The 68,602-nt window shown below is 36.2% G+C and overlaps 6 protein-coding genes across 6 annotated transcripts; 2 read left to right on the top strand and 4 right to left on the bottom strand.

The window, feature by feature from the left end:
- The first annotated feature begins 13,359 nt into the window (after nucleotides 1–13,359).
- Nucleotides 13,360–16,241, top strand: LOC115953638. Its single transcript, XM_031071380.1, has 2 exons — nucleotides 13,360–13,618; nucleotides 15,520–16,241. Exons 1-2 carry the CDS (start codon nucleotides 13,360–13,362, stop codon nucleotides 16,239–16,241), a joined length of 981 nt encoding a protein of 326 aa, XP_030927240.1.
- Nucleotides 16,242–16,269: 28 nt separating this feature from the next.
- On the top strand, nucleotides 16,270–17,319 carry LOC115953628 (the record flags this gene model as incomplete). The annotated part of the gene is made up of 1 exon (XM_031071368.1): nucleotides 16,270–17,319. A coding segment is annotated over one exon (1,050 nt), but the record flags the coding sequence as incomplete, so codon positions are not given.
- Nucleotides 17,320–20,178: 2,859 nt separating this feature from the next.
- LOC115953922 lies at nucleotides 20,179–21,612 on the bottom strand. Its single transcript, XM_031071785.1, has 3 exons — nucleotides 21,446–21,612; nucleotides 21,141–21,366; nucleotides 20,179–21,036 (listed from the first exon to the last, which is right to left on the bottom strand). The coding sequence occupies exons 1-3, from the start codon at nucleotides 21,602–21,604 to the stop codon at nucleotides 20,804–20,806; spliced, it is 618 nt and encodes a 205-aa protein (XP_030927645.1). The 5' UTR covers nucleotides 21,605–21,612; the 3' UTR covers nucleotides 20,179–20,803.
- Nucleotides 21,613–25,580: 3,968 nt separating this feature from the next.
- Nucleotides 25,581–38,740, bottom strand: LOC115989827 (clathrin heavy chain 1-like). Its single transcript, XM_031113706.1, has 30 exons — nucleotides 38,485–38,740; nucleotides 38,177–38,381; nucleotides 36,393–36,481; nucleotides 36,186–36,264; nucleotides 35,913–36,040; nucleotides 35,185–35,283; nucleotides 34,964–35,072; nucleotides 34,679–34,758; nucleotides 34,371–34,598; nucleotides 34,219–34,284; nucleotides 33,980–34,096; nucleotides 33,620–33,817; nucleotides 33,195–33,311; nucleotides 32,791–32,850; nucleotides 32,414–32,500; nucleotides 32,103–32,186; nucleotides 31,849–31,983; nucleotides 31,696–31,758; nucleotides 31,514–31,618; nucleotides 31,321–31,433; nucleotides 30,971–31,223; nucleotides 30,455–30,591; nucleotides 30,103–30,381; nucleotides 29,003–30,005; nucleotides 28,118–28,603; nucleotides 27,828–27,998; nucleotides 27,561–27,746; nucleotides 27,040–27,162; nucleotides 26,818–26,928; nucleotides 25,581–26,211 (listed from the first exon to the last, which is right to left on the bottom strand). Exons 1-30 carry the CDS (start codon nucleotides 38,560–38,562, stop codon nucleotides 26,065–26,067), a joined length of 5,136 nt encoding a protein of 1,711 aa, XP_030969566.1. The 5' UTR covers nucleotides 38,563–38,740; the 3' UTR covers nucleotides 25,581–26,064.
- Nucleotides 38,741–42,508: 3,768 nt separating this feature from the next.
- Nucleotides 42,509–44,291, bottom strand: LOC115953619. Its single transcript, XM_031071358.1, has 4 exons — nucleotides 43,352–44,291; nucleotides 43,168–43,276; nucleotides 42,859–43,080; nucleotides 42,509–42,605 (listed from the first exon to the last, which is right to left on the bottom strand). Exons 1-4 carry the CDS (start codon nucleotides 44,289–44,291, stop codon nucleotides 42,509–42,511), a joined length of 1,368 nt encoding a protein of 455 aa, XP_030927218.1.
- A 19,698-nt stretch (nucleotides 44,292–63,989) lies between these two features.
- On the bottom strand, nucleotides 63,990–65,863 carry LOC115989816 (mitogen-activated protein kinase kinase kinase 18-like). The gene has a single exon (XM_031113697.1). The coding sequence runs from the start codon at nucleotides 65,550–65,552 to the stop codon at nucleotides 63,990–63,992; it is 1,563 nt and encodes a 520-aa protein (XP_030969557.1). The 5' UTR covers nucleotides 65,553–65,863.
- Nucleotides 65,864–68,602: the final 2,739 nt, after the last annotated feature.

Genomic DNA, 68,602 nt, shown 5'->3' with positions numbered 1-68,602 from the left:
GCATTGAACGACATTCCTATACTTAGGCAGTTATTATTTTAAGGTACCCATCCACAATAAGTTATCAAAACTAGGTTTCCACCCGGTCAGTGATTGAGGTCAGGTCAAGGCTAGGTTTCTGTCCTTGGATGATTTGTCAAAAGATTTCCACCAAGTTGATGATCGGGGTCAGACCAAGGCTAGGTTTCTATTCTTAGTGATTTGCCATCAGGTTTCCACCTAGTCGGTGACCAGGGTTAGGCCAAGGCTAGGTTTCAGCTCTTAGTAAATTTGTCGTAAGGTTTCCACCTAGTCGGTGACTAGGGTCAGGCTAAGGTTAGGTTTCTGTACTTAGATAATTTTTTGCCCAGAGGTTGGAAAGCCTATCTAATTAAAAGAGATAACAATAACATAAAACAAGTCTTTACTACATTCACATGCCCAAGAATTAATTTACATAACTGAATTATACCAGGGCGAATAAAAGTATTTCTTAAGATTATTGACATTCCACAGTTGGGGAAGCGACCTTTCCTCCTAGTCTTCCACGTAGTAAGCCTTAGTGCCTGCCATCGAAGTTATTCTATATGGACCCTCCCAATTCGGGGTGAGTTTTCCCCAGCTTGGATCTTTTGTATTCCCCAGTACATTTTGCAAGACTAGATCGCCAGCAACGAATTCTCGTGGTCTGACATTCCAATTCTATCCTCGTGATAACTTCTGTTGATAATCCGCCAGTCAAATAGACGTTATCTCTCTAGTCTCTTCCACAAAATCCAATCACTCAGTCATTAACCGTTTATTCTCCTTTGGCGAGAAATTCACGATCATCATGGTTGGCAAACTGACTTCCAAAGGTATTACGGCCTCAATCCCATAGGCCATGGAAAACGGGATCTCAGCCGTGGATCTTCTTGGAGTAGTTCGATAAGCCCACAATACATTGGGTAGTTCCTCTACCTATCTCCCCTTGGACTTTTCTAACCTCTTCTTCAACCCGCTAACAATGGTCTTGTTAGTTGCCACGGCCTGCCCATTGCCCTAAAGGTACGCCGGTATGTAGTATCTAATCTTAAACCCGAGTAAGCTACAATATTTTCTGAAAGCTTTACTATCGAACTACAAGCCATTATCAGATATAAGTGCTTCCGACACATTAAATCGAGTTACAATGTTCTTCCACACAAACTTCTTTACGTCGACATCTCAGATGTTCACTAATGCTTTAACCTCCACCTATTTGGTAAAACAATCCTTTACAACTATTATAAACCTTCTATTTCCAATGGCTCTCAGGAAGGGACCCACAATATCTAACCTCCACTGCGCAAATGGCCAAGGATTGGATATTGGGTTCAGAACTCCTCTTGGTTGATGGATGTTACTTTTGAAATTGATTGCATCTTTTGACAAACTCTGTGGCATTCCTCTGCATGTACAGCCACCAGTACCCCTGGGTCATGGCACGGTGAGCCAAGGACCAACCTCTCGTATGACTCCCACAAATCCTTTCATGCAGCTCGCTGAGGAGTTTGTCAACGGTCTTTAGGTGTACACACAGTAAATAAGGCCTACTAAATGATCTCCGATACAACTTCTTTTCGGCCGATAACCAATACCTAGAGTACTTCTTTCTGATATTCTAGGCATCCTTCTTGTCTTCGAGATGAGTTCCATTGGAGATGAATGAAACAATAAGGTCCATCCAATTGGGGGAAATGGCCACGGCAGAGATGCGGCTATCCTCCCGGTGACCAATGTTGGGGAATTCTATGGACTTTACTGAAATGATCAGAGGCATAGACATACTAAAGGATGAAGCCAGGGTTGCCAAAAAGTCCGCGTGGCTGTTTTCTCCCCAAGAAATCTGGATGACCTTCACCGAATCGAATTGGGCTTGTGTGGGCACAAGTAGTTTTTGGAGTCACCACCTAGTTTTTGCAATGATCTAGGAATCATATATATAGCGTCCTCTTGAGGAAGGAACATTGATCTTATTACTTGAGATATGGGTTCGGAGTTTAGGTACACTCTTGGGAAGGTGTTAGGCACCCAAGATCTCCCAATCCTAAGGTTAGCCTCCCATCATTGTGTCTTATGTTTTAACCTCATTAAAAACATTTTCAATGTTTGTATCTATACTCACACACACTAGCATACATCTAAGCATACAACATGGCATCATCATCCCAAAACGACATATCATATCTATCCATAAAGCAATAAGGAGCCAAACCCACACCCAAATAAATAAACCCTAGCATACATCTAACATGTGAAACCCTATCATACATGTCAAACAAAGCAGCCACCAATCATGGTAGCAAGTAACATCACATTATTAAATAAGAGCATGACATACTCATCAAGAAAAGAGTAAATCAACCAAATTCATGTTCAGATGAATGCATGACTTACCTTGCAGCACCTCAACACCTATGGCATCATGAATGGGCATGTGAATGCATGTTCATGGCATCAAAGCAAGAAACAAGCATAAAACTCTAATCTAGGCATGTTAAAGACGAACAAGCATGTGAAAAAAGGCTTAAGCAGCATAAACATGTGAAAAAAGGCTTAAGTGGCATAAACATGTGAAAACAGAAGCAACAAACAAATAAAATTAAGGTTTCTGACTGTGGCTTGCGAACGTAAGAACAAGCCTACGTGCGCGTAATCAAGCTTGCATACACAGGAAATATTATGCGTACACAATCTCTTACCCAGAAAATCTAAAAACACAAAAACAAAGCAGAACTTTAAAATGAAAATCAAACAACCTAACATGCATAAAACATGAAAAGAACTATAAAACTAACCTAAACAGGCATACACAAACATAAGCTACGCAGAAAACAAGATTAAAACACAAAAAGAAAAGTAGAAAGAAAGAGAAATAAAAAGAAAGGGTTGGCCTCAATACCTCAAATGAGAAGCTTTACAAGCTTGATTTTGACCGTTCCCCTCAATCAAATCTATCACAAATCATTAAACAAGCAATTAGAAATCTTAAACTCAAAGGATTGGGGCCAAAAAATATCTCAATCAAATAAAATTGACTTGAAGGTGTTTTGTGAAAAACTCCCTTTTGATTCACTATATTCTAATGAATCTTTGGTTTTTCCCATGGAATTTCTGTGTGTTTTGAAAATGTACCATGCAAGGCTTTTTATAGTGGAAAAAATGGGGTTTGGAACGCCTCTCAGACAATGTGAGATTCACTCCAAACCTCAGCCATTATTGCAGAAAACTTGCATTTTTTAGGCTTCTGAAACCCTAGCTGCGTACATAGGAGTGTGCCTGCGTACGCATACTTTGGCTTGTGTATCAGCGCATGCAGGCTACTGCCCACGTACGTGGGCCGAGAGCCACCTTGGTCTTTTATTTCCAAAAATAGATTTTTGCTCATTTAAAAGTTATATTTTCCATTTTAACACTCCTCAAGTCAATTTGATATCTGATTGGTTCTAAATTGGCCTTGAGCTTTAGAGTTTGAGCATCATTAGGGAACGGGGGCCTAAGTCGTAAAGGGTACAAAATGCGGTGTCTACAGCTTGCATTAATCTGACTAACTTCAAATATTCTGACATTCTTCGGTCTTTCACCCCAAAATCCCCTCGGAATTGGTTAACCACCAAATGTGAATCCAAACAAACCTCTACTTCGATGGCTTCCATCTACATGGCTGCTAAAATCCCACCACTAAGGGTTCGTTGTTTGAGGCTTAGAAAGCCAACCTTAAGGAGTGCTCCACCCTGATGCCTTCAAGTGACTCTAACACTACTTCGACACCAAAGCACCGGACATTCTAAGCTCCATCCACATATATTTTCCATGGCCAAGTCAGTATCTGATGTACACCACATGCACCTCTACTCGCCGGTGTAAACTCAACAATGAAGTCAACTAGAACCTACCCTTTAATCACGCTTCTCGACCAATATCTGATAGCAAAGGAACCTAAGTTTGTCCCCTACTTAGCTATTCTTCTTGTAAAGTATGATCTTATTAACAGGGCCTTTATAGGGTGCTCAGTCAAAACATACATTGTGTGGGCCTGGAAATAGTGTGGAAGTCCTTGTAGCATGAATCAAGGCTAGAGCTATTTTCTCCAAAGGTAGGTACCGAGTTTCTGAATCGACCAATGTTTTGTTTATGTAATACATCAGCTTTTGCATGCTGTCGTGGACACCGCCAACTACATAAACAGGTCTTCACCAGGCTCGAGGCTGGATAAGATCAAAGGGCTAGCCAGGTAGAGCTTCAAACTTTGGAAAGCATTGTTACATTCCTCGGTCCAGTGGAAACCCTTCCACTTTTTCAATATTTGGAAAAAAGGTTGGCATCTATCAGCCAACTTGGATACAAACCGGTTTAGAGTTGCAATCATTCCTACAAGTTTTTGCACTTCTTTTGGGTTCCTCGGCAGACTGAGGTGTCGGATTGCACTGATCTGTTCAGTGTTAACTTCTATTTATCGGCAAGTGATCATGTACCCCAAGAATTTCTTGGAACCTACCCCGAACACACCCTTCGACGCGTTGAGGTGTAATCTGTGATGCCTCATAATCTCAAATACCTTAGTTAAGTTCAGGAGATGGTCCTCTACCTTTTTACTCTTGCTCACCATGTCATCAATGGACACCTCCACCGTTTTTCCAATCTGAAGCCTAAACATCTAGGTAACCATTTGCTGATAGGCAGCCTCGGCGTTTTTCAAGCCAAAAGGCGTGATCGTGTAATGGTAGTTCCCTTCAGGAGAAATGAAAGATGTCTTTTCTTGATCCTCTAGGGGTAAAACAATTTGGTGATATCCCTAGAAGGCATCCAAAAAACTCATTCTCAAATTGCCATATGTGACATCTACCAATTGATCTATCTTGGGGATAGGGAACAGGTCTTTAGGACATGCCCGATTTAAGTCCATGATGTCAAAATAGACTCTCCACTTGCCACTCTTCTTCTTTACCACCACCATGTTGGCCAACCAATTTGGTAAGAACACTTCTTTTATAGCCCCGGCCTGCTTCAATTTCTCCACCTCCTCTTTCACGACTGTGAAAGACTAGGAAAATTAGGCCTCTCAAAAAAGATAGATTTTTGTGTGCTTTTTAGGGTACCTCTTTTTTGGGCAAGTGGTGTGGAGTCACCACTTATTTTTTATACCAAAATAAGAAAAACTAAATACAACATGACTGAATAGCATCCTTTCATTGATTGAATAAAAAATAACATAATTGAAAATTTGAAAATTGCATGGCTTTGGGTCCTAGTTACAATCTACCAAAAATACATGGCTTTTGGTCCTAGTTACATTCTACCCTAAATAAATAAATAAAACAAAGACAAGGCTTAGAGCTACCTATCTAAAAGAACTAGATTCAGAGGCTAGGTTACAAAATGGGAAGGTGTTAGGCACCCATTCCACCCAGACAGAGTCCGGTCTTCTAGACTCTTGTGACCTATGTACCCTTTATGCATGCTATGAATGATATGTTGAACATGTGAAATAAAAATTAAATCACATAAATCTATTTATGAATTCATTCTTTTTTTTGTTTTAAAAAAATTCAGATCTGTTTTAGTGATAAAAAAAAAATTGATTTTAATTTGTCAAAAGTGCCAAATCTGTTTTGTAATATGTTGAAAAAATGGTTTTTGGAGATAAAAATTCAGATCTATTTTTTATTACATAAAACAAAGTCTTTTGATTTGAAAAATATCAAATCTATTTTTAAGAACTTAGAAAAAATTGTTTTTGATTTATAAAAGATCAGATTTGTTTTTGAGAATTAAAAAGATGGTTTTTTTTTTTTTTTTATGACAGAAAATCTAGATCTGTTTTTATATGTTTAAAAAATGAAAAATGATTTTTTTATGAAGAGAATTTTACTCACAATATAAATTTATGCATTATGAACTATGAAACAACCAAAACAAAAATAACCATAAACACAATCATACATAATCTTTTTCTTTGTTTCAAAATCTGCATATGTTTTAAAAAATCAGATCTACATTTATAATAAATACAGATCAATTTTTGATTTGAGAAAAATTTAAATCTACATCTAAGAAAGATGCAGATCCATTTTTGATTAAGAAAAATTCAGATCTGCATCTAAGAAAGATGCAGATCCGTTTTTATTTTAAGAAAAATTCAAATCTACATCTAGGAAAGATGTAGATCTGTTTTTGATTTCAACAAAAAAAAGATAATTGAAATTAAGAAAGAGATTGTAACAATTATATACAAGAAATTCAAGATCATGCTTTAAACAAAACAATAGTTAATAAATCATGTTATGAAAAAAAAACATGCATCATCATAAACAAGAAGCATAAAAAAGAATAGGGTGATTGAAAACAACCTCTTGCATGAGCACTCATTGTTCTTGAGAGGATGTTTTAGGGTTCAAAGAAACTTATTCAATTATCTTTGAAACCTAAAAACCCTAATTTTAGTAGCAAATATCAACAATTTGAGAGTCTCAAAACGTATTCCTCTCATAGCGTAAAAAAAAAAAAAAGGTGCTGAATTATGAGATTCAGTCTCTATTTATAGAGGCCAAAAGACTCTAAAAAATAGGCACGGATGATTAGGATGTGAATTTGGACGCATCCTTCTGCAAAAAGGTCAAAAAGGGTGTTCCTTATTGTCACCCGAAGGGAGTTGGGCCAAAGCCCAAAAGGGGACTATTCGGCCCTTTTAAAGTGCCGAATGGTGCTCTTGGACGCCAAACGTTCTTCTGTGTTCATGTGCATTTTGGGCTCTCTTTTAGGGTTTTTTTATCCGGTCCTTGTTCCTAGATGTGTTTTCATCCTTAGTCTATGATTTTTATCTCTTTTCTGGATAATTCAGGCTTTTTCAGGAATAATTATCTTGTAGACAAATACCCTAAAATAAATATTGATAAAGTTCAGATTATCCACAATTTTATTGTTAACCAATCATTCCTTTAATTCCTATGCATGCAATCCTATTTTAAACACTAATTATCAACCAATCACAAAATTATTTAATTAATTTTAATTATTTAACCAATTAGAATTAATTTAAATTAATCGTGCGGTTGACTCTACCTAAACACAATGCATGCTGACCGTGCAAACTTGATTATGCGATATCTTTTGATTTGATGGTCCAATTTGGAAACCAAACATACCATTGTGATCACTAGAATCTCAAGTTCATTTTTATGATATGCCATGAATGAATTGATGCATGTAATGCAAGAACAAATTGATGTATGTAATGCAAGAACAAATCAATGCATGTAATGTGATCATGATTTTTGGGGTACATGAATGATCATTCAAGTCATTCTCCTTGATTAAATCATGGATACAAAATCGAGTGTCTACACCGACTTCCATGTGGGGTTTGGCCGACTTCCTCGACTTCTATTTCTTGGGCGGATACAATGGATCCATGTTTAACCTGTGTACTATAAAATTTAGGTCTACTCTTGGGACCTTGTATGGACTCCATACAAAAATGTCTAAATACCAAACCAATACTAAAAAAAGCTCCACTCTATCTCTTGTTGGAAGGCTCTTACCTACCTAGAAATATCTGTCAAGTTCAAGGAGAATGTGGATTTTATCCAACTCTTCGGCCCTGTCAGCCCAGTGTAATGCTTGGGGCCCTGTAATTTCTATAAGGGGGTTAACCCGATCTACTCCCTCTGCTTGCCCTCATGAGTGATCCCGACTACCAGGCATTGCCGAGCTATGTTCTGATCCCCTCTCACCATTATTATCCCCTATTCGGTAGGGAATTTCACTTTCAAGTGCAACGTGGACGGCACAACCCCTATTGCATGAATCCACAGCCGCACCAAAATTTCTATGTATGGAGAGAAAACATGGACTACAATGAATTTTACCATCACCTCCTTTCCTTTTGTGATTATGTGGAGCTTGATCTAACCCGTAAGTATTACCATCTTCTTGTCGAACCCTAGCAAAGGCATATCATACTTGGTGAGGTCTTCACTTTTCAGCCCTAGTGCTTTATACAAGTCGGGATAAATGATCTCTGCCCTGCTCCCTTGGTCGATCATAACTCTTTTCAAGAGAAAACCTCCAATCTTGAGGGTTACGGCTAATATGTCGTCATGCAGTTGGATCGTTCGCTCAAGCTCATTGTCATCAAATGCTATTTTTTTTCTTACTCATCCTTAGTTTCTTCTCAGGACAGTTAGTCGATTGGCTCTGACTCATGTCAAGGTGTAATGCTGAGTACCTCCCTTCGTTGGCTAATGTTAACTCCTACGTTCGGGGCGATGTGTATGACCTCAATTATACCAAGGGGAGGAGGCATTACTCCTCCTCGGCTACTTGATGCTTATCCTAATGCTCCAGCCCCTATGCTGACCACATACTCCCTCAAATGGTAGCCTTGATCAACTGTTCTAAATAATCTTTAAATGTTTTACATTGCTCGGTTGTGTGCCCCTTGTCTCGGTGGTAAGTTCAGTAGAAACGCCGATTCCTACTAGTTGAATCTCCGCTCATCTTTCTCGACCAATGGAAAAAGGATTCTTGCTTAATCTTCTCCAAGATTCTATGCACAAGTTCCTTAAATGCAACATTTACACCCACTGTTCGGCTGATGGGAAGTTCGCCCCCCTGTCTCCCTTATGGGCCTTTGCTAAAAACCTCCCACCTGAGCCTTTCTTTGGTCATGAAATATGGCTAGAGCTTTCCCTCTATTTTGCAACCTTTCATCTTCCAACCTCTTATGTTCCTCTATGCGCCTCATCAGCTGGTGCATGTTCTCGGAGGGTTGCATGGTCAAAGATTCCCTAAGCCTCGAAGTCATAAGGAAGCCCCAATTTAAAAGTGCTCGTGGGCACCTATTCGTTACTTCCTTCAATTTCATTTTACAGTTTCCAGTACCTATCGAAACAAGATTGGAGAGTTTCCCCACTCCCCATTGTCATGGACAACAACATGTCAATAAGCTGTGGTACTCGACTGTATGTCACGAACCTTGCTCTAAAGGCTTGGATTAGTTCTCCGAAGTTGTGGATGGAGCCCTTCTCTAACCCATTGAACCATCTTATTGCCATGGGGTCGAGATTGCACGGGAACACCTTACATAATAGCCCATCATTTTAGGAATAGAGGGCTATAAGCTAGGTGAAATGACTTACGTGCTCCACCGGATCCGCCTTCCCGCTATAGTTGGTAAATGTGGGACGAATGAAGTGCCGGGGCAGCTCGGTTTACTCAAACTCTTTGAAAAACGGGGATTGGGATATCTTCCGTAGCGCTTGGCTCATCACGTCCAGGGCCGCATTAAGGTGGCCTTCCCTATCCCTTCTCGGCAATCTTGGGTTTCGGTCCCTTGTTGCAACCAATCTTTCCTGAGATAGCCTAAAAGGGCCTCGGTGTGATGATCTTCCCATATAACTACTTCCTAAGCTACAGTCGTGAGGAGGCCTCTCGTTGGGTCTTCCTTAGCATCTCCTTTTGGCTTCCAATTCTAGTTCTTTGACTTGATAACGTAGATCTTCCAATTCACAGTCCCTATCACTTCAGTACGATTCTTCTGGCATGTACAAGACAGCTTGCTCTCCTTTAGATGACATTGCATGTGAGTCATCTCAAACCTCACGACTATCATGACTATGGCATTCCCTTCTACACTCTTGTTACACCAACCTAAGGGCTTAAGACGACTCCCTAGATCGGTTGTCTCTGGTTCCTACTAAACCTTCGCTTGTATGTTGTTCCCCCATGGAGCTGTTACTTTAAACACTCCTAAACCTTCTGCTTGGTAGGCTTTCCCCACAGATGGCACTAATTGTGGCGACTATTTCCCAACAACCCTGGATTGGGCTTAGGCCTCCAATTTATTTGTATTCTGGGTTGGGTATAGCCCACAATGGGAGATCCCTGAAGTGATTTTTCCTTGAGTAAACCACCCCTAGTCCTGCTTTTATATTAAGCTACATCAAACTAAGATTAACCAAGAAACGTTTCAAATAGCCAAGCCCCCCTTGAATGCCCGAGTATAACTTCTATCCCCAAAACTTTGTTCTCGCCTTACTCTCGTGTATCACTCTCCTGATTTTTGTTTCAATCCATTTTTCCTAGACTTTTCTCTCTATTTATACCCTTCTTTAAGTAGGGTAGTCATGATGAAGGAATCTCTCGTGTGTCAGTGGGTCCTTCCACTCACAGGACGTGATGGCTCCTTCAATCTAGGCTACTGCTCTCCCGTATCAAATCTCATGTCAAAGAGGGGGGACCCTCCCTTTGTAGTCAAGGTGACCCTCTAGTAAGTTGTACCTAACACCGGATCCCATGTTCGGTTGGCAGATTCTCCTAAGGCACTATCCCAGTTCCTCGGTACATTCACTTGTGAATACATAGGCCAAGGTGTTCTATTCTCAGGTCCTCCCTTTAACTCTTGGTAGGGATGAGTAGACTGATACCAGAGCTGACCTAACCGACCAACGCCGACCCAACTGTACCACCTCTAGCATCGACCGACTGAGCCAAGGTGGGCGATCGGATGGAGAATCCCGCTCTGACATAAGTGCGGTGCTGCCATTGGAACTGCAACTCCAAACCGAGACTGTGGCCAAATCGAACCGATTCAGGATCTGTCGTTCTTTTTTCTTTTTTCTTTTTTTTTTTATGAAGCTGATAAAATGACGTCGTATGTATGGGTGTTATTAAAAAAACAAAACAAAACAAAACAAAACAAAACAAAACAAAACAAAACAAAAACAAAAAACAAAAAACAAAAAACAAAAAAACAAAAAAACAAAAAAAACAAAACAGTGCGTTTTATGCTAGGTTTTTAGATTCTCAGGGGGTATATAAGTTCATATTTTGCTCTCAGTATCTTTTAACTCTCTCTCGCTCTCGCCTCTCAAGTCTCACCTGATGCAAAACAATGGTAAGCTTCTTCGTGTTTTCAGTTTTGTTTGTCTTCGTGTTCTACTGTTTTTTTCCTTTTCATTTGTTTAGGAAAGCTGAAAGCATGAATGATAGTATTTAAGTTGGTTTGAAACTTTGAATGTTTGATTAAGTTTGGCTATTTGGGAAAGCATGATTTATATGTTAAGTGTTAACCTCGAGACTCACTGAGTCACTGTACCAAAACTTCCTTTGCCTACACACTTCCCTTTGTTGAGGTCTAAAAAAAAGGGTCATAATAAAATAAGCCCAAAACAGAAGAATAAGTCAAGCCCAAAAGGAAAAACTCAGGCTAAGCCCAAAGCAATAGATACGGATGACCCATGGTGGATAAAAGGAAGGCCCAGAGGATCCTGAAGCCCAGAAAAGGAAGAAGCATCCAAAAAGAGACTACGACAAAGTATAAAGAAGCAAGGATCCTCAATAAGCGCAGATCCCTTCAAGCACAAATAAAAAGGAAGACTGGGACAGATCGATAGAAAGAAGACAGAAAAAGAAAAACAAGAAATAAAAGCAAAGAACGCGAGCGACCTCTCATGGCACAAACAGAAAAAGGGCCTCGGGGAATCAGGACAGGGAAGAAGAATGGTAACAAATGACTTTCAAAAATGGCAGAACAGGATTCCGCCCAAATAGGAAAGAAAGGGAAAAGAGGAAGACGCCAGAAATGGGGATGCCGAGAAGGACATACCTCAGCACATCCCAAAGAGGATGGCCAACCAGAAGCTTTCGAAGGAATCAAAACCAAGAGAAGGAAAGAATGAGAGAAAACGGAAAAGGGACTTACTGAGACGATGGGGACAGAACATGCTCTGTTTGCAAAAGAACAAAACAGGGGAACCAACGGTTCCCCGGGACGCCCAGAAAACTCCATTATAAAAGGAGGGGATGGGTTGTGAAGAAGGCAGCGAGAAAAAAAAGAAAGAAACGCAAGAAAGAAGAAATTCTCTAGGAAAAACTATCAGAAAAATCTGTGCAGAAAGAAAAATACTAAGGGAAAAACAAATGCTGCTTCCCGATATCCTGTAAAGGCCACTATTGCACATACTCGGATTCAACGAGAATCAAACTTTGCAAGTTTTGAAGGCTGAAATAGCCATTCAATACTACAATTTTTGAGCTTGATTGGACCTTGTATCACGTCCTAGTGAGCTTTCTGTAATCAAACAGATGATGAATCAATGAAATACTGTTTCATAATTCCCAGGATCCCCACAGCACCTTTTTTTTTTTATCGTCTTGCTAATCCTGTTTTTCTTTCCTTCTGAACTTACGTTGTTAATTTTTGGCACTCTTCGATATCCTTGTTTGTCATTTTTCTGTATATTGTCAGGAGTATTCTCTGCATTCACTTGATTCTTAAACAGCTCGTTAGCTGCAGTGCGTCAAGGCCCGGTCCACCAAATCCTTCTTTTTCATTCAGGCCCGGGATCCTTGGGCCTGAGTATCCTGAAAAAGGCACTCTCACACCCTTTAACTCAAGAAAGTAGAAACCATGGTTATTTGTTTGAGTAAGCTTGTGTGACTGTGTCTATGTCTTTCCATTTTGTGGGGGGTCCAACTCCGAGTAACTGCTTACATATATAAATATAATATTATATTAAGGTTGGATGCTTACATATATAATATTAAGTATTAACTATTAAGGTTAGCTGTTTGTAGCTTCTTACATATATAATATTATATATACACGGATGCTTACATATATAATAATATAATATTATCTATTAAGGTTGGCTGTTTGTATTGTAGCTGCTTACATATATAATATTATATATACACCGATGCTTACATATATAATATTAAGGTTGTGATTTACTGATTTTTATATAAGACTTTAATAGTGGACTGTAAACTGTTGGAAAGACTATTATATTATATAGTCTAATAAGTATCCGGTTAGCCCCCCAAAAAAATAATATAATATAAAATAACTATGTCATTAGTCTATGTTGTTACTTTAGTAAGTTTATAGTAACAGTATAAACTATGTATTAACTATGTCAGTAGTCTTAGTTGTTACTTTAGTAAGTTTATAGTAACTATTAGTCTACTAAGTACTAACCTCTTTTTTTTCCCCTTTCAGCATTTTAATTTTTGAGGGAGACAAAGATTGAGAGAGTTCACGCTTTCAATCATTCATAGAGAGGTAATCACTAATCACTCATTATATTCAGCATTTTGATTTTAAATTTTTAGTACTTAGTAACAACTGCTTTAAGTTTATATATATATATATATATATATAATTAGCTTTTATTTTATATTTATATTGGGAACAATATAATAAATCCCTTGTTAATATTAATGACATGAATTGTTGAGTAATGACTAATGATTGTTAATTTGTTAGTTTGTTATTGTTGTAACTAAACTGATTAATTATATTTTGATATTGTTGTGAAATTTTGTTTTTTTGTTGGTTGGAAATTTTTTTATTAGATGGATGTCGATGCTCCACTTGGATTTGATGCACTTGGGGACCCTAACCCACCTCTTCCTAGTTCTAGTAGTGCTAAACCTAACCCACCTGAACTTGCAGCACCAATTGGACTTGGTGCATCACTTCCCCCACTATCACCTAAACAAGGTGGTAAGGACCCATCTATAGTATGGCAGCACTTCATTAAGATAGCGGGTTTTGATACCAATAATCCTAGGTCTCAGTACAAGTATTGTAAAAATCAATATAAATGTCATGGTAAGAAAAATGGTACTTCGGGCATGTTGCAACACATAAAGGTATGTAAGAAGTGGCCTTTTCCTCGTGATGATAAGCAAAAAACTTTGTCTTTCCAAGCTAATAGAGAAGGGGAAAGTGGTTAAAATGTGTTAGTGGTTGCTAATTATAGTGAAGAGAGGATAAGGTTGGCATTGGCAAGGATGATTGTCATTGATGAATTGCCTTTTAAATTTGTGGAGCATCAAGGCTTTCAAGAATTTATGGAAATAGTTGAGCCTAGGTTTCCTATTCCCCATCACACTACCATTGCAAGGGCTTGTATGAAGATTTATTCTAGTGAGGTGGATGTTTTGAGAAGGTCTTTTGTTGGGAACGGGTTTGTGTGACAATGGATACTTGGACATCCATACAAAACTTGAACTACATGGTAGTCACCGTACACTTCATTGATGGGGATTGGACTTACCAAAAGAAAATCTTGAACTTTTGCCCTATAGCTAATCACAAAGGGGACACCATAGGTAGAGCGGTTGAGTCATGTTTGTTGAAGTGGGGTATAGACCAGTTGTTTACAATTACCGCGGAAAATACTAATTCTAATGATGTGGCAATTGATTATGTGAAGAAGAATACAAAAGAAAGAGATAGTAGCATATTGGGTGGTGAGTTCATGCATATGTGTTGTTGTGCGCATATCTTGAATTTGATAGTGCAAAGTGGGTTGAAGTTCATTCATGAATGAATTGCCAAAGTTCGGAATGCGGTGCGATGTGTGAGAGCCTCTCCTGCAAGGTTTAAAAAGTTTCAAGAATGTGTTGAAAATGAGAAAATCAAAGCCTTATGTGCACTCAGATATGCACTCTGATATGCACAATTGCACACTTTGTAATTATTTATTTCTTCTCAATAAAAATAGTATTCCTACCACCAATATAATTCCACCACGTTCAATATTTGATCTCATCCTCTTAAAATTCCACTCAATAAAATTCCACGTTCAGTATTCCTACCACCAACAAAATTTGAGTATAAATTTATTTACTAGTTATACAATTATTTAATTTGTTTTTAGAGAACTATCAAATGATTCAAATCTGAAATGAAGGAGTAGACTAATCTCAAAGCTTAATAGAGAAGATGGTCTGAAGCACAACTAAGAAGCTTTAAAAACAAAATCATTTTCCATCATTTTTTTTAGAGAGACAAAGAGAGGGAGTGATCTTTCAGCATTTGAGTGTGAGAAATTAATGAGTTCTATACTCTTAAATTGAGAAAAAAAATGAACAATCATTATCACATCCAATTAAAAGATTTTTCTTTTGGTTTTTCTTTGATAAAAAATTTATTTTTTAATTTATTGGCTAATATTTGGGGTTTTTTTAATTAATACTCTCATTGCTACATGAATATATCTATTAGATAAAATTTTGGGTTTTTTTTGTTTTTTTTTTTTTTTTTAATTTGGATCCAATTTGCCTCACACCTTCAGCAGCGCATTCCTCATAAAATCCCACTCAATCCCAAGTTTCATGGAATGCTCCAAACACAATCCAAAATCTTAACCTTGCTCCTCAAGTAGTCCCCCTCTTATAAAAAGCCTAGACTAGAAATTTGTTTCTCATAACAATCACAAATGCACCGCACAATCAGAATCAAACCAGATCTCTATCTCTCTTCTCCTTGAATCTCAACCAAAAGCAATCTCACTCACGCTTCCTAAACCCTGTTAATGGTCGCCTCTGATTCCCTACTTCTTGGTCCACCAAATATCTACACAGCCATGGACGTCGTCCAATCCTCTGTAAAAACCCTAAATCTCTCAAACGAATAAGAACAACCCACCCTCGGCTTCACAGAAAACTATTCCTTGACCTACACGGCAACTAGAAACCCTTGCCTCGACTTCTTTTTCCATGTAGTCCCGTCCATATCGTCTAAAGAAACTGTCGAATATGTCCACAAAGCCTGGTCCCACGACCCCCTCACCACACTCAAACTCATCTCTAACCTCCGTAGCATACGTGGTACCGGAAAATCCAATAAGGAACGGTTCTATACGACGGCGCTTTGGCTCCACAAACACCACCCCAAAACCCTAGCCCTCAATGCCAAAACTTTCACTGAGTTTGGTTACTTCAAAGACCTCCTCAAAATTCTATACCACATTTTAGAGGGCGAGTTGGTACGCGAAACCGCAAAGAGGGAATGGAACACAAGAAAAGGATCCAAAGGCAAGGGCGTAATGCGAGCAATGCATTTTCACGAGAGAAAACACACCGCAACCGATAAGAAGAATAATAATAAGGATAAGATTGCGAAGTTGCCCAAGGAGTTGAGGGTTCAGAAACATATCGCTAAACACAATCATGAAAGAGAGCAAGTGAGGTCATTAAGGAATCAACAAGTATTGGATAAGGCGAAGAAAGCCTTCAAAAGGTACAACCGAGACCCAGTTTATCGATTCTTACACGACAAAGTTTCAGACGTTTTTACTAAGATGTTGAAGGCGGAAATGCAAGCTTTGAATGCCAGAAAGCTTAAAGAAATCAGTCTCGCAGCCAAATGGTGCCCTACGATAGACTCAGCATACGACAAGTCGTTGTTGATATGCGAGAGCATTGCACGCCGGGTTTTTCCCTAAAGAGTCTAACCCAGAATATTAAACCCTAAAAGAAGCTCATTATGCTTATAGGATTCGATACCGGTTGAGGAAGCAAGTTCTGGTACCACTACATAAGGTTCTAGAAATCCCAGAGGTGTACATGAGTGCTAATATGTGGGAAACCCTACCTTACAACCGTGTACCCTCAATGGCCATGAAGAACTACAAGTCTCACTTTCTCAGGCACAACAACAATCGGTTCCACAAGTACCTCAATGACGTGAAGCGTGGGGATTCGACAATCGCGGCAGGCACGTTGCTCCCACACGAGATTATCGAGTCATTAAAGGATAGCGATGGAGGAGAGGTGGCTAAGCTTCAGTGGAAGAGAATGGTGGACGACTTGTCGAAGAAGGGCAAGCTAAGTAATTGCATTGCGGTTTGCGACGTGTCAGGGAGTATGTCTGGTAAGCCTATGGAAGTCTGTGTGGCTCTAGGGTTGATGATCTCGAAGCTTAGTGAGGACCCGTGGAAAGGCCAAGTCATAACGTTTGATGATAACCCTAAAATTCAAAGGCTTCAAGGAGAAAGTCTCTATGAGAAGACTAGTTTTATAAGAGAAATGGAATGGGGTGGGAGTACAAACTTTCAGAGAGTGTTTGATGAGATTCTCCAAGTGGCGGTTAAAGCAAACTTGAGCGAGGACCAACTTATACAGAAAGTGTTTGTTTTCAGTGATATGGAGTTTAATGAAGCATCTGGGCATTATTATGGTTATGATTCTGAGTCGGAGTCGGAGTCGGAGAGCGGAGAGGAAAGGCAGGAAGAGAGAGAGGCTAGGCTGAGAAGGTCGAGGTGGGAAACGGACTATGAGGTTATACATAGAAAGTTCAGGGAGAAAGGGTACAATAAGGTGCCTAAGATTGTGTTTTGGAACCTTAGGGACTCCGAGGCCACGCCCATTCCTTCCGATCAGGGTGGGGTGGCCCTTGTGAGTGGGTTCTCTAAAAAATTGGTGAAGTTGTTCTTGGAAAATGATGGAATTATCAACCCTATGACTGTTATGCACCAAGCCATCACTAGAAAGATGTACGAGAAGCTCGTTGTCTATGATTGATGAATGTCCAAATTGAATGTTTGTTTTAATTTTGACTACTTCAGTACCTCCTTTTTCTGATCTTCCTTATGATATGTGATTGTTGAAATGCCCCCGTGTCCCTTTGTCTGTTCCTTTTAAATATGAGGTAGCTTCATTACTTGATTTACTTGTTAGATGTTTTACTTGATTTTCATTTAAGCATTTCTGTTGTAGACATTTATGTACTATTTAGTTATGTTTATGCAGTAGACTCTTTATTTAGTGTGCTAACAATTAACTACAGTTTTACTAGATCTTCGGTGATGTTCTTTCTTGAAATCGTGATGAGATGAAATCATGTCTTCATCTCATCACGATTTCATTTCAACAAAATAAAAAAGTGTGTAACAGCTTTTATCTTTTCATTATGTGGCTGTTTTGGTTTCTTGAAATACTTAAAAACTATGAGCTCGTTTGGTAAGAGGTTTCTAGTAACGTTGTTTAAATGTTGTGAAAATACGTGTGAGTGAAAAAGTGTTATGAAAATACGTATATTATTGTTTAAACAACAATACCAAACATACCCTATGTTTTCTAACGCTATTTTAAAGCTAGGCTAAGAAACCCTTATGATTTTGGGTTATATGTTGATTTGGTTTTGGAGAATTACTATGGAGATACCATGTTGATTACTTACAACAGGTCACAACTGATACAAGTGGCCTTGTAATTAAGAATTAATTGCTTTTTTGTCTTAATTCTTAAAGTGGATTGGTTTGATTCTTAAGTATTAGTTCTTATACTTAAGCTAGGTTATCTTTTTCTTTTTCTTTTTTAATTGCTCCTATTTTACGCTCTGTTTATTTTGAAGTAAAAGAAAATATTTTACACACTTTACTATGTTTTTTTATGTAAAATATGGTTAATTGTAAAATATTTTCTAGTCAAAGTGTAAAATCAGGCCAACCAAGGCTGTGTTTGGTTGCTGGAAATCGTTTTCCGGAAAATACATATTTTCCGGAAATGCTAATTTCCGGAAAAGGAAAATGTATTTGGGTGTTTGGCTGTTTCGGAAATCGTTTTACGGAAAATCAATTCCGGTGTTTGATTCGTCCAAATATTTTACGGAAATCGTTTTACGGAAATTTAATTCCGGTGTTTGATTCGTCCAAATATTTTACGGAAAATACTTTACGGAAAATACTTTACGGAAAACGTTTTCCCATGTTTGGTTCAGAAAATACTTTACGGAAAATAGTTTGGATCAACATAATCGAGCTGGAGTTAGAGCTTAAAAATAACTAGTTTGAAACTATATTTTACTCTTATAGATAAAATTCAAGAACCTGCATTCCCTATACATATCTGTAACAATACTTTACAGAAAATTATGGTCATTTGGTTCAACATCAAACATAATCATTCGAATATACCCATAATATTTATATAAAAACAGCCACATCAATCGTTCACCATTGGCATTACACCTCAATGGCATACAAAAATGATACCTATTTGTGGTATCTGAACAGTACAAATACATAATTTGGGCAATTGTATCGTCCCAATAATACAAAAGAGTACATATATAATATATTGATAGGTCAATATTAATACTATAACAAAAGTTAATTCCTAAATCTACCATCACAGTCAACATGAAATAAGCAAATCAAATTTGTGAGAAAAAATAACCATCTAACCACAGCTTCCTCAACCTAGCATTCTTGGCTAAAAATCCACGTGCCGTCTTCTCATTCTCACAAAGATGGTCGAAGGCAGTAGCGAGCATATCTTCGCTATATCCATCCGCCATCATAGCCATTACCTCATTATACAAAGTTGTATAATCTACCGGGCCCCGATTAATTTCTTTCAGAGCGACAGCTATTTCCTTCAGCTGATCAGACAGATCAGTCAGCACACTATCATCAGCATTAGAAGCTGCACGCCCTCTTTTGCGGGACTTGGAAATTCCCGACCCAGTGGTGGATGATTCATTTGCGTTCTTCCCCTTTTCAACCACACATTCCTCCACATTATCTGCAACAAACTCTGCACTATCCCCATTATCCCCATTATCTGGCTCATTTTCGATATCCACTCCGGACTTAGCAAAGCCACCTGTGGCTGTGTCCTTTCCCATCACAATCGCTAATTTATCGTAAAACTCAATTTTTTTGTTCAGATACTCGGCATGCTTCCGATGTGCCTGTAAGGGAGAAAAGAACGTATATAACAATGCAATAATAACTTCACTCATAAATTCAATATAAAAGACTATGCAATAACAATTAAAGCAAATACTCCATACTTTTTCCTACATTTTCTCAGTAATCAAACAAGTAATGCAAAAAAACTCTCAAATAAGGATGAAACAAGTAAATACATTATGTTACTATTATGCACACTTTCCCAACATTATCAATCTTTTCTTTACTTTCCCAACATTTTATTAGCAACCAAACCGAGAACCAAAGAAAATTGTAGCTCAGACACATATACACATATAGATAGATGAAAACGCATAGATATGTATAGATATAATACATAAGTAAGGTGACATGAAAGTTATGTTTGGAAAACCTTATAAAAGCAATGGAATTCTAAAAAGAATGACACTATAAATTTCATATAAAAGGCAAAAACATATATTATTATCTATATTAAGAAAATATAGTTGGAAGCCATACCATAACTTCTTCTTGGTATGTTTTAGCGTCACAAGTTATCATTTTCAGATTTTCGTCCCAACCAAATCCACTCTTCCTTCTAAGCTCTTGAATAGTTGCCCACATGGACCTTAGAGTCCGCATCCGGTTCTCCACAAATACAAGGTGGCACTCAACCCCGAAATGGGCCGTTATCTCCTTCGCTACAAGAGCAAAGGAGCCGGCCCTAAAAGTATTAAAGGGCTTATTGCCCTTTCCAGCCTCCTCTGTAAGTATCTTTAGCATCATCTCATGCATAGGTGGCAGCCACCTAAATTGCTTGCTGCCGCTAACTTTTTCTTTGCCCTTTGACATTACTACATATGAAAATAGTATAGTCAGAGTAGCATTTAGTAATTACGCTCGGAACATGAATAACAAATCAAACACACATACAACCACGCTTATGAATGTGTACAACAGAATGGAACATGCTAACTATGGAAATGACAATGTAATACCATCAAATAACAATGTAATGCTAAAAATTCTTTTTCATTACATCACCAAAAGTCTATATTACATACATTGTCTTTACAAAAAAACAACAAGGAAAAACACATTACAATCATAGAAATCTAAATAAAATACTACTCTCCACTCCTGATATAATCAGACCACATGGCTTGGCATATCTCATCTCTCTTAGCATTCCATGATCTACTATCTTCGACGGACTCCCGATGGGATTGTGTTTCTTGTTGGTGGTCACTAAGCTCTACTTGGTTCATTGCATCTTCCATAATATGGTCATTTGGTTCAACCCCCATAATGTGATTATGAACCACACAACACGCTAACACTACTTTCACTTAGGTTGGGAAAGACCAATATGGTTCTGCATCCAACACTCGAAAACGTTTTTTCACCACTCCAAACCCTCGCTCAATGGTAGTTCTCAATGAAGAGTGTCGGAGGTTGAACAATTCTTGCGCATTCTCAGGAGGACGATCACTAAACTCTTTCAAGTGATATCGTACACTCCGATACGGTGACAATATTCCATTTTTATTACCATACCCAGCATCACCAAGATAAAATTTACCTACATATATTAAAAAAAAAAAAACCAAATCACTACTATGTTTAGGAAAACACATAATATTTATTAAACTAACAAACCAAAAGGGTGAAGTAATCGTGTAATACCATTGGGAATTGAAAATCCCCCTGTCCTAGCAAATGCATCATTTAATACACGTGAATCATGTGCACTGCCTTCCCATCCAGCCAACACATAAGTGAACTTTAAGTCAAAACTAATGGCAGCTAACACATTTTGCGTGGTTCCATCTTTGCGACCACGAAATCTTCCTTGTATTTCAGGTGGCACAGATGCACGAACATGTGTACCATCTATTGCTCCAACACAATCCTAATTTTCGACAAACATAATGGTTTAAAATTACATAAATCTTCACAATTTACAAAAACACACAAGTCGCAATATTTACCTTAAAATATGGGTAAAACCTTCTACTATTCCTTATCTCTGGAGGTGTATCTTCGCTACGCAGTCTTATTAGAGCTCTATATAATTTCAGGACCCCCCTAAGGACAATCTTGAAGTATCTATGAACAGTCTCAGTTGATCTATAGATCCGACTACCCATTACACGAAACCTCACATTATGACCAATAATATGCAAGAAAATGAACACTTGCTCCGTAACAGACATGTGAACAGTCGGACGTACGTGCTCCCCCTCAGTGAGGGTGTGACATAAGTGGTGGAAAGCTATAGGCTTCATCCTAAGTTGATTCACACAATGTCTCTCACTTCCATGCAAAACACTATTTATGTATTCCTCTCTCTCGGCGGCATGGTTAACATAAGGCGCCCTAGGCAGTTCTCTACGTCTACGTCGTAATTTCTTTAACAATGCAACCCCCACAAGGAGGACAGATGCAACTGAGGCAAGAATTGCGGCTTTGGTTTTTTTCTTCATCTAACAAAATCACAAACATTGTAGTTTAAGAGGTATGTAAACAAGTATGCTATTGATTACACCATAAATAAAATCAGCCACAAACATATAACATCCAAACCATCACATTGCATTCTATTTACACTATAACAATACCATCACATTGATAACTACACATTGATATCGCACAATACCATCACAGTACATTCTATTTATAATCACCTATATACCCAAAGCACCTTCAATGAAGGTTTAAACACACACATATTGATCTGCAAGAACATAATAACACCAAGCATGGGTGAAGCCCCAAAATTTCTACACATAACCCATAACCGAATTCTAATAAAAATAACAGCAAAAACCAATCATGCATAACCAGTCAAGCCCCAAAATTCTAAAAAAAAATTTCAGACCACAAACCAATTGGGAATAACCTGCAATCAGAAAAGCCCCAAAATTGATATATGCATCACCCATAAATACACAGTTTCATAAACAATGGATAATTAAAAAAATTGATAAATATCCTGCAATCAGAAAAGCCCCAAAATTTCAAATACATAATCCACAAATACACAGTTTAATCGACAATGGATAATTGAAAAAAATTAATAAATAACCTGCAATCAGAAAAGTCCCAAAATTTTGATATACATTACCCACAAATACACAGTTATAAACAATGTATAATACAAAAATTAATAAATAAAAACATGTAAATAATTATATAAATATTTATATAAATAAACAACTAAATAGAAATATATATATATATATATATTTCAGTGATCGGATCGGGCTTTCTCAAAAAAGAAAAAAAGAAAAAAAAAGAGATCGGTGTGGCGGATCGGACGTGTGGACCGGTGAGGTGAGTGGATCGGATGTGTGGGTCGGAGGTGAGGTGAGTGTGTGGCGGATCGGTGTGAGTTTGAGCTGTCACTCACCGTGGGTCTGCGGCATTTGGCGCGGTGGTCGTCTGGCAGAGCTCGGCGTGACCGGTGTGAGGTAGATCGGTGTCGGCGTGACCGGTGTGAGGTAGATCGATCGCGGTTTGGTTGCTGGAAATCGTTCGTTCTCTCGCTCATTGGCCGGATCGGAGCTCTGGGTTGCTGGATCGATCGCGGTTTGGTTACGGGAAATCGTTCGTTCTCTCGCTCGTTGGCCGGATCAGAGCTTTGGGTGGCTGGAAATCGTTCTTCCTCTCGCTCGTCGTTCTTTCTCTCGCTCGTTCTTTCTTCGATTGTTTTTTTTTTGTTCTTTCTCTCTCGCTCGCGTGTTGTGTTTTCTGTTTTTTCTCTCCCTCTCTCTGCGTTTTGCAAGCCACGGAAATGAATTGAAGTGAAAATGAAGGCAGAAATTCATTTCCGTGGTCAAGGCTGAAAATTTCGGTCAACAGGAAATCAATTTCCGGAAAATAATATTTTCCGTCACAGCCAAACGCTCAATTTTCCGGAAATTAATTTCCGAAATTCGTTTGAAGTCGATTCAAACGCACCCCAAGTGTAAAATATTTTACAAAAGTCACTCACTTGTCTCTTCCTATTGTTTCAATACGGTGTCCTTTCTCAATATTAGAGCAAAGTTTATCTACCAAAAACCAGACCACCAACCACCGATCCACTTCCAGATGCCACTCATCACCGACCATCAATCCACTCGTCAATGCCACTCATCACTGACTACATCTCCACCGCCGTCAACACCACCCACCGATTCACCTCCTTGAGTTTTCTTTTTTCGTTATCCTCCATCGTCGTTGTCAACCCCACTATTTCTTGGACACCTCCATCGTCGTCGATTCATGCTTTTAATCTCAGTTTTGTTTCCCCCCCCCCCCCTCCCTCCCACCCTTTTAGTGCTGCGTGGCTTTACCGATTTGGGTTTTTGGATGGTTTATGGGTCATGGGTGGCTGGGTTTTTGGTGGATGGCTGGGATGTTTTGTGGGTCTTGGTGGTGGCTGGGTTATGGGTTTTGGTGGGTAGCTGATATGGTTTGTGGTGGTGACTGTTGTGGGTTGTAGTGGGTGGTTGGCCATCTTCTTCTTCTTCTTCCTTTTTTTTTTTTTTTTTTTTTTTTTCAATAGGTGGATTTAAGTGGTCAGTGTGCTAGGTTTAAACCACTACAGTAGTTGTTTAGGTGGCTGGTGTATTGATGGTGGGTTGGTTTTTACTTTTTACTGATTTGGTGGTGGTTACTTGGATTTGGTGGGTTGTGAGATTAGGAAACTTTTTTCATTTTACGTTTCTTGTCATTTTCATGTAAACAATCAAACACTGCATAATGAAAATATTTTCAGTAAAATATTTTTTATATAAAATATTTTACTTCGAAATAAACAGTACGTTAATTATCATCCAAAGAAAGTATGTACCGTGTACAACAACTAAATATAGTGACTAAACGATTTTAAACTCTATGCAACAATCATTACTCTTACGAAAATTGAAAATATGGGATCAAAAGTTGTTACGTTTGATTACTTTGCGCATAACAGCCACATGGTTATGAGAACGATCTTGAATAAGCATATGGATATGGAGAAATAGAATGTTGCAGTCTACTTTCTAATTGCGTTGTAAAATTTAAGTTTTTCCATAAAGAGAATTAAAATATCAAAGGTGCCACATTTTCAATAAGCCAACCACCTATGGAGTCATCAAAAGAATAAAACACTTGAGAAAGCTCCTTCAGCTTCCCTTCTTTCTCTTGGACAGGTCAGTAGAGAGAACGACGACACTGACACACAATTAAAGTCATGACTCATGGGGACCATATTGTGTGCGGCTCTCCTCCCATTTTAAATCTTTCCATTCTCTCATGTTTTTAATAGAAAGTTCGTTAGTCATTAAAAATCACAAAATCAAATGAGTGAAAATCCATGTCTGTGGGATAAAGCCAGATCCGATAGAAAAGTTGGCTTGCTAGAGCCGCACAAATCGATGGTGGCATTCAACTTGCCCACCAGAGATCAAGAGAGCATTCAATGCCAATTCTTGCAATCAAAGTAGCTGATCTGGTGGTAAAACTGAGCTTGATGCAGACAAAGAAGCCTATGGCGATGGTGCTACCGGAAGAGAAGCATCTGAAAGGGAAGTCAAAGACAGCTAGTACGCCAACCTCTTCACCACCACCACCACTTCTTACATCCGCCAAGCTAAGAAGCCAATGTTGTTGGAGGCAACCAGGTCCTGATAACTGGTAAGAGTCCGCTTTTCTACTACCGCAAATGTAACAATGAAACTGTCAATGAAATGAGAGAGAATAGGGGGATTTTCGGGCAGTAGGGAGCCTACCCATTACTGGAAGACCCCTGCCAAACCCTCACAGAGCACCATTTCATTTTTTGAGGTTAGACCTCAAAATAGATTAAACAAAATCTTCATGTGTTTGTTTGGTTAAGCTCATTTTCACCAATAATATGGAACTTTAGAGTCCGTTTGATAATGTTGTTCTAATAACATTATTTGCATTTTTGGAAAATATATGTGGGTAAAAAAGTATGTGAAAATACGTGTAATATTTAAAAACTGAAAACTATTGTTTAAGTGCATGTACCAAACAGACCCTTAGCTTTTTAAAGTATCACATTTTTCAAGATTCAATGTACTTTACACAGTAAACACTGAATCTAAGCGCCCATATAACAAGAACAAAGAATTTGGCCAAAAAAGAACATAATCGAGATTCAGAATTAATCATAAAACTTAGAGATTAAAACTGTAATACAAGGGCATTAGTGTGTACAAAATTTCTAAACCCTCAGTGAGACCCAAATATGTAAGAGTCTCGGTGCTAAAAAGATAAAGATACAATGATCTTTAAAAAAAAAAAGAAAAAAACCTATACACGTGACAGCTTGCCCACCCACAGCCAGGTTTGGCCATTCCAAGGTCTCAGAAAGATCAGTCCAACACCGCCTGCTCAGCTCAGCCTTGACCGCCAAGGAAATGAAGCTTTGTTATGCAAACCAATTAATTCAAAACAACTAACCCTACAAAAGATGTAAGTACTGACAAGAGATGAGAATATTCGGCACAAATGGTTCAATTTGCACCAGTCATAAATGTAAACGGTTTAACAAGAAATCCGGACTAGCTACACAATGTAAAAGTTTTCTCTTGTATGTTCAACAAACCAGAGATCAGTATGAGCCCATGGATGGCATGCCATAAGGTGGCATTGGAGGCATCCCCATCCCACCCATAGGTGGTGGTGGAGCGAAACCTCCACCCATTCCTGGCATTGGTGGCGCAGGCAATGCGAGAGGCAACAACTGAGCATACATATTCTGCAGAAAATGAAAACATAAAAATCAGTTATTATTATTGTTATCTTATTATTAAAGAAACAAATTTTTTTTATGAACACTTTAGTAAATGGGCAAGTTCAAGTGGCTCATAATGATAGTAAAATGAATTCTTATACCTCTTAAAAACTTCTAAACTCTATAACGTTTATAAGATTTTGTTAATAGTGCCTCATAAGTATAACTTTAAATTTTCAATATATGACTAATTCCTACATCATTTTTTATATTATGATGATAAGGCCCATAGGGTGGCCTTACAATCAAATCCAAGGCAGGCAGGCCCGCCAACTAAAGAAACCCCCAGACTGACTGAAACTAATGAAAACCATCGGACTGCATAGACTAACTTCTTTCCTAGGGAAACTTGTTGAGGGGCCCCTACACCAGGGAAGGAAGTGCCGGTTGACCCATAGGCCATTGGCCTGAATACAGTATCTTCTTCTGACAAAGTGTCCAACACTATAAAGAACTGAAAATTAGGATGCGTTGTTGGCCAAGATATTGCAACAAAAAAGCCCCGGAACCACAATTTTCAGGTGGAGAAAAGGAATCCTACTGAATGACACAAAAAGAGAATGGACATACCTGCTGAGCAACCATGTCCTTCTCCTCTGACTCTTTAGCTTTGACCTCCTTTTGAGCCTCAAGTTTGCCCTTGACAAGTTCATCTACCTTGCTTGTGTACTCTCGAACAAACTATAAAAAAAATAAAAAAAGTGAAAAAAAGTAAAATATGTTAAGAATAAATAAACAAGAATTAAATAAGATGAAGAAAAAGAAGAGTGATATCAAACATAAAAAGGTTACCTGCAATAGGTAGGGGAAGGAAAAGTCAATCATATTGTTCATCCATGCTAGCTCAAGAGCAACATCTGGCCGAATTAAATCATAACAAACAAAGAGGCATGATGCAAAACACTCTTTCTTTCCCTGCACATATGTTGAGCACAAATCATTAGAGAAGAACATGAAGCAGCTTTCACAAGTGAATCTAAACTTCATGTGAACACATCTAAAACAATACAACAGTAAGGAAATGGAGAAGACCCTAGCCCCTGCCCAAAAATAAGATGTGATTTATCCAAGAAAAACGATAACAAGAACAAAGGGTACGCACATGGAGGTGCTATATAAAAATAACTAGTGACTACAGCAGCACTGTAGTTTATAGTTTGGAAAACTTATAAACCAAAAAGATAAATTTAGAAAGGAAAGGCGAGAGGATATGGGTAGGAAGAAGAGAACAGGTATGAGTATGATATTTACATGTCATTGACTCCTTGCTTTATTCTAGAATATGTTTATCTTAAAGATATAAGAACACAAACCTGCTCAATGAAATAGACAAGCAACTCCTCTGAAAGTTCACGGTCACCAGACTGTGAACATGTCTCCATCGCATCCTTGTAAAGATTATCTTTCTTTGACAATGCAATGGACTGCTTCCATCTTCCTGCTTTCTTATAAATATAAGCAGCAACACGCCTCATCTCAAGAAGCTCATGTTTCTCAATCTGCACATTTGTATCATTAACACAGGTTAGTATGAGTTCCACCATCAGAAATTTCCAGTACCTAGAAGATTTTAACCTCACCTTCTGTGCAAGGCCTATCTGATCAAAGTTATCATGCAGATCAATTGATTCACGAAGTCTGTCATAGTCCTCTTCCTCTATGTAGATCTCATTTAAAGCTTCGTTTACGGCAGAAACATTGTTACTCTGAACTGCAACCATGTATGGCTTCACAAGACGGAGGTGACCAGCCTAGAAGCCAAGAAGATAGGAAATGAAAGATATTAAAGACAGATCTTTTGCCAAAAAAAAAAAAAGACTTAATCATCTTCTTCCCAGAATATTAATGGCATCATAACTGACATTCATACCTTTCGCATTATATCCACCACACGGGCATGGTCAACACGTAAGGCAATCACATTAAGAAGATCATTGATAAGATCAGGATGTTCTTGCAAGTAGAAATGCACAGCCTTATAGTAGAGCTCAACACTTGCAACTTTGACTATCACATCCTTGAATTGCATATGATCCCATGCTTCTGGGGAGTGGTTCATTACGGTGGTTGCGGCATTGTCAAACTCATCATATTGGATGTATAAGTAAGTTAATTCCTGCCAGTGCTGCTGTTCATCACAAGCTCGTATGAGCTTTGGAATATTCAGACGTGTTGAGAACAATTTAATGTGCTCCATAAGCTTCTCAGGACGATATCTTGCATATAGAACTCCCAACTCAGTAAAGATTCCCATATGAGCACGTTCCAAGCCTAGTCCACTCTCCATGAGAGATATGAGCTCATTAAAGCATCCCCTGTTCTGGTAATACTCACTAACCTCTTCTAAATCATCCACCTTAAAATGACAAAATATACAGAATTAAGGAGTAGCCAAACAGCAACAGGATTCTAAATAAAGCAATCAACTAAATATGTTATAAAAAAATGGATCAAAGTATAGGTACAAGTCCATAAGTCTAGCAACTCAAGTCCAAAATGACCCAAGTACCTGTATTCAATCACAGTTCTACCAAGTGGATAATTTTGAAAACCCAACAAAGAAAAGGGGAAAGATAAAAGAATTAAGGAACTGGTGTGAAAATCCATGACATGTGGAAGTATACAACAGGGACATTTATTAAAGAATTCCCTCTATTTACACCATTGAAGCCCAACATGTATATAAAACAGTAATAACAACTTTCATAAGCAAGATGACAAAAAAATTAAAATAGACTTTAAACAATAATGGTACCTGTATGATGATGTTAAGACCACATATCTGAGCCAAGCGGAATTCCTCAGCATCAACACACGCAAAGCAAACTTCCTTCCATGTTTTCGAGCTATTGGCTTTCCGAGCTGCATCAACAGCACCTTGGAACTGTTTAAGCTTTACCAAGGTAACGGCGAGCTTAGCCCAGTTAGAAATGAATGCATATATAATCTTTGCCGCCTCATATAGGGCTTCATCATATAAACGATCTCCAACATTCTGGAGATTAGCAACATTTGGCATGAGAATGAACTCTTCAATGTCACTGAGCCGATCAATCTTAGCATATGCATAAATGAGTTCACTGTCCACTTTGGGTTCTTTGGTCTTCTGCCTAACCATCAGAAGGTATTTCACCAAGTCATGGTATACATTCGCATCCTCAGCAGCCCGTATGACATCTAAAAATTGGGTGGCATCATCCGCACGGATAAATGACTCAATAGCATCACTCACTAGCCCCTCTCGCAATTGGGCCTTGGCCACTTGACTCCAAACAGCATCTTCCTCAACCCGAAAAGCAAACTCCACAGCTCGTTCAATGCTACGAATGTTATCCAACAGGACACTCACAGCCTGAACGTTCAAATTGAACTTTTTAAAGATGGCAAATGCTTCTTCATACAATTGAGCTTCCACAGCCACCTCCCCAACAGCAGGTCCATCAAAATTATCTAACCTATTAATGTAATCCATAACTCTTGATGGATCAGCCTTGATGGCAGTAAGGATCAGCAGATTCTGCAGATTAAAGTTTCCACTAAATGCAGAATTTTGAAGCACAATCTTCTCAAGAAGCTCAATTAGTTCATGTGGAAGATCTGCTGTCATAAAAGCTTTAACAGCTGCTGACACTTGCTCAGGACTCTTGCTTTCAGGCAAAGCAGTCGACACAACTTGATCAATTAGCTGCCTTCTATACTCATTTTCAGGAATAAGAACTTTATCCCAGAGGTCAGAATCCATCCTTTCCACCACATATCTGATAAAGAAACAAGAATAAATAAATAAACAAACTGTGCACACCAAATAGATAAGGATGTATATTCAAATCTAAAAGCAAGCAACAATACACAAACCTGGCCTGCAGTTTGAATAACGAGTTTTTATTTGTGACATTTATAAGTTCTTCATCACATTGCCCTCTGCGGTAAGCAACAACAGCAAGAGTAGGATCCCTTTTCTCACAATATTTTCCCACAACACGAGAATCATAGTATGGATTGGTTGTGAGAAAATGCTCTGGATTATTATTGCTGTCAATGATGATTTTACCCAGAGCATTGTGAACATGCACATCCTGGCTTCCCTCACTCACAAGGTGCTCTAAGAACTGAGTGAGCAAGCGGAGACGATTCCTGCCAAAAAGAGAAGCAAGAATTAGATAGAAATCAGAATGATGAAACAGGGCATAGTGAGAAAACAACGCACCTCTTCTCACATTCCTCCACTAGGGGCTCAACAGGAAGAAGAGAACGAACTGAAAGAATAAGACCTTTGATGAAATCTTCAGGGCACTCGTCATCTAAGAGCTGCCCTACAACTAAAGGAGCATTTCCTGGATTGACCTATCAAACAACCAAGAATTATAATGCTTAGGGTCCGTTTGGATACAGCTTATTTTGTTAAAAACTGAAAACTAAAAACACTTTAGCAAAATAATTTTTAAATATGTAAATAGTACCATGGGACCCATTTTTAATTTTTTTTTCTGAATAAAGTGGTTGTGGGTCCTGTAAACAGTACATGAACAGTGCACTTTGTCTCCTAACAACTGAAACGCATGCATCAAAAAAAATAATTCCTATCCAAACATATGCTTAATGTCCACTTGATACAGACCAAGTTTCACAAGAATAGAACAAAAATAAAAATCACCATAAGCATACATACACACGTATGTGAATATATGTATGCATATATAAGCAGAACTCATGAAATATTTACCTTTTGAACATAACCTTCAATATATCGAAGCATGTTACTTGTGTAAAGGTAATGGGTGAGATCCGGAACAAAACCAAAACGATCACAAACATTAATCAGAGGACGTGCATCTGGAAGCTTGGCTTCCATCAGAAAGTTCTTTGTCTTTTCAGGGTCATAAAAGTTTGATTCCCGAGTCACGCGTTCTACCTCCTTAATTTGGCCAGTTTTAGCAGCAGCTTCAATGTACTTGAAGTGGATATCAGGATCCTCACTATATAAAGGGAAATAAAAAGTAATGAAAAGTTTCCCACGGCATGCATATGGTCAAATAATGTCATAATTTCCTTTTCTTTCACCATAAAGAGTACCTGGAGCTCAAAGATGACCCTAAGAAAAAGTATAATCCTTCGTAGGACTTGAACTGTTCAAATAGTTTTATGCATGCATCAACACCCAACTGCTCAGAGTATTCTTTGGCAGCCTGTATAAAAATATCCTAGTAAGCCTCATGTTTAAGAACACAACTGATAGCAACACAGGCTGAAAGAAACAGTAGTTGACCTGCACAATTATCTGAAGATTTCCTCTAAGATTGACCAGTAGAAGATCTTTCATGCACTCAAGTGCCCATTCTTTCGAAAGGGTTCCAAAGAACTCAACAAGAGACTGGAAAGCACCAAACAATTAGAAAATTTACCATATTCACATTTGACCAGTAATGTATAAGCATTCCAGTACCAAACCTGTGGTTCAATAGCATGTGTATTCACAATGACACGCTTAATATCAGACAACTCTGTATAGTGCTGCACAATAAAAATAGATAATTCAGACCAGGAGATAATTAATTATCCCATCAAAGAAATCTGTTATCAAAGTTCAGGAGGCCATTGTACCTGAAGGGCCCGCAAATATAAGCCACCCTTTTCACAAAGCTGTGCAATACGTGGGCGGTCATAATGACTGAACATACCATTGGCTAATATAGCATCAGCAACATTTGGAAATGTCACAAGATTAATTTCCAAAACCTGAACAGAGCAGAAAATAAATATGATAGAAGTTAAAACGTGGAAACAAAATCATAAAATCACATTAAGACAACAAAACGTTATTTAAAAAGGAGGGGGAAAAATATGAAAAACTGGACCTTTGTTTGAAGGAATCCATGTTCAGGGAGATTAGGCTTCAGCACATCCAACAAAAATGCTGTTGCCTCACGGATTAAGTTCCTCTGAATAAGAGAAATTACTTATAAATGGAAGACAAAGTTGAAATCAACAATAAGAATTCAATAATGTTGTCCTGGTAGAAAATTTGAAAATGATAAATGATAACTTAAAAAGTGTAAAATGTATTTAACTTCATCTAAGAATAAATTTTATTATCTTACAAAGAAAATGAAGACTAGGTGGAATCTGAAACTATTAAATGACATGTAAAGGAAATTTTCAATTGAACCTGAAGAAACAGATCTGTTATGGTGTTGTAGTCAACTGGGCAGCCTCCTTCCATTTGAGACATCATTAATGCAAAATTAACAGCCCCCTGCATCAAGAAAGTTACAAATTATCTTAAATCATCATTTTTAACTCCAAAGATCAGAGAAAAGGGAAAGGGCTTTTGAAAATGCACTAGAAGTTGAACCCAACATAGTCAATTGTGTTTAACATAGAGAATAGATGCATTTCCACAACAGCAATAGATTCTAGTGAATACAATTTAACACTTGAATCATAGTATATGAACCTTCAAATAGTGCAGCTAACTTAATTATAATATCCTAGTATGGAAAACAAAACTTCCTCAAAAATTCTATTACAAAAGAGTTCACAGACCTGGGGATCAGACCGCAAAATCGTTTGCAGAAGGAACAAATAATCAGGTGTGTAGCCAACCTGCATTGGTAGAGAAAATCATGAGTATGATGAGCATCAACAAGCATGTATTGCATATTATACTACAATGATATGACACATGTCCACTTGGGATAGCTTATTTTGAGCAGCTTATTTTTAGGAGTGGACCCCATTTAATAAACTGTATCTAGAGGGAAACAAACAAAAAAAAAAGGATAAAGAAAAAAAGCGAGGCTTTAAAACATTGTACCTAAATAATAATACACCATAACAAACAGGAACTTGATGCAATTTACAAATAATGACTATTGGCTGAAATAGTAGAATTTGACTAAGTGTACAATGAAGACTCAGGTAATAGAAGGAAAGCATATCTCAGTCACCTGCTTTGAGTAAATCAAAATCTTGTCAAACTCCCTCCTCTCAGCAAATGCTGCAACAACTTTCGGAGTTGCCCTAGCTTTGATATATATTTTCAATGCAAGGTCGTTATCCACTGTCTGCAAATTGGAACCATTCAAAATATTAGAAAGAGAGGGGGAAATGTAAATAGATTACTAAAATGAAAGCACCATAAACACACAACTATAAAGATCCAGGGAGGCCATTGTCAATTACAAGTCAAAACTATATGGCAGTTAAATTTGAACAAAGTTGGCCTTTTCCCAAGAAGTACAACTTAACCCACCCCACCCAATGAGCTAACAATTCAAGCTTTGCCAGCTTGAACTATTCTCAAAAACTTCCCAACAAATCCCAACACACATAGGGTGTTACTAAAGAGTTCAATAAAAACTTCCACACAGACCTTCACAAGATCTCCAAGCTCCTCACTACATTCAAGTTTGTCCTCTGCCAACCAATTCTCCAGAAGATTCTTTTTATTCTGATTTACAACAAGGCGTGACAGTTCCAAAGACTCAAAAGCATTGAGTTTTCCTCTTGTCAACAGAGTTCCAAAGTACTGCAACAACGGTGGTGTTTGCCCTGCTTGCACAGGAACACTCTGCAACATATGAGCAACACAAGTATATTAGAATCAAGCCCCAAAGATCACAAAAGCATCTTATAGATGAAGCATCTTGTTCCCAGGATCACTTAACCAAAATGGAACGCACAAGAAATAATCAGAAGTGAGGAATATGCAAAAGCAAACTGAAACATATACCTGAAATTTAGCAACAGTATCAGGAGTACGGAGTATTCCATTAGGAGACTCTGCAGCGAGCTCTGCAGCCTCCTTATACTTTGTCTGAGCAAACAACTCTTGAAACCGCTGGATAATCTGAGCATAATGAACAATACAGAGACCAGTTAAACATGGCTCAGAGTTCACTAAATATCACCAATAACAGCTCAAACGCAAAGCCATTATTATAAATGGAATCAAAATCAATGTAAACTTACCAGCTCATCTGCACCAGGAAGGTTTCCTCTTTTGGCGAGATTAACAGCAAGTTCCAAATTCTTCAACTGCCAAATCACAAAAAATAATAATTTTAAAAACATCATTTATTTTGCCCCGGCAGCCAAAAATAGGGAAATCTTTATAAGCATACCTGGTCACTAACAAATTTTACAATTGTGTCTTCATTTACAGTGGCAAGCAACACCTGGCCACGTCTATTAACAGCATAAAAGCCCCCAACCGATGCAGCTTCTGATGTCAGAAATATAGGATCTGGACTGATTCGGTTTCTATAAACCGCAGTAGCTGTCTCTAGGTCATACACGAAAAGAAGTCCAAGCTTTGTGATCACATATATTAAACCGTATTTTTGCGATACCTGCCATGTAAAGAATTGCAGCTTAATTTATAGTGAATATATATGGGACTAACCAAAACACAAAGAGACTAAACTGATACCTGCATAGAAACTGGAAAGTCATCAGCAAAGTCTGGGGGAAAGAATAGATCTGCTTGTTTCTTGGTAAATGATGGTTTGCCTGAAAACAAAAATACATAATCAGTACAAGAAGACATTACAGAAAGCAAAAGACCAGAAGCATTCAACTTAAAACTGTGACAAAATAAATTGCTTGTAGTTTCGGATAGCATGAAATCATACATTTGACAAACCAATAATAATAAAGCTAGCTGTATGCATTCAATTCTATGTTAAGAGAGATGTCAATGGAAGAAAAATTGGACCTGGCTGGGCACCAAGTTCAATAATATGCAGCTTTGATGTAATTTGTCCAGCATTCAAGGTCTTTGAGGCAAAACAAATTAGAATTGAAGGATTTTCATTCCCTGCAACCTGTACATAACATTAAATTAATATTACACGGAACAAATTAGCACCACAAAATAACTGCACATTAACATAAATCCCATAAGAAACAAAACAAAATAGACGGAAAGAGTCATACTTTAAAAGTGGCAAATGATGCAGCATGTGCTTCTAGAGCTTGACTACGTTGCTGATCCATAGAGAAGAGCTGCATATTTCCTTTGACCAGCTGTGGCCTCTATAACCAAAATTTTGTAAACAGAAAATACATCATTAGTAAATAAATATTACATGAACTGCTAAATTTCATAAAGGTTCTGCTCTATTAAAGGAAGATGTGATTTCAATCATTCAAAAGCCATATATCCAGTGCAATTTTTATTACTTTTTTAAGAGAAAAAAAAAGTATAAAACAACTGTTTAGTGCAAAAAGATACCCTACTGGTCATAGGATTGCACAATCCCACAATCCAAATCGCGATTTTTAACAACCATTATAATAAGAAAATAGAACGCAATGACACGACAATATTTAAGCAATTGAGTGGCAACTTATAATAAGCTTGGTTTGTGAACATTCACCACAGCATTACAATTATCTCACATATACAGGTAAACAACACAATTCATCAAAGTGATGAGCATGTAGGAGTATTTGTGCATGTCAAACAGATGAATCCATTTTATGCACTTCATGTCTAATGTCTGTAGCATTATGAAATGACTAAGAGACTCCCCCAATCACTAAAAATGTTAATACATATATACATAATCAAGAGTGAAAGATACACAAATATAAGAACAAGCATAGAAAACATAGCAACATTGAAAAAGCCAAAGACTACAGATAGGGATGGAACCAATTACCTCAGGCGAACCAGGGGCAATACCAATCAAAACCAACCACTTTTCAGTAGGATCACAACGATAGTTGATTATTTGATTATTTGCCAAATTAGCAGTTCGGTCAAACATCTTCACAGGCTCAGAATCACCTAATATATGAAATGCCTTAAACATGTTAAATAAAACCAACGACCACACACGCACACAGAGAACAAAAGGACACTCCAACAAAAGGGAAACAAAATAATCAGGAAAAGTTTTTTTTTTTTTTTTTTTTTTGAGTCTTACTCTTACCTTCAATTGACCAATGATATACTGAGCTTTGTGTGACAAGGCCTAGCAACTTTGGGGTGATCCATTTCCAAAAGACAACCTATCCAAAGAGAGAAGTTTAACAATGAAGACCATTTAATGAAGCTAAACTCATAACACGACAAACTGAAGGTTCAAAAATGACATTAAACACTTTTTTTAATATGATTGAACAGGAAAAATTGTCACCTGTTCTGGCATCTGATGAGACTTGATCTTTGCTTTCAGTTCAATGTTAAATATTTGTAAGTGATCCTGGGTAGTTCCCGCAACTTGAGCTTTAGAACGAATGAAACCATTCATTAGGCAGACAGTAACCAAAATAACTAAAAACATCAACGAGAAATGTAAAAAACTCTTGCTACTATTTCTTAATAATAAATACTAGTATTGCTTCAAATATGTAATGTAAGAAAAAATATGCACCAACTATTTAAAAAAAAAAAAAAAAACTAAAAAAAGGAAGCATTGAACTTGAGAATTGCAATCAATGTCTAACCCCTCTGAAAACAAGGAACGCTAAATTGCTAGCCCCCACAACAACATCAATAATCAAACTTCTAAAAATACGTTTTACAAAAAGCTTCTACTATATAACAATAAGTCTTACAAAACAAATTTGTAAATTAATTTAACTAACAATAGGTTTTATAACACACCTTTTGAAATTAATAATCTAAAAATAGGTTTCACAACAAACTTCTATAAAAAAAATTAAAATAATAATAATAATAAATTCAAAGTTTATAAATTATAAAAAAATAAAAGCAAACAAACAAACAAAAAAACTTGAGGCCCTCGCCTTAGCGCCTTTTTCATGGCTTAAGGCGGTCGCCTTGCTCGCCTAGGCTCTAAAGGCGAGCGCCTCGCCTTTAGAGCCTTTAAGCCGCCTTAGTGGCGCCTCGCCCGGCTCACCTTTGACTACACTGAATCAAACACCTATAATTTTATTAGGGGAAGAAAACAAAGAAAAATTCCAAGTGTACCATAATCTTAAGTTGGCACTCACAGTAAACAAGAACCGATTGAGTCAACAGCCTATGAACTAGAGGGTATTATTTCAACACTTACAAGATAAGCTTATTACAACGAAATCATATGACATTAGCACACAATTTTTTTTTTTTTGGATCGGTAATAAGAGTTTTATTGATGATAAAAGAACAATGTGTTTACGATTGTAAACTCACTGCCCTTGAAACAAAAATTAGCCCACAAATTAGGTTAATTTCCTTCAATAAAACCACCATACAATCATAAAAGTACAAACCTAATATCCACCCACTCTCTACGGTCTCATCAAATATACAAACTCACATTAAATCAATTCATATCGAACGAATTCTAAAAATTCTAAGCAAATTCTTAACAAATTTTATTTGACAAGTTTTACACCATTCGCAAAATCCAATAAATTTCACTAGAATTATATGCCAAAACAACCTCAACAACAAAGCCTTAACCCCAACATTTTTAGGGTCGGTTATGAATACTCAACAAATTAGCTAAAGACGGCCACATGCATTATTTTCCTCCATTATATTCTATTCAAAATTGTAGTCTCTATTACTTCCTTGATTAACATGTCCTTAACTACTTCTACTAGAGTTATGTTTAGGTCTTCCTCTACCTACCTTCTTTTTCATTCCCTCAATTTGAATCAACTTGCTCTTTCTTACTGATTAAATTAATCGCTCTCCTCTAAACATGACCAAACCATCTCAAGCGACTTTCCCATTTTGAATCCTATCTTTCGGTGTATTTCCACTTAACATCAGCAGTTAAACAAACTTTTGAAATCCTATCATTTCAACTACACTCATTTCCCAATTAAACAATAAAAAATTTCGATCCCACCTTAACACAAGATTAAAAAAAAAAAAAATCGGATAATTTACCGTAAAACTAGCCCTGCCCTACTATTTTCATTATTAATTTGGAAATAAAAAATGGAATTGGGAATAGTGGTAAACCTTTGAGAGCGAGAATTCTGGAATTGGGGTTCATGAGGGCGGAATCGGCTGTGATAGGGCGCCTGAGAGGCTGCATGGGCATGTTCATGTCAATGATCACAACGCTGTTCTGAGGCGCCGTTTCTCTCACGCATATGTACTTGTCCGATTCCATTGTCACGTGCGTGAACGTTATGAACTGCTGGTTAATCCCGATGCTTGGTAACTACAACAACAACAACAACAACAACAATTTCATTCAAATCGTACAATTGAAACAAACACAGAGAGAAGCTCGATCTGGATGAAATTGAATGGGGATTTTTTACCGTTAGGGTCTCTTTCATGGTGATGGGAGGCTTGGGAGCCGAAACGGAATCCCTGGTTGGAGACATGGAGGAAGACATGGTGGTGTAGATCGGAGGGTACAACAACCCTCTGCGAGAGAGAAAGAGAAATGGTTATGGTGCACAGATCTGGGAGAGTAAAGAGAGAGTCTCCTCCTTGTACTTGTACAGGTACTCGGCGGGCTATTCTGCTTCTTTGGGTTGTACCTTCGCGATTATTATTAGTCAATGCAAAAATGATGTATAGCTCTCAACTGCGAGTATAAGTAATTTAACTTGCGCTTCCACGTGGAAATTGGAATTACATTTTTTTTCTGAATAAAAAATATTTTAAAATTTTACTTGTAATCACTTATCAATTAAGTTTTTTAATCAACGCTTATCAATTAAAGCTATAGAGAACTGTGGTTTTTTGAGCTAGCCTTGTGAGTTGTGACAATTCTAGTCCTAGCTGTATCTTTAGTTTGAAAATACATAATATCATTAGATAAATGCGTAAATCTTAAATTTAGATGAATGAAAAGTTACAATAATTCAAAAACAAAAAACCATCAAAGCACATTGTCAATTTATTAATTATTAAAACTTTAATGTAATCATAAGTAGAATTTGTAAAACATTAGTCAAACTAGATGGTTTTACTCCACATGTGTGCTCAAAATTTATTTTTTTTTTGAGATGTAGCACGGCTCTTTTTCCTTCTTCTTTTTCTTTTTTCTTTTTCTTCGATATAAAGTCACTATTTTTCATTTATCTCAATTTGGAGTTGATGTGTTTTCTAGTTATTCAAAAAACTTAGGGGTGTGATGTGATACATTTGTTAATATTTTTGGGCCACATCTCATCACACTCCTTGGTTTTTTGATCATTGGAAAACATGCTGACGATGGAAAAGAAAATCAGTAATTTAAATGCTCCGGGCTCCAATGGGTTAGTGATTACTTGAGAGGCCTAAAAAGAAAAGGACAATATCAAAGGTGACCGGGATGAACCGGCCAAGAACCCTCCAATACTTAAGTTAGTTTTTTCCTTTGGAACGTTAGAATTCTAATTTTTGGGAGTCGTGAGAACTTACTTCCATTAGATGTGGATGAGTGTTTTAATAGTGTGTTTTGGAGCGGTTATTTGTCTCGTAACTTCCCTAATATTTGTGGAAGTTAGAAGGTTCAAACTTAATTTCTACAAACCATTATAGAAGTTGGAATGTTCAATCCTATCTTCTATAACTGTTATTGGAAGTTAAGTATTTAGTAGGAGGTTAAAACGATAAATCAGGATCTCGCTCATGTTTCAAAATAGTAACACGTGATACGATTCACTAGTCTTTTGTAAGTAAATATTTCTGGAAATTTCCCAAGTGTTGGGGGGTCATCCAAGTGTTGGGGCTAGTCCAGGCACTCAACTGATGGACAACCTCATGCCCATGGACGACCATCCCATGAGGGATGGTCATTCCTGTCTTCTTGACTTTGACGACACTCATGGTCGAATTGGAGTTTATTGAATCTTTAGTTCAACATCACATATCAATCCCAAATTGGGATAAATGAAAATTACTAACATTAACTTTAAAAAATAGGTGGAAATATCATTTTTGTCCCTTCATTTTCGCCTTATTCTCACTTTGGTCCTTACTTTTTATATTTACTATTTTTAGTTCCGATTTTGAAAAACACGTTTCGTTTTAGTCTTTATCATTATCTCTTTAACGAAAATATCCTACATGGCTAACGGATTGCACTGTTGGCATTCAAAACACTTACGTGGCCATTAAAATAATAATAAAATATTTTAGTTAACATTAAAAAAGTTCATGCTGGCATTTAAATAAATAAATAAACACAATAGAAAAAAAATAATGACAAAATTCTCAATTTCTGTTTAAAAAAAATAAGATAATTAAATTAATTTTTATATTCCTTTCATTCATTTTTTTGGAAGAACATCTTCCTGTTCTTTGTATTCTTCCCCAAAATATGACTCAAATTCTTAGCAAATTAAACCTTGTTTTCTTCCCTTTTCTTTTCATGTATTTTCTTGGCAACCAAACTTGAAAAAATCTCATTCACAAACCCAGAAAATTTTCACACACTCAAAAAACTTCAAACCCCAACACTATCTTATCAAACTAGTTCACTGCCTTCTAAAATATTCTTAAACCTTTAAGTCCATGGCCAGCCTCCTCTGCTCATCACTACTGCCGCCGCCACCACAACCGGTGATGGTTCTTTCTTTTCTTTCTCTTCTTTTCCTTCTCTAACCGACCCACTCTTTTTATCTCACGATTTGCTCATACTTGGAGCCAAATAGCTCAAACTCTCTCTATCTCTCGATTCTCTCTCTCACTAATCGTTGTCTCTGTCTCCCAAATCAGTAAGTCTCTTTCTTTCCTCTCTCTATCTATCAACTCAGTGGTGTATGTTGATTTATGGGTTTATGGGTTTGTGGTGTATGTTGATCCGGGTTTGTGGGTTTATGGGGTATGTTGTATTCCGATCTGGGTTTCTAGGTTTGTAGTGTATCTAGGTTTCTAGGTTTGCGGTGTATGTTGTATTCCGATCTGGGTTTGTGGGGTTGTGGGTTTGTGGCGTATCAAGGTTTTTGGATTTGGATTTTGTGTTTGATGCTTTGGTGTTGTGGGGGTTTGATTTTTTGGATTTGTTCATGTTTAATTTTGTGTTGATGTGGATTTGATGTTATTTTTTGGGTTTTAAATTTTCTGGGTTTTAACAAAAAGATGATGTAGACCTTTTATGAACACTGGATGAGCAGTTGTATTCAAAACTCGGTCTTTGCTGTACAAACTCTATGGCCAATGGCTGAAATTCAGGCCGGGTTTGCCTATGAGATGAACTATTGAACAATTCTGCTGCATTTAACAAATGGTAGCTATTGTTTGAGTTTTATGAGTGGCTTCTATTATATTTGTTGTGAGGCTTCGGCTTCTTGATGGCTTGGAGAAGAAATGAATTAAACCTTCCATGATTTCTTCTTCTTGATGGTTGGGTTTCAATTTCTTGTTCAATTTTTTTGGGTTTTAAATTTTGTGTTCTTGTTTAATTTGACGTGGATTTGAAGTTTAATTTTGTGTTCTTATCTATGTAGCACGGGTGCGTTTCGGGACTCGGGTGCGGGTGCGGGTGTGGGACTCGGCAATTTTTTAAAAAGGTGGGTGCGGGTGCGACAGGACTCGGCGATTAAAAAATTATTAAAAATATTTTTATTTATATTTTTAATATATTGCTAAGCATACTTTAATGGACTAAATACAAATATATACCAAATTTAAGAGCAATAGACAATAGTAGATAATAACTAAAACATGATGTTCATAAATTAAACACAACCCACAAGATTGAAACTAAAACATTCATGATGTTCGGAAATTAGAATACAACTTGCAAATTTGAAACTAAAACAAAATAAAAGATCATCAACAAGACAATCAAATACTAGCATCATCATCAACATCAACATCAACATCAATAGCTTCACTTCGAACTTCACTTTCACTAGTAGTAACACTAGTGTTAGCATTTCCAATAACCATAGCCTCCAACTCTGGCTCATCAAGTGTAAGGGCTGCATTCTCAAGAATGCCAGCTCCTCCATGTATGTCACTCTCATTCCAAGTGTCTCCTGCAATATCCCACATCTTTGTTGATGTATTTACGTACTCCTCATTGCGCCTTGACAAGAGTCGAAGATTAGAATGCACATAGACCAAATTTTCAGCACATGCAGGAGCCATTTTGTTTCTTTTTAAGGAATGAATGAATTTGTATGTGCTCCAATTCCACTCAGCACATGAGGATGAACAAGGTTGTCCAAGAAGTTTAAAGGCAAGGGATTGAAGAATTGGAAATACGGAGCCATGGTATTGCCACCAAATCAAAGGTAGTAAGTCCCACCTATCTGTCAAGGCATCTGGTGAAGGAAACCTCCCTCCTGAGAATGAAGCAAACTCACACTTCACTGCCTTTAATTCACTCTCATCTTCAAAGTATCAATCCAAACACTTGCTCCTTTCCATAGAAATTTCATGATCCCGATGTGGCGAGATGCGTTTTGGATTCTCCGAAAGCCATTCAATGGAGTAATACCTAATTAAAGAGTAAAAAACAAATATAGATGAAACGTATGTTTTACTAGAAGAGGAAACTAAGGAAAATAGAAAATAAATGTACTTACTTAGGATTTAAGGAAAGAGCCAAGCAATGTAGTGGTGTACAATTTTTAGTCCATCGATCAATAAGTATATCATACACCACACTCCAAAATGAACTATACTCATCATCTTCCAAGCTTTCGTGCCGATATATTGCTGTCTTCACCTTCTCTATCATTGAATCTCACATCTCATACACAAGATGAAGACAAGGCTTATCTGTGTCGGCTACTCGTAGCATATCATAAATAGGTGCTGTGAATTCAAGGATATAGTCAACTTTATCCCACCAAAGATCACTTAGAATCATATCTTTCACCTTTACAGCTTTTCCAACATCATCCTCCCTATAAGAAGCCCATTGCTTACTAATAGCCATGGCTTGAAGGCATCTTTTTATCAACTTCAACCTTTTCAACATTATAACAATTGAAGCAAATCTAGTATCAGCAACTTGGAGCAATTTTAATGGACTAAATTCATTAAACATTGCTAACCTCATTGAATGGTTCCTAATAAAAACACGTATGAAAGATGCATCATCAGCAATACGTGTAATCCAACTACATTCCTCATATGTAACTTCATTCTTTTCAGTGTTTTTTGCTGCAAAAATATTTTTCAAAGCTAGATTGAGAGTGTGGACAACACAGGGTGTTCAAAATATTTTAGGATACTCACCTTCAATAAGAGCTCCAGCAGATTTCATTACATTAGCATTATCAGTGATGACTTGGACAACTTTTTCATGTCCAATCTCTTTTATAGCATTCTTCAACACCCCAGCAATATAATGCTTGTCTTTGAACTCACCCGACCCATCAATTGCCTTTACAAACACCGGACCCCCATCTGATACAACCATAATATTAATAAGAGGCCTTCTTTGTGGATCTGACCATCCATCAGAAACTATGCTTACACCATTTTCAAGCCAAGAATCCTTAATTGGCTTCAAGAGTCTTTCAACATGAGCTCTTTCTTTTTGCAAAAGTGTTGTTCTCAAGGCATTGTTTCTAGGAGGAACATAACTTGGGATGTTATGAGTAGCAGCATATGCATAGGAATTACGATAATGTGGGTTCCTTGCAAAGTTAAATGGAAGTCCACCAGTGTAAAACATCCTAGCAATTTTACTATCCAATTCATATCTAGTAGTATTCTGGAATGCTTTCTCAATAGGAGAAATCCCAGCCACCTTCCTCCTTTTACCATCAATCGGATTTGTACTATCACTCCTTTCCTGTCTCCGAAATGGGGAAATAGGTATAGGCCCACGGCCTAGGATAGGTGGGGGTAAGGGAATTCGACTTCTCTGTTCACTTTCTAACTTATCCTTCTCAACTTGATCATGCATTCGCTGCATTTCCAACCTATGGCTCGGTGTCACATTAGGACATGCTTTAATACCTTTATTAGCAATTTTTAACAAATGAGCCTTAACCCTAGAATAGGATCCCAAATAAACCACACCACAATAATTGCACTTAAAGTATGTGTTTCCCCCTTTTTTAACGGTAGCACCCGGTGGTTTTTCTACTTTAGTCACATACTGCCAAAGAGGATATTCAGCATTTGGCACCTCTTGAGATGAAGTTTCTGTACTAGTAACTTCATCCATTGAAAATTCAATAGATTCAATTTAACCTACAAATAATAACTATTAAGTATTAAGTATTAACTAAATAAATTATACATAAATCAAACCCAAGTTCATTCACAAAACAGATTCATCATTCACAAAACAGATTCACAAAACATATTCACAAAACAAATTCACAATGAGTAATAAGTACTAACTTAACTAAGATAAAATCAGTCTCACAAATCAGTCTAAGATTGAAAACTAAGAGTCTAAGATTCACAAATCAGTCTCACAAATTCACAAATCACAAATCATTGAAATCAAAGATCAAACTAAGATTAAAAGGTACCTGAGTTAAGAATGCGTGAGAGAGAGTTGAAGAAAGAATGAGTTGAAGAACAAAGTCACAGCAACCAGCCAAGCAGAGAGCCAGAGACAGAGGCAGAGTCGCAGAGATCAGAGCAAGAGAGAGTGAGACGGAATGAGAGAGAGGTAGTGATGAGAGAACTAATGAGAGTGAGGCAGAGAGCTAATGAGAGTGAGAGACGAGTGAGTAGGGTTTAGTATTTTCTTTAAACGGTGCATTCTGTGTGTGTTTTTTTTTTTTTTTTTTAATTTCGCCCGTTTCGGCCGATATCTGCCGATACGGCCCGAGTCGACCCGATTCAGCCCGAATCGGCCAGAGTCGGCACGAGTCGGCTACTTTCTCGAGACTGCCACGTGGCAGGACTCAGTCGGACGCGGCCGGACACGCGGGCAACGGCGTCCCTCGCGCGTCGCCGTGTCCGGCCGCGTCCGACGCGGGTGCGGCACCTCCGGTGCCGCGTCCGTGCTTCATAGGTTCTTATTTTCTGGAATTGTGATTTTGGTTTTTTTTTTTTTTTTCAAGATACAATTAGATCTTAATTCATGTAATTTTTTGTTTTTAATTTTTTTATTTGGTTAAAATTGATAAATTTATTTTTTAAATTTAAATGCTGACGTGGTATTTTTAAATACAATTTTTTTTTAATGGCCATGTCAGCATTTAGTGTGTTAATACTTAATAGTACACTCCATTTGTCACATAAACAATTTTAGTTAGTAAGATAATGGTAGGACTAAAATAAAACGCTTTTTTCAGTTTAGGAACTAAAAGAGGTAAAATAAAAAAGTAAGGACCAAAGTAGGAATGAGTGAAAAGGTAAGAAAAATAGTATATCCGCCAAAAAAAATAGAAGAGCTTTTAATATTAGAAATTTTCATTTGTATAATACTTGAAAATTTCAACGACGCCAATTTTGGATTTATACTAATATTAGAAAATTTTAGTACTATGTGAAGAGGCTAGTAATAACCAAAGATATTTTTCTAGCATGTCATAGATTTCAACAAAACCTATCTTTTTTTTCTTTTTTTTTTCCAAATCAAAATGAAGTATCCAATTCTAAACCTACCAAATGGAGAGAAAAAATAAGTACTATAGGAAGAACTTTATACGCTATTTTTTCCCTAATATATTAAAAATAAATGGCATGTTCCTCCTATCCCAAATTATGTTGACTAACCTTTATTGGAGGTAAGGATATTTGACCAATTTTGGTGGTAGAATGCTTTGCGGATTTTGATATTTGGGAATCCTCTATATTTTTTTGAAAATTGGCTATTTTCTAGGAGGCTTAATAATTCTAATTAAAATTTATAGAAGAAAAACACACAAATATGTCTTGACATATCTTTGCCATGCAATAAAAAGTTGAATGATTTTCGAGTTCAACTTTGTAGAAGTGAAAAACTAAGTTGATAAAAAAAGAGGAAAATTATTACTCTTTTTTTATGAAGAAATTATTATATTACATCTTTCTCTTGAGAAAATGTGGGTTTTTATGTGTGGGACACTCATATGAAGGATCTACTTTTATGTAAGAAGACGGTATAATATACTGAAAGTACACCAAACAAATTAACTTGATTTTGAAGTATTATAACAATATTAGTTTAGGGCCAATGTCAATTAATATTACTTGTTGGCTTATTAAAACCATTGGATTTGAATAAACTTTGGTTACTTACATTTTGTAGTCATGTTAACATTTTTTTTCTAAGTACTCAAAAAAGCATTATCACACAAAGGAATAATTATAATACTTAATCGGTTACTAAGGTTCTTAACTTCTTATACATTATTTTAAAATTTTCAAAAACGAAAACTTATACCCCAATTTGTCATTCTACCTAGTAATCCCGTTTGAATCCAAACATGTTAGAGTTAGAAAATGTGAACCAAAATCACTTCTACATCTACTAACAATTCCAAAAAATATATTAACGGGGTATTAGGAGTGAATAACAATGTAACTTCCTACTTTGACTCATGACCTTGTTTTCACGGTAATTTCATCATACTTTATCTCTTCTATTTCTATGTTCTTCCATTATAGAACCTATCATCATGGGCAAACCAATTGCAATAAAATAAAGTAAATAATTACACTTTTTTACTTGAAATTCTATAGTTCACAGATACAAAATTACAAAAATAATGCCAAAGAAAATGAAAAAAATATATATATATATTTACGCATGTAACTCACTCATTTACAATAAATAATAACTTTAGAGGAGAATTGAAAGGGAAAAAAAGGGGAAACAAACAAACAAAAAAGTAGGGTAAGAAAATGATGCCATCCCTTGAACATTTTTTATTGTCTGACTTTGATCTCATTTGATCCTTGTTCATTACTTTTGCCCCATAAAATCAAATACATAAAAAGCACTAAGAGAATCACCTTGTAGGAAAGGAGGACTACTCTTTCCTCTAAGAGAGAAAAAAGAGAAAGTTTTTTTTTTAAGATTAAACAAAAGGAAGAAAGACATTTATTTATGTTTGATTTTTCGCAACTGACTTGCCATTCACAAGAAAGAAGGAAGTGCCTAATTTTAAGGGATATGGATAAGGGGTTATCTTTGAATTAAAATAAGAGAAATGTTATGTTCATAATATTCACAACAAATTCTAAATGGCAAGTTGTTATTTGTTATTACGAATAGGCAAAAAAATAATTTAAATTGTGGATTCAAATTATAACCAATAACAACGTACTACCTATAATTTGTTGTAAAAGTGTTATGAAAATATTGTAAACGTAACAATTTTATTAAAATAAATAGTTAGCTAATATAGATAAGGTATTCAAAATAGTATATTATTTGTTTTCAGAGGAGGAAGAATATCTTGTTTCAAAAATAAAAACTCAGCATCTAGTTGGTGTTTCTAGGCCCAACTAAAAATTGACACTTGTTAAAATAAATCACATTAGCATATTGAATACACTCAAATTAAAAAGACAAAATTGACCTTGAAAATTTTCAAAGCCTGGCCATTAGAGCATCCATAGTTGGAAATGCTATCCTATCCTATTTTATCATCCCAAAAAGCTACTTTATCAATTATACCATATCATTTTACAATACACCAAACATCCAAAAACTCAATTATTATTTTACCATTTTATTAAAATATTATTTTACCATTTTATTAAAATATTATTTTTTAATCTTTCTTTATTATTTCTTTCCAACGGTCATTTTTTTTCAAATTCAACAACTATTCCAACGGTTACATTTTCAATAGAGCCTTTGCATCCTGCCAACGGTGATAATTTCAACATATATAAATCCACATCCTGCGAACAGTAATATTTTCAACATATAATGATCCACATACGTATATTTTCAACAACCTGCCATTTTTTTTTTTTTAGAAAGAACTTGCCAAATATCAATGTACTCAAACTTGCCAACTTAAAAATCCACATACATATATATTCCGTCAAACCTGCCAAATATCAATATAAAATCCACATACATATTTATAGACGCATCCTGCTAAATATCAATGTATTCAACCTGCCAAATATCCTTTTTTTTTTTTTTTTTCAAGTGCGCGTTTTCTCTTCTTTTCTTTTTTTTCCCAGCCGCAGTTGTTGACCAAGTCTTCCGTGAACAGTGCACAAATGCACTGTTCACGGACCCACAAACTTCATTTTTCAGCAATTTTTTCATTAAAAATGGGTCTCATGGCACTATTCACACATTTAAAAATTATTTTGCTACAGTGTTTTCAGTTTTCAGTTTTCAATTTCAGCAAAATAAGTTCTATCCAAACGGACCTATAAAACCTCCCTTTTTTTTTTTTTTTTGAGAAAGAACCTACCAAATATCAATTTATTCAAACTTGCTAACTTTAAAGATCTACATACATACATACATACATATATATATATATATATATATGCAACCTGCCAAATATCAATGTACTCAACCTACCAACTTAAAAAATCCACATGCATATATATACATGCAACCTGCCAAATATCAATGTACTCAACCTGCGAATTTTTAAAATCCACATACATATATATATACATGCAACCTGCCAAATATTAATGTACTCAACCTACTAACTTTAAAAATCCACATACATATATATATATATATATATAGATGCAATCCACATACATAACTATCATTGTTGTCTTTAGAAGACTTGTACATATATTAAATTACAATAAAACCCCACATCCATAAATACTCAATGAGGTCCAATTGGAGTTGAGAATGAATTTCATGGTCTTGAATACATTGAAGGGTTTCAATGAACTCCGTAAATTCATTTGTGTGCTCCCGTGACAGTTGTATAGTAGGATTGTCATCAATTTGCTCATAATCTAATTCCACCGCTTCATTTACATCTCGCTTATCCTCAACAATTATGTTATGAAGAATTACGCACGCTTTCATGATGTCTTGGAGCGTTTCACTATAGAAAAATCTTGCAGGTCCACGCACAATTGCGAATTTTTCTTGAAACACTCCAAATGCACGCTCTACATACTTCCTATTCGCCTCTTGAGTTTTTGAAAATAATTTTCTTTTTTGTCCTTATGAAGATGGAATTGTTTTAACAAATGTTGGCCACTTTGGATATATGTCATCGGCAGGGTAGTATCCCATTGTATACTCATGGTCATTGATTGAGTAATTAACTACAGAAACACATCCTTGTTCAAACTCAGAAAATATAGGAGACCGTTCTAATACATTAATGTCATTATTTGACCCAAGTAACCCAAAAAATGCATGTCATATCCAAAGATCAAATGATGTCACTGCTTACAAAACAATGGTTGGCTCACGAATGTAACCAGAGTACTGACCTTTCCATGCAGCCGGACAATTTTTCCATTTCCAATGCATGCAATTAATGCTCCCTTGCATCCCTGGAAATCCACGTCTTTCCTCATTGGCTAAAATTCTAGCAATGTCTTCATTGTTTGGGAACCTCAAGTATTCCTTGGAGAAAATATCAACCTCTACTTTAACAAATTTTTTCAGACTTTCTATTGCAACGGATTCTCTAATCCACACATACTCATCCATAAAATCAACTGTAACTCCATTCACAAGCATCCTAAGTGCACCCATTATGTTTTGAATAGAAGATAAATTGAGTTTTTGGGAATTATCTCTTTTTTGGATAAAGTAAGGCTCATAAGTTTCTACCTTAGATTAAATACGAAGAAAAAGAAACCGACTCATCCGAAATTTCCTCCGAAATAAATTAGGAGGATATACCGGTATGTTGGCAAAGTAGTCAAGATAAAGTCTTTTCTGGTCTACCAAACGATCACATTTGATAGTCCGACAACGTTTACATTGTGATGTTGAACCCTTAAGAACTTGTCTCATTATCTCATCTTCATCTGAGTAGTCAAAAAGCATTTTGCAAAAAAGAGAGTGACCTATAGAGACAACCTTAAAGATAACAGTGTTAGGAAATTATCACTATTATTGAACAAGAAAATAATTAATAAGGGTTTAGAGAACATAAAACTGACAATATAGCAACTTATAAATTATACAGTCTATGTTCCTATATACAATACAGACTTTATAAAAGATTAATGTTAAGACCTAGGAATAGAATACTTACCTATTTTATTATATAAACTTTACATACTGATGTATGATTCATCACAAAAAGAGCATCCAAATACTTAATATAACACCGTGATTCATCACATAAGTTTTTAATATAACCAAAATGATGTGATTACATAAGTGGCATAACCTACTGCCAATTGATCAAGTTGTAACAATACATTATCTACATGTTCCAAACCTACGCTTAAAGTAAGCCACTACCAAAATAAGGTCGAAACAAAATATCATCTACATATGCCGAACCCCAACCCTAAAATAATTTACTACCAAAATAAGGTTACAACAAGACATCATCTCCTTAGGTCAAACCCAACTATTTACTCTAATTTTTGTTTTGCAAGAATTTGATCCTTGAGATTTTCAAAATAAAGTCTTTCTTTTTTATTCATGCCATTTGTATCCATGGTCATTATTCTTCCCTCCTCCCTAATAGTTTCAAGACGAAGTCTTTCCTTTTCAATACCAGTTTTTTGCGCATCCACTCAAACCCTATCCGCTTTGATGCGAAGAGCCTTTTTGTCTTGTTCATGTGATTTCTAAATATATTGCAATTTTTTCGCCAAATAATCCTCAAAACCCTTATCACCATCTGTTCTCTTTCGCTTAGCCTTTTCGACTTTTCTACCAATTGATCTCTCTAGCACCATTGTGTCATCATCATTACTACCAACTTGATCAATTGAATTGGAGTTTGAGGGTGCCCTTTGGATCTTTCCTTAGGCACACTCCACTTTGGTTGGTTTTTCAACACAACCCAACAATGGTAAAATGCAAAAACTGTTTTTTTGCCAGGTGATGAAGCTTTATATAGAGCCTTTGCATCTTCCAACTAATTTTTTTTTTAATAAATAAATTAATTAGTGTCTTCAAACTATTTGGAAATTAATATTATGACACCATTGTAATATAATTTATACCTTCATTTGATCAATCACACCACTTTGATTTCAGGCTTCAACTTTAGCCATGAACCTAGCAAACTTACTTGTCTCCCTATTAATTGTTCCCCATCGATTTGATAGGGAGGAAGTAGAACGTGTGGTTCCGTAAGTATCATTTTTGCAAAAGTATTGCCAAATTTTCTCCCAAAATTTTTCAGCCCTTTGGTTAGTACCATATATGGCATCCATGCTAATGTTAAGCCATGCAAAGACAATGAGGTTGTCCTCATTTACACTAAAGTTGCCACCACATTTTGTTGGATTAGAGGTGACAATTTCAACTTCCGGTAAAGACTCTTGGATGGGCATTGAAGTATTTTGAGACCTACTTAAAAATGGTGCCACAAAATTGAAATCTCCTTGTAAGAAATTAGCATATCGTGATATGTCTTCTTGTGTATTCATCCCTTTTAAATAGGGAACTTAAAACAATTAGTGTATGAAGTCAATCAGTATATGAAACCAATAAAACAATAACAAATCAGGTATGAAGAGAAGGGACCTTTTTAATCATTGCTTGTGGATGTTAAAGTTCAACAAGGAGGAAGAGCATATCCCCTTCCCTTGAGTTATACTCTACCTTTTTGCTCAATTAGTATATGTACACCCAACTAATGTAATCAAACTAAATTTTGACTATAGTTATGGGTAGTAACATACAATATATATAGATATATATATATATTGTATGTATGTATATATATATATATATAGTTCTCATACATATAAGCTCCATAAGCTCACAATTCAAAATATTCATTCTTCTCATGATTCAAAATACTAACTAATCCTAATCAATGTTAAGGGATAAGAGTATAAGACTATAAGAGCCAACTCACAAAGTCCAAGAGTTCAAGTATTTATGATAAGTGATTACTACAATACGAAATACAAATTTAACCAAATCTATTGTTTCTCCAAAAAAAAAAAAAAAAATCTATAGATTGTGATAAGATAAGAAGAGTTATTTGTATTTTAAACTCATTGTATCTTAAATACTTAATTTGTATTTGACCGTCTGTATATTCATATATAAATTTAGAGCCTTTACATATTGTGATTATGCTGAAAACTCAAATCAATTCTTATTTGTATCTTTACAATCAGTATAAGCTAATCATAATATTTTGGTGGCAGCTTCTCACGTATAGCAACATCCTACAATATATGTTGACAACTCCTAATTAAAACAATATATGTTGACAGCTACTAATCAATATATTTCGACTATATATACTACATTAATTTTTTGTTACAGAAATACTAGCCCTTTCCACAGCTAAATATTAATAGAATACAGTAGCAAATATAACTCAAAATATACTCTGCATAATATATTTGCAAACATAGCCCAGACATAGCCAACATGTACAAATAGAAATCAAATAAACACCATAGAGTTGAACACAACAAAAACCATTGATAGAACCTTTGCATACAACATATTAATTTGTTGAAGAAAAAGTCACTAAACAAGAACACCGATTATCTAATAAAATTGGGATTTTGGTATAAAGGAATAAAATAATTACTGTTACAGATCTATTAACCTTTGCTAGGAGGAGTTGTTGAATGATTTGTAAGGGAAAAAAAAAAGCTTATCAAAGCACAATTTTATAGAGGGGTACAGAAACAAAGAGAAAAGAGAGAAGGGAGAGAAATAGATAGAGAGCAAAACTTATTGGTAATTGAAGTTGAACATGAGCAAACTTTCGGAAGATGCTAATCCCGTAACAGAGAGAAAAAACCCCTCGTGATGAAGCTAAATCCCACCTCTGCAAACATCAACAACAATTCTTTGATCAAAACCCAAACACAAACACAAGCTGAATCCCCCTTTTTCTTGTAGAGAGAGAAAAGAAACATAAACACAGAAACTCAAATACATTGATCAAAACCCACCTAGTATATTGCTTTGATTTTGATTTGATTTGAGTTTTTACGATGTGTTACGGTTAGCACGAAGCTTGCTCTCAGGATAGCCTAACCTCCTCCACTAATCCGATGAGAGACCAATTAATCACCAAGAGGGCACAAAACCCCCAACACCGACAGAGCTTCATTTTGAGATTTTGCAAACAAAATCTTAACCCAAACCCAAAAACCCTTGAGAATCTAGGTTTGAAGAGAGAGTGATAGAGTGAAGAGTTAAATGGGTAAAGATATCTAGAGTGTTGGGTTTATGAGATGAGTAAATTGGCAAAGGGATTTGGAGATGGGTGAGGGTGAATCAGTAGAGACATTTGGAGTGAAAGAGAAAGGCTTGGTGAGAGGCTTCAGCAATAGAGAGAGAGAGAGAGAGAGGATGAGAGACCGTGTGAATGAGAGAGAAAAGAAAGGAGAGAGAGAATAAATTTGATTAAAAAAAGATACAATAATGCTACAGTGCCATCATACATTTATGATGGCACTATAGCACAATGCCAAAATTTTTTATGAAAGCTCAAAAATGTGTTGAAAACACAATAGCTTGTTTAGACCCCCAATTTTAATTACGGCTTGGTTGATTTTACACTAACTTAATACTAAGTGCGGAATAGTGTAAACACAAGCATACAAACACGAGAGCTACTCTACTTCATAATTAAAGCAACACAGCAGTAAAATGAAATAAACAAGAGTTGGGAAGAGGGATGCAAACATAGATAACACTGAGACGTGTTATCGAAGAGGAAACCGAAGAATTCGGCGAAAAACCTCTCCGTCGCCCTCCAAACGGAAATCGATCTACTAGACAATCAGTTGGGATACATGGGTAAGCAAAAGACCCTCCAAGCCTAATCTACCTTCTGTACCTAAGCCCTCCAAGCTCCTACTCCAACAAGGCTTCTCGGAACCGTGTCTTATCTAGCTCTCCGGATCCCGTAACAAGCTCCATGTTGCATCTGCCAACCTTGGCATCTTTCAATACTTCCCAGCAACACCAAAAACACTCACTACACTCTGAAAAGGTATGGATTATGTTTGGGTACAAATCTCCTCTCAAGGTATGATAATGGGAGAGGGAAGGAGAAGAGGCTACAATTAATTCTCACTAAGAATGAGTAACTCTCTCTCAAAAAGATGGGTGTGTATGTTGTAGAAAACCTATTTAGGGTTTTTCTCTTTGAATGACCTCTCTTACATTTGTAGGTAATAAGGGTATATATAGTATGGGTGAAGGGTAAGGAATTCACACATAAAAATCCTCCAGGTAGAATAACGACAGCCTGGCACGTCTCTTCAGCTTCCAGTCATGTGCTCCTTACATGCTCTCCTCCAGGTAGAAAACGACAGCCTGGCACGTCTCTTCAGCTTCCAGTCATGTGCTCCTTACATGCTCTTTCGCGGCTTAACGAGCTTCTCGCGAAATCCACTGATTCTTCATTTAAGCTTGAGTCTTCACCAACTTAATACTAAATCCAATACAATAAAATCCCACAAAATACAAGGAACAAAATTAGAGCAATTACAACACTTTTTGTCATGGATTAAAGCCAACATAAAACATAGTTGTAAATCACAACTTTACATTTTACAATTTTGCAATTTTACAAGACCAGATGTTGCTCACCTTTAATGCCTTAATGCTAAAATATGCTTACATATGGCATTTGCAAGTCCAGCTATGAATGCTCTTAACACATCTCTTCGCCTAAAATTGCAAAATCAAAATTTTCTCTCTCCATCTCTGTTCTCTCTCTCTCTCTCTCTTTTAACTCCACACCTTCATAGCCACTGCCTAGCATCGCCGTCGGAGCTACGTTGTTGACCTCACCGCTTCCAACACCTAACATCGCATGAAAGTGGTCTTCTCTTTCTTTTTATGCTTATTTTCTTTAATTTTGATATCTTATTTGTATGCTTTTTTGTTTCCCCTAAAATTGCAAGGGTCTATCTTTTTATGATGATGGATTTGGCACCATAATCTCACCTTAGAAGGGTCTTATTTTTATAACCAAATCTCACTTGAAAGATAAATGCTTTGTTATGGGTGAGAACACTGACTCGTATGATAATGGATTGGCTTTGCGATTCTGTTATGGGTAAGATTTGGGTGTTTCTGTTTAGGGAAGAGATGGGTCTTATGGAGTTGGGGTTTGGTATTGTGAGTTTGGGGTTTATTGGCTATTGGGCTGCTTAGATTAATATTGATGATTCCTTGCAGGTAATGTATGATACAACTGAAGTCAAATTTCATGTTTGTTGCTAAGCTGAAGAGGAATTTGGTACATTTTGTTAGATACCTTTTGATTATATCAACATTAGTCATGTTTATCATTGGTGCTAGTTTCTATTATGGTAACCTTGCTAATCTATGTTGCTTATATCCTTTACTAAATCAAATTGTGTGAGTTTGGAGTTTGGCTTTTTGGATGGGATGGAGAATCATGGAATGATTTAGGTCAATTTTTGTGTTATGGAATTTTGAAGATGATTTTGTTGTTGGTGGTATAGGTTTGGATGAAATTTTAGTTTGAATTTGATTTCCCTAAAAACAAAATGAAAAACGAATCTTAGGAGTAAAGTAGAAGGATAGATCAAAACAATTTTATCAGATTTTTGTCTCTACTTTTTTTGTCTCTACAAATTTGGCTAGATTTTTATCTTTCATATGTGATATTCTTATTGTTTTGATATTTTCATATTTGGAAGTATCTTCTTCCGGTTCTATTGTTTGGTTTGCCGAAACTTTAGCTTATTACTATAATTGATTAATGATTAAAGAAGAATTTGACAATGCTCAATGTGCAGCTCTCAACTTATTTTTTTTAAATAAGTAGCTCCCAACTTAGGTTTGATGGTAATGGTATATTATATTGAGTGAATTTGAAAGATAGATTTATAGTAGTTCCTAAATTTATGGTTCCCAAAATTTTTCTTTTCTCTTCTTTTAAGATGTATATGAAATCTTGAACTTTAATTTGGTTACTTTGTTTGAAAGTAAAAATTAGTATTTTTTCAAAGCAAAAATATGTCAACTAGTAACTAGATTCTATAGTTTATTAACTCTATTGTGGTTGTATGTGTTTTCCATTAAATTTTAATTTAATTTGCTTTAGTATTGGTGTAAAGTGACCATCTATCCAACCTTAAATGGTTTTGCAAACTGTCTAAGATTACTTCTTTATAATGGCTGTCATAGAAAATAAATTTCAGGAGCATAAAACAGTACTAGAGCAGCCACACATAAGCAATAGCCTGAGGGCTATACTTGAAGACGTGTTGGACTTAGCAAATGAGATTGACCAAGTTTCATTTGGGTTAGGAAAGATGTAAATCAAGCAGCTCATGAGCTTGCTAAGTGGGGCTTAGTTAATAATTGGAATGGTTTTGTAAATTGTGGCCTTACCTGATCGTCTAATGTATGTGATCATGAAGGATGCTCCGGGTTGTACCATTTCAGAACTAAACATGTCTTTTATTTACAAATGTTGAGCAACCATCTCGCTTTCATTAGACCCTTAGTTAACATCAGTTGAACAACCATCTAGTTTTACCGAACACATCTTATGTTGAGTGAGATGTGCAAAATTTGAATTTCCCTCACTTTGGATTCTTATTCACTTCCAATTTCTAAAAAAAATAATTGAAAACCAACCAACAAGTGGTGGATTTGCTAATTTGGCCATTTTCGAACCTATCTGTCTTTCCCACCCCATCCAATTCAATGGAGTAGTGCACTAGGGAAAAAAGAGAAGCAAAGGGGTTAATATAACAATCTATATATATTTATCAAAATATATGACACTTCTCCACATCCTTATCAAAAAGTCCATGTTAGGATGATGATGATGTTCACATTCATAGAATGGTAGTGCTTTTTTTTTTTTTTTTTTATATATATTTTTATTTTTTTAAAGAGTGATGTTTTTGTTTTTTAATTGATTAAAGAGTGATGTTAGAGATATTACTCCCTCCGTCTCAATTTGTTTGTATTGTTTGAAAAGTCAAACATTTTAAGGGAACATTATTTATTGTCTTGTCTGCCTTATAAAAATGTATAAGTTTACAAAACTACCCTTAAATAAATTTATCAGTTTTTTTTTTTAAAAAAAAGAGTTATTCTTAATGAGTCATCTAAAAAGGTGCCCCAATTAGATTAATTTTTTAAATATTTGTTAATTTTCTTTTCAAATAGTTTTGAAAATAAAGTAGGGGTATAATAGGAATATTAGTAAACTAATAACTTTTATTTTTAGAAATAAGACAATATTTAGGGACATCCCAAAATGGAATAGAGGACAAACAAACTAATATGTCAAAAATCACAAAAAGTAATTATAGTACTTGTATAAAAAAAATTATAGTACTAATTTATTATCTTGTTAAAGTAGAATCAATCACATTTATTGTTACTGATATTTATAAGTATTTTTGTAGTAAAACTTGTAGAAGTTTTAGTATTTTCCTTATTTTTTTAATAGATCTTTTGAGTTTCAAAGCTTTTTGGAGGATTTTTTATAAAAATTTTCAATTAAAATTCTTATAGCCATAAAAAAGAAAAAAAGAAAAAAAAAAAAGGAATAACAACTCTTATTGAGAATAAAAGAGTAGAAAACCAACAAAATTCAGGCCACCTCCCCATCCTCATCACCTTCCATCCAAAAGCACCCCATGACCCAACTGGGTTGATTGGGGATGAGAACGGGGGCCCATAAAATTAACATTGCTCGTTAGGCTTCATCGTCTCTTAATTCCTATACACCTAAAATTAAACGGATCTGAAAGCCCCTAAGCCCGGTAGATTAATCGATGCAATGGCAGTTCTACAGCACAATATAAAATTGACAATAACTTTAGCTTTGGGGTAGAGACATAGCTGCCCATAAGACAAGCTTAGGAAGCCCATTCTCATTTTTTTTTGTCGAGGGCTTGAGGCAATGGATATTGAAAGGTACCTATCATGTCAGCCTGCTCCTGATGAGATTGGGCTAATGACACTTGATGAGTGATGCTGAAATCTTTGAAGTGTCAATTAGGCCCAATGAGTTAAGATTGGATTGACCAGCCTTGTTTAGAAAAAGCGAAAAGGTAGATGAAATTCAAAGACAGGCAACTAGATCTGAATGATACTTTATGGTAATGGGTAATTATGATTATAAATTTATAATAAACAAATGATACTTTTCGTATTTGTATTTGTTTAATCGTTTCCATAATTGGGGATGTGTTGTAACTTGTGAGCCAATCACAAGTTTGTGTCCATCTCATACAGGACGAAGATAACACAGAACTATATCAATAAAAAAGAGCTGCTAGTGGATCGATCTGTACCACAAGTTCCTGACAGCCTATGGAGATTACACTTGGTTGGAGAACATGAAACAAATGATTGAGATCAGTAGCCACCAGCCAAAATAGCTTTGAAAAGAAAAGCTATGAAGAGGGCGCCACTTTAAACGATTTCATGAGCTTGCCTTATCTTAAGGATGATTTATTTAGCACACACGTGCCAAATAATATGATTATAAATACTAAAAGGTTGAAGGATAATAATAATAGGACAAAACATATACACAATACCTTAGTTACTATTCTTTAAGTTCACTTTTTAAGATTCTACCATGTGATTACTTAATTTAAAAAATACACTTCCATTCATTAAAAAAAAAAAAAAAACCACATGACTGAATATTAAGAGAGGAACCTAAGGAACGACACTTAAGTATTATACCCAATACCTTAGGTGCTGTTCCTTAGGTTCCCATTTTAAGATTTTGCCATGTGGTTACTTAATTTAAAAAATACACTTTCATTCATGAGAAAAAAAAAGAAAAAAAAGAAAAAGAAAAAATGCCATATGATTGAATCTTAAGAGAGGAACTTAAGAAACAATACTTAAGTACTATACCCAAGAAATAATTTGCTTAGTCCAAGCCTGAAGAGATAAATGCGCTCCGAGGATTTCACCCACCCAAGGATGGAAATAGAATCAAGACAATTGGTGTCTTGTGGTGTTCCAGGGTAAGGAGAAAGGGTAGCGATGAAGGCAAGGACGATAGAAGGAAGTTTCCTGGAAGGAACACTTCCCTCCTCCGCACTGAATGCCCTGCACTAACCTTCTCAGTTGCATTAATGAAGAAATGATTCCTGAACAGTAACTTCATAGCTAGCAGCCCCTTCCACCACATTCAGTAGAGTTTTGATGGGATAATTATCCTTAGGAATGCTTGGAGGCATACAGGTAGAAGGTTAGGACGCAAGAAATGGGAATATAAAAGGAAGAGAATCTCCTAGAAATAAGGAGGGACATTTTCTCTAAGAAGTAGAAAGACAAGAAAGTGAACAGTGTATTATCTAGTGTAGAACTTGAACAAATTATATATAAGAAACCGATTCTCAGACCTGCCCGAGGAGAGCATTTTTTTCTCATTCTCTATTTGTGTTACACCTCTCTGTTACTCTGGGCTCTTCGGCCTTAGACTTGAACTTAGCTTAGAATTGCACTTGAAGTATTTTCCCACTCTCTAAAGAAAATTCTATTATTTGGGCTTGTTTTGAAGGATAAGGTACCACGGTTCTTAGTGGGCTTGGGCCTTTATTTTCTGAGTACCTACAATAATAATAATAATAATAATTATTATTATTATTATTATTATTAATTATTAATTATTATTATTATATTATTATTATTATTATTATTTTGAGAATGAGTGGAAGGATAGCTTTGTTGCAAACCTTGATGAGAAAAACTAACCAAATTATTTTTAAATGCAACGATCAAAATTTATATTCTACTATATCATTAATTTCCAAATGCCAGAATTTTATGTGGTGAAGCTTTTTTCCAATTTGAAAGAGCGTGTAAGTTGATCCATTTATATATAATTAGATTAAGCAAGATGGGGGAATAGTCCTCCTCGTGTTTCATTCATTAGATTGGAAGATGTATAATTAAAGAGAATAAGCAGCAAAAAAAAAAAAGCATATTCACAGGAAGCTTCATTGCACCAGAAACGCCTAAATAATAATTTATATAAATAAATAAAGAAAAGAGGCCCACCCAGAGATTCCAATGTTGCACAATATCTAGAAGCAATTAATTGGCAATCATATTTATGATCCTCATGTCGATTGTTCACATTGCACTGTGGTGCAAGCAAGAGAGGAGTGTGAATCACTTGGCGTATTTCGCTGGAAATTAATGATCTATTGGTCTATATCTTTAGCACAGTCTCATTTTTCTTTCATTTGATTGGTTGCCTTATCAATTTTCTCATATTTGATTTCTTTTTGCAATGATTGAGAAAATCGAGGGATGACTATTTGAAATGCTTTGGATCAATTTTCAAAATCCAAAACCAAAAAAACAGTGTAAATTTTTAGAGTAAATCTAAATTCAAATACCTATCTTATCACAAAAAGGAAAAAAAATAATAATCAGCCTTAACGTGTCATGTGTGATGGGAAAATTTTGCATATTTATTTAAATAAATACAAAGCTAAAAACAAAATTTATGCCTTTTTGGTTTTTGTTTTTGTTTGAAAGAACTTCTATTTCGGTTATAAAGACAACTAATTGTTAACCCGTGCAATGTACGAAAAAACTATTGATAACTTCCCTAATATGAAAAAAAAAAAAATATATATATATATATATCAATATCATGGTATAATTTATAAATTAAACCAATAAAATCTATCACTTGCAAAGTAATAAAATCTATCACATGCACTGAGAAATCGTGATAACCAAGAGCTTGAGATTACTTTCTCAAAAAAAAAAAAAAGAGCTTGAGATTATATTTAAAAAATATATAACTAATATAAGTACTATCCAATACAATTAATTACACAAATATAGTTAACTTCATACTCATTCAATCAAATATCTTTCATAAATTATATTAATCATTCTTGATGTCCAAGATGTATCTAAATTCTAACATTACCAGTAAACAAAGATGCTAGACTTTAATGAAATTGAAAAGGCAACATAATGCCAATTTACACAATTACTAAAATCATCACTTTCCACTATTGAGAGAGAGAGAGGTGATTGTTGTGGTGCATCTCTTAAGAAGAATCTAACCTTTACATCTTTTTTGATGTAATCGACCCATAACAAAATAGATGTACCATGTTCAGAGCATGCACATTTGGGAGACTAAAAGTAAAAGAAAATGAACCCATCTAAAGTTTTTTGCTCTTCCTCTTGATGTTGACTTTTCCAGCACTATCCAAAATCAAATTTATATACTCCTCAAAACCCTATAAGACATTAAAATTAACTATTGAACAAATTTACATGTATTCACTTAAAATTGTGAAAGATGCTAAAAATTAGGTTTGTAGGGATGTTAAGCCTAGCGATATATATGTCTATGTGTATATTTGGCTGGAGGCCCAATCCAAAGACATGAAGTAGTCCGAGGAAGGGCGAATATAATCAGAGGAGTCCGTGTTAGTAAGTGAAGAGGTTAGTTTTGATCAAATAGGTCCATGAGGATGGTTTGAGGATGAATCTCTCCTCGACTGAGCAAAGCTGAGGTTTGAAGTGGTGGTCTACCGTCCAGGGCAGTGTTCCAGGAGATTCTATTGATATGGATAAGCATCACAGAAGCACAGAATGGAGGGAAGTTCTAAAATATCTAAAGAGAAAGCTGCTACCATTACATTGAATGCTCTGCACCTAACCAACTGGCCGCATTAATGTGGAGGTGATACCTGAACAGTAATTTTCAGCCTTACAGTTACTACCAAAGACTTCAGGAAGGTGCTGATGAGACAATGATCAAATACCAGTAGTCTGCCCTACACGTGGAGGGTAAAGAGCAAAGAAGGAAGAGAGTTTAAAACAAAAATAAGACCCTGAAGAGAGGGGATCAAGAAATTAAGAGAAAAACACTATAGAAATCAAGAATTGAATTTGTAATCTAACTTGAGAGTAATATATAAGAATTGATCTCCTCAGACTGTGCCGAGAACGATTTTATTTAGATTAAACTAGTCTACTTACATTTTCTTGTCATCTTGATCCACTTTACTTGTTGTCTAGCTCACTAAAGCCCGGTTTTCCAACCCACTCTCTACAAATTTGTTGTATTGGACTCTTTGGGCCTAAGTTCATACATCCCTTGGGCTAGGGCCCCAAATTTGGTCCTTACAAGGTTTTTTTTTTTTTTTTTGAAGACGTCCTTACAAGGTTGATATCAACCTTTTAACCAAAATTCAACATTTTAATGATGCACATCAATCAACAATTTTGCCATTGTTAGTTGCAACATATATCTTTTTATTTGTGACAAGTATGGTGCAATTTTGGCCATCAAATTTTACTCAAAAGCCATGATTAAAAATACTCATCATAAATATGATTAAAAAACTCAAGCAGTAAATTAAAACCCTCTACATAGTTTTTTTTTTTTTTTTTAAGACTATCCTTAACATTTTATCTTCAAAACATTATAACAGGGAATGCTGCAAAAAATTGGAATGATTTACCTATATATAGCTTAACCATACTTACTACTCCATATAATTCAAATCAAGACGTTTGATTTTCCCCCCTCATCACTCAAACAGATTATCAACTAAAATTTTAAGAATAACATGCAAAACCCAGAAAAGCCCAACATTGAAAAGGACGAAATCAATAATTAAAAGTCTCTAAAAAACATTACCACTATCATGCCATATCCAATACAACAAAATACCTAATCTACAAAAATCTGTAAAACTAAATCAAATAGCTGTTACTTATCTAACTCTCTCACGGGAACCTCTATTTTTAATAAGATCATCAAGTGACATATCCAATTTAGTAGCCATAAAATCAGTAGCTAAAGTAATAGTCTTCAAGAGAAAATTGTTTTGTTTTCTTTAGGATAATCTCTTATGGGGTTTCTACGATTTTGATTAGCTTTATTGTTTTAGACTTGAATTTTCCTTCAATTCTTTATTTCTTATTGTTACCTGGCATTGGATGGATTACTCATTTATTGCTTAAAAGCAGCAAGAATAAGCAAAAATTCCATAATACCAAATGGAATAAAACTTTGGAGCTAGTAGTATTATTCCACTGTCGTTAATCAATTGCTTAAGATACCTTGTAGTTGGATAATTCTTTTAATATTCTTGGTCCATTCAAGATTCAACCTATGTTTCACGCCAACAATATGTCTCAAGGAAAAGATCACATTAACCCAATCCATTTCTTCCATATCTCAAATCTCAATGGCCCAAGCGTGGGCTCTAGTAACACGCGTTTGATACGGATAATCTTTCGTAGCGAGTTGTCCTTACGGCATGTTGTTTGCTAAAGAAGCCGTCAAGGAAACTGAAAACTCGGAATTCTAGTAAAAAAACAAACTAATGGATAAATTTTAATATTTCTCATTTATTATTCATCCCCACAAACGACAATGCCTTCTACAAATTGATCTTTGGTTCTAAATTGTATATACATCTTTATCGCTTCTAAAATATCATAATTATGAATGGTTAAGATGATTCATAATTACGTGGCTAGTGGTGCAAGTGGCAAATCCATAGGCAACTCTTTAACGCCACCACTTGCGTCATTTGCCCTTTGCGCAAGTTCCTCCATTTGTTAAAAGAAGTGTGCCACTAGCCCACTATTATTAGTATTAGTATTACTCACTATTTTGATATGTTTGAAGAAAGACAATGAACCTAGATTATTAGTATTCTCATTCATTCCCTTATCTGGAACCACCCCAACTTCTACTATTTCACTCCCAGCATGCCATTGCCATAGATTATAGCACCCAAATCCCAATTGATCAAGTGGACATTTTTTTTTTACTATATTTAAATCTGGTTAGTGCCATCTTCTGTAAAATATAAAGACAGGAAGCTACTTTCAGGCGTGGTCACAGGTATCATGTATGCATAAATAAAATTGAGGCCCAGAATAAGAGGCAAACAATAGGAATAATAATTTATTCACGAATGTTACTGTCAAATCTAATGAGAAGAATAAAAGTAATAATAATAATATTACAATAGACAAGCACAAGCTGTAATAGCTTGTCCATTGACTCTCCACCGCAAAATCTACTTTTTGTGATCCATACCGACAGCTCAACTTAGCATTACAAACGCATCCACCGAAAGCCCAACACCATGAGAGCCCACAATCCCATTCGCAGTAATTATTATTACTATTACTATACTGCCCAACCAGACTCAGTAAATTTGTACCGCCACAACCACGACCTGAATTTGAATATTCCAAACGTGTCCTCTCTGTTGTTGTTGCAGTAGTTGTCCTTTGAGAATCCGAATATGCGGTGGTTGTTCCAGCTATTTCCTCTTTTGTCCTCATTAAACTTTCATATTCCGTACTTGTCCCTACCCTTCCTCCGTCCCCACAACAAGAATTCCCACCTGCTGCTTCCTCTGTGTCACATGCAATTTCCAAATCTCTCACTACCACCCAACCATCCGATTCCCAATTTAACCCTCTGCTTGTTGCTAATTTACCAATTCTCTCTTTAGCAGAAAACTCTTCGTCGTCATCGTCATCATCATCATCATCATCTTCATAGTCTTCCTCGAACTCTGAGTTAACCCAGTCGAGTACGCAACGAGGTGACGTGTCGGAAACCGTAACTGTATTTGGCGACACAGCCAAAAGAAATGGATGCTGTAGCAGCTGATCACAGCTCCATCGCTTGCTCGGCTCTCTCCTAAGACACTTCTCGAGGAAATCCCGGCCAAGTTCCGACAACCGAGTTGGGAACTCAGGCAACTCGTCCGAGAATACGATTCGACTCAGCGTGTGAACCCCGCGATCCTCCCACGCTGGCTTCCCGGTTATCATTTCGATCACAGTACACCCCAAAGACCATACGTCTGATTCTGGCCCCTGAGATTCCCGCCTAATTACCTCCGGTGCCATCCACAAAGGACTCCCTCGTGGCAGAATCGGTGCCTTACACGTGTCTCCTGAGAGCTCAACCGACGATCCAAAGTCGGTGAGCTTTGCTAAACTGGAATTGGGACCCACCAAAACGTTCCTCCCCTTGACATCGCAATGAACAATGCCTTGTGAATGTAAGTACCTCAAAGCCGAGACTAAACACCAAGTGTGCGACCGTACAATTCTCTCGTCCACGTCGGCAATTCGTTTTGCCAAGTCAGCCACGGTGCCACCTGGCAAATACTCCATGTGCAAGTTCCGGTACGACGTCGTTGGAGACTCGCAGGTGACATCGTCCCCAAGGAACCCGACCACGTAAGGCGAAGACAACGATCGGAGGATCCGAATTTCGTTCTCCAAAGCCTCCAATTGACTAACCATACCGGAATTTTGATCCACGGACTTCACTGCAAATACACGACCGTCCGATATGTTAACCCCGAGACTCACTGTACCAAAACTTCCTTTGCCTACACACTTCCCTCTAACCCAAGAAACCATGTTGATTTGTTCGAGCTAAGCCAATAGCACCTTCTAAAATCTCTCAAAGCAAAGCGGGTGTTTACTATGTGTCTTTCTATTTTGTGGGGGGTCCAAGATAAGTAGCTGCTTATATATACACGGAATGTGAGCGCCTAAAATTTAGAATTTGGAACATATCTTCTAAAAAAATTAAAAATATTTTTGGTCCGACATGGAATTTTTCGCCAAAAAAAAAAAAAGAAGGAAATTACAAAATGGATAATTTGATGAACGGTTTGATGACGTCGAAGAGGTTTACTGGGGCAGGAACTGGTCGGTGTTGACGTTAAAAGTGGTAGTGGGGGTGCGGAATTGAGGTTTGGAGAGATACTGGGTTTTATCCTTATCCCTCTTAAAGCGGGGTTTATCTGGACCGTTGATTTTATGAGATCATGGTTTTTAAGTTTTTTTTTTTTTTTTTTACTTGCAAGGTTTGTCTTGATCCGGTATTGGATTGGTTTTACCAATTTTGACATGTGGTATATTCGTGGAAATATAGGATGGTTCGTGGAAGAAAGCATTTATTTATTTATCATTATTTGTTTTTTGGGAGGAAATTGTTATTGTCTGGGAACGTGGAGGCATACTAGCTAAGTTGCTTGTTGTATTACAGTACAAGATTATTGTCCTTAAGATCGGTTAGATTAGATCATTTTTTTTATTTGATTGTCTTTGTTGGCTTCTTTGTTACGGAATCAATAGTTATCAGTGACGACCACTAACTAAGAGGTAACATTTTGTTATTTACTGGTGATTTTGATCTTAATTAATTTAGGACGGCTGTGATGAGGTAGTGTAGTGCTTGGAGAGTGGGGGCGTGGTGCAATGAATCAAGGGGTTCTATAAGCCTATCATGTCAAAAATCTAAGCACAAACAAAATAAAGTAAAATAAAATAAACACAATTTTTTCCAGTACGGACTCAGGTGGGGCCTAACTAGGGCTATCTAGACAACCCGCATATCTGACCCACCTGACAGGACCTGAAACGTCTGCCACCCGATCCGATTACTCCGGCGATCGGCAACGGGTCCTTACTTTTCAAAACCAATTCCGGCGGATCGGGTGCAGGTCTCTTCCTCTAATACTCGAGCCACCCGACTTGACTACCATATAAATGGGTTTAAAGGTTTGAAGTTTGTTACTCTCAGTTCTCACTCTCAGTTCTTACTCTCACTCTCTCCTCTCAGTCTCACAATCTCTACTACCCTTCGCCGATCTTGCTCGTCGTCGATTCTACCTCTCCATCGTCGATCTCTGCCTCTCCATCATCAATCTGTGCACTTCGTTGTCGACCTTCGCTCTTCATCCACAACGTCCTAGCTCGTCTTCGCCTCCATCTCTCAGATTCAATCTTTCTATTTCATCTCTTAGGTTCATTTATCTATGGATTTGTGGATCTGTTCTTTGGGATTTTGTTCTTTGGATTTGTGGATGTTCTTTGGATTTTTGGATTTGTTCTTTGGGTTTGTAGATCTTCTCTTTGGGTTGTAGATCTGTTGATTTTGTTCTTCAGGAATCAAACTTATGCTTGATCTTTGTATTTCGTTCGAAATCAAAGCCGATCACCGCCCACCTGGCACCCGATTCGACTCGACCGGTGGCTTTTCGCGGTCGGTGGCGAGTCTGGAATTTCTCCACTCGATTTGATCAGGTCGGTCGCGGGTTGGGCATAAACCCGACCCGGACCGACCCGTGGACAGGCCTAGGCCAAAGGGAGCCCGGGTTCCTGGTCCAATTTTTAAATATATATATATATATATATATATAGTTATTATATATTTCATTTTAGTAGTTGGGCCCCTTTCAAAATCTTAGATCTCATTTCTTCCCAAATCAGCCTAACTAATCTAACCCAAATAGTAACTATCCAACCCAAAAACTTGATAGAAACAATAAAAACATTCACTAAAAAAAGAAAAAAAGAAAAAAAAAACTATTTTACCATGAAAGAACTAAAAAATCATGTATTATTGGAGAAGTTAAAACTAAACAGTAAATTAGTATAAATACCAGTTGACTGTAACAAATTTTTAAAAATAAAATAAAACATTTTATTAAGATTATATCTATTCTTTCAATTACAAAACTCAATTTCTCTCTCTTCCTTTATTATTTTACCATGAAAGAACTAAAAAAATCATGTGTCATTGAAGAAGTTAAAACTAAATTTTTTGCAACTACAGTAAATTAGTATAAATATCAGTTGATTGTAGCAAGTTTTTAAAAATAAAATACAATATTTTATTAAGATTATATCTATTCTTTCAATTAAAAAACTCAAATCCTCTCTCTTCCTTTATTATTTTACCACGAAAGAACTAAAAAATCATGTGTTATTGGAGAAGTTAAAACTAAATTTTTTGCAACTACAGTAAACTAGTATAAATATTAGTTGATTGTAGTAAGTTTTTAAAAATAAAATACAATATTTTATTAAGATTATATCTATTCCTTCAATTAAAAAACTTAAATTCTTTCTCTTCCTTTACTATTTTAATGAGTTGTTCGTATTATCTATACTATATATAAGAGGATTTCCCTCTTTCAATTGAACTTTTGTGTGGTTCAAGAATACCCTCATCATTGAAGGGTCATAAATGTCAAATAACAAATTTTATTTTGAATTCAAAAAGAGAATTCCTAAAATTTAGGATTTTTTTCCATTCACGTTCAAAAAAGAAATTACAGTTACCGTTTATCTTTAAAGTTTATCATTTTTATTTTTTTGAAAAATAAAAAATATATATTTCTAAATAATAATAGATGCAAATTATTAACCTTTACTAAAAAAAAAAAAAAAAAAAAAAAATAGAAGAGCCTCTAAGCATGCGTGTGAGTGTATGCTCAGAGGCTACTTTTAAATGAATGATAAAAAAAAGAACATTTGATATTGAATGTATTGTAAAGTGAGATAGTAAAATAGATAAAATAGTTTTTTGAAGTATTAAAAGCTAAAATTTTTAGCACTATTACTGTGAATGCTTTAATTTCCAAAAAAAAAAAAAAATCTTAGCTAGCCTAGTATTA

This window comes from Quercus lobata, chromosome 1, assembly GCF_001633185.2.
Source record: "Quercus lobata isolate SW786 chromosome 1, ValleyOak3.0 Primary Assembly, whole genome shotgun sequence".
Lineage (NCBI taxonomy): Eukaryota > Viridiplantae > Streptophyta > Magnoliopsida > Fagales > Fagaceae > Quercus > Quercus lobata.
The sequence above is the reverse complement of the archived record's forward strand: the minus strand, read 5'-3'. Positions and strand labels throughout refer to the sequence as shown.

Bases quoted from the DNA above. Each gene is read 5' to 3' on its own strand.
- LOC115953638 (XM_031071380.1), top strand. From the start codon at position 13,360: ATGGATGTCGATGCTCCACTTGGATTTGATGCACTTGGGGACCCTAAC. The intron at 13,619-15,519 runs GTAAGAAAAATG...TTTTCCATGTAG, and splicing joins AAATCAATATAAATGTCATG to TCCCGTCCATATCGTCTAAA.
- LOC115953922 (XM_031071785.1), bottom strand. From the start codon at position 21,604: ATGGGTAGTCGGATCTATAGATCAACTGAGACTGTTCATAGATACTTC. The intron at 21,367-21,445 runs GTAAATATTGCG...GTCGAAAATTAG, and splicing joins GGTTTTACCCATATTTTAAG to GATTGTGTTGGAGCAATAGA. The intron at 21,037-21,140 runs GTATTACACGAT...TAATATATGTAG, and splicing joins GGGATTTTCAATTCCCAATG to GTAAATTTTATCTTGGTGAT.
- LOC115989827 (XM_031113706.1), bottom strand. From the start codon at position 38,562: ATGTCTTCCTCCATGTCTCCAACCAGGGATTCCGTTTCGGCTCCCAAG. The intron at 36,482-38,176 runs GTTTACCACTAT...TTCGTTCTAAAG, and splicing joins CAGAATTCTCGCTCTCAAAG to CTCAAGTTGCGGGAACTACC. The intron at 28,604-29,002 runs GTACCATTATTG...TGTCATTTTAAG, and splicing joins GTCTTAACATCATCATACAG to GTGGATGATTTAGAAGAGGT.
- LOC115953619 (XM_031071358.1), bottom strand. From the start codon at position 44,291: ATGGATGAAGTTACTAGTACAGAAACTTCATCTCAAGAGGTGCCAAAT. The intron at 43,081-43,167 runs GTTAGCAATGTT...AATGTTGAAAAG, and splicing joins ATTAGGAACCATTCAATGAG to GTTGAAGTTGATAAAAAGAT. The intron at 42,606-42,858 runs GTGAGATTCAAT...CTCTTTAATTAG, and splicing joins CTTCATCTTGTGTATGAGAT to GTATTACTCCATTGAATGGC.
- LOC115989816 (XM_031113697.1), bottom strand. From the start codon at position 65,552: ATGGTTTCTTGGGTTAGAGGGAAGTGTGTAGGCAAAGGAAGTTTTGGT.